This window comes from Rutidosis leptorrhynchoides, chromosome 1 (genome assembly GCF_046630445.1).
Source record: "Rutidosis leptorrhynchoides isolate AG116_Rl617_1_P2 chromosome 1, CSIRO_AGI_Rlap_v1, whole genome shotgun sequence".
Taxonomy (NCBI): Eukaryota; Viridiplantae; Streptophyta; class Magnoliopsida; order Asterales; family Asteraceae; genus Rutidosis; species Rutidosis leptorrhynchoides.
The window spans coordinates 530,823,267-530,895,355 of NC_092333.1; the positions used below are offsets into that span (position 1 = coordinate 530,823,267).

The 72,089-nt window shown below is 35.2% G+C and overlaps 1 long non-coding RNA gene across 1 annotated transcript; it reads left to right on the forward strand.

Annotated features, from left to right (window-relative positions):
- Positions 1 to 9,208: 9,208 nt before the first annotated feature.
- LOC139877477 (uncharacterized) lies at positions 9,209 to 55,911 on the forward strand. Its single transcript, XR_011768626.1, has 4 exons — positions 9,209 to 9,497; positions 10,053 to 10,158; positions 12,610 to 12,681; positions 55,827 to 55,911. It is a non-coding gene; the product is annotated as an uncharacterized lncRNA (long non-coding RNA).
- Positions 55,912 to 72,089: the final 16,178 nt, after the last annotated feature.

The following is a 72,089-nucleotide window of genomic DNA, read 5'->3' on the forward strand; positions in this document are numbered from 1 at the left end:
AGTATAGAAACAAGTTAGAAAGATTGCATAATCATTTGGTTAAGTTTGACAAAAAGTCAAACTTTGGTCGGGTCAAAGGCAACGAAAAAGTCAACATGTTCGGGTCGGGTCCCGAACTATTTTTCTGTGCTAGTTATTCATATATAAGCATGTTAGAACAAGTTTCATGTGAATCGGAGGTCCCTAGCATAGCGTACATTTCACGTGAAATTGAAAAGTGGGACAGAATCAAAATCATGCCTATTGTCGCGCCGCGACATAGGCTGGCCGCGCCGCGGCGAATAACGGGTGCTGGTACCTGGTCAGTCTCAATTGTCTAAGTCCCAAACCAAAATTCAAACAAACACAAAACACAAACCGTAAACACTTAGAACTCGTATCTTATATCGTTAGAAAGGTAATTTGACAAAGAACACAACTAAATACATTTCACCAACCAAAAACATCATTTGCAATAAGCGACTTTCATCAATGCACGTTTTTTATTCGGAAATTAAATGCATCCATATAACGCGCCGTTTCGTAGGTAATCAAGCATACAATACAACTAACTACTTACTAACAACAATTCATGGCATTCAATACATCAAAAGTTCATTTCAAGTTCATCAAACCCTAACCCAAATTCACCAAAATCACTAATCAAGTTTATGGAGTTTTCTAAAGAAACCTACACATCAAATTGAAGCTAGTGATGTTAGGAACACATTTAATACATGCATTTATAACATTTAACATCATTCAAACAACCAAATCACCAAATCAAACACACCAAAATTCATGTTCATGCTAGTTACTTCAAATAACAAGATTGAACATATAAATCATATATTCATGTTAGACTTGAGCCATAGACACTAATTAACAACTTTATAAGTTAAAAACATCAAGAACACAAAATCTAGTGATTTTAGAAAGTTACCCAAATGAGATGTAATCGGTATGGAATCGAAGAGGAAGTTGCAAGGATTCTAAAAATGGAATTTGTTTTGATTGAAGCTTGCTTGAACGAATTTAGATGATGATTCTTTGAGATAGAGTTTGAGAGAAATTGTGAAAGTAGTAAAAGAAAAGAGAAAAAGAAATGGAATAATGAATGGATGAGGTTGAAGGTTTGATTAGTTGACCTAGTCAAATCTTTGGCCTCTCGGCAAGTTTAGTCCCTCCACTTTGAATCGGGTGCGTGAATTACCTAAACGAGATAATTTAAAACGCGTATTAACGAAGGATGTTATAATCATATAACGGACTTTAAATAATTAAACGGAAAGTAAACGGAAAAAAAGGCGGGATGTTACAGAGTTGAAAATGCCTAATAAGTTAGGAGTAATAAGTGAGAAATAAGTATAGACAAATGGATGTTTAAAGTGGCAATTTCAACCCATTAATGGTTTATATCTACATAAGAATCTAGATAAAAACTAACAATAAGTTTGTATAAAAAAATGTCATTACTAACCATTGACATGTTCGCAAATTGTAGCTTCATTTTTGCTTTCCCATTAAACCCATCTTTACAAATTCGCAAACGACCTTCAAAACAAAAAACACAATATGCCCAATTTCTGTCAAACAATTGAACGTATTCATTCTAGTCACGTTACAGTGTACCTTTTATGGGAAGTTAATCATAGCGACAACAACTAAAGAAACATATACAGTGTAAATATAAATCAACTTATCTAGGATAGTCACCACTGGCAATTTATCAAAAAATACCTTACAAAACATGGAATCCAAGCATCTAGTATTTACAAATAAACAATCTTTAGTATGAATTTGAACATTAGGAATAAATACATATACGAACTTATTCAATGAAAAAAGAAAGAAAATATTACACAAGGGAAGACGATTGCAAAAATATTACCCATTTATGTCGAAACCCATTTTGATATGTTTCTGACCCACCAAATGCAACACCTTCACATTAAGAATGTGTGTATAGATCGAGTTATTTTTCTAGCCCTTTAAATAGGCTGAAAAATGTAACTCCAATAAATATTTTTGTATTTCTGACCCCATTACCATTTTATCTCTTCATTCTTCGAGTTCAGGTTACATATACATTACATCCTATTATTATAAAAAAATGTGCCTCAAATAATCTCCACAAAATTGCCAGTACATATTCAATCTATGACAGTATATATTTTATAAGTTATAGTTGTTGCAGGTTTTATGAAACTCATTGCATCATAAGCATATTAGCACATATGTTTTTATGTGTCATAAATTTAAATTGAAATTTTTAAAATTTTGTGACCTATTACTGATTAAAACATAATATAATCATGTTCATGATCACGATCCACACCATATAAGATCAATAAAACTAAAATTAATTAGATCAAACGTAAGCAAAATCTATCGTACTTTCAGAAAGCCATGCAACATTTGCTCTAATACATACAATTATTAACTATATTTGGATACCCATAAACCCATACTTCAACGACCGAAACATCCGGTGTTAAAGATGAGATGCAATACAGAACATTGGTTTCTAGCTAGGTACATCAAACATTCAAGCCTTTAGTGGGTATGAAAACTTACTGATAAAGCCTAAAACACAACCATATTGATAAAAACATGGTCCTGCAATTTTCATTGACATTACATCAAACACCTGGTGTGCATTCAAAACGCCACAATATTATGATTTATAAAAATACACTAATATATAATTTCAACACAATAAATCAGAACATTTATGTGTTTATTTTGTATTGATCACTAGTTTATAACCCGCGACTTCGCAGGATTATACATAAAAACTTTTGTGATGATGTTAAATAATATAATGATGTATGTCAAAGTTTATTCATATTGTTTCGTAATAGTTTATTCATCTATCGATGCTTACCTTTGTATCAATACAATAAAAGATCAACTCTATTTTTGCCAATGATTCATACGTGCGATAACATGTTGTTTCATGTTTTTATCGTAGAACGAATTTTTCTAATGATCGCACAATTTTTTTTAGTCTAGAGAAAATGATGAAAAAATTAGTGATTAGTATCGATCATGGCCCGTAAATCCGTGTTTAGAGAGGAAGGTTAGCATGACACTTCAAATATTTGCCAATAATTCTGTTGATTATTGATGCTTATTGATCTAAGGGTCATATTTTTTCCACGAGAGTTTTTTGATATAATGCTTAGCTAATTTGGCTTTTGTCATTTTTATTTTGTATAAGGGTAGTTTCGTAATTAAACAATTCAATGCTAGAATTATGAGGTCATTAGAAAGATTAGGAGAAAATTAAAGGTCTAGATCATTGATAATTAATTTAATGGAAGATTAAGATTAGTTTTACTACCAAAAATGATCTATTTTAACTTTTGTTATTATATATAGAATAAATAAATAGATAGATAGATAGATAGATTGCTTACATAAACTATTTTTTTATTGTTGTCAAAATCATATGCTAAGTTTATTAAACTGTACAATTGCTTACATATTTGCTCAAAGTCATATTAGTTTCTAGTTTGAATCGGTAAGCGAGGCAGAGTGTGTGTTTAAACGAATGATTGAATAAGTATTCAACTAGAAATATGAGCATGTTTTGCACAAATCATTTGCAGTTGAACATGTGAATATACGATGCAATTTAAGAAACGCAATAGAAATTGATCCATGAGTCACGTAATGTGGCTTGATATTTTGTGATATAGTGATATATTATTGTCGACATTAATTACGCATAGTTACTTAGTTACTTGTTATTGTAAGAGCCGGATTCTATGTTGATATTCATGCCAAATTAAATAATATGGTCTAGCTTAGCTACAGAGACAACACTTGAAGTTACAGAGACAACACTTTCAGAAATAGTTATGTTGATATTCATGACAAATAACATGGTCTTTCATGTGGTTGTGATGATTTGTTTATGTGATTGTGAGGTATTACTCGGCTTGCATTATTACGAGTACTTTGTCACGGTTTCTATTTTACTGATCTTATAAAGTATGCTATACAAGCATACACATAAGACAACAAGAATTAGCTGTAGGGATATGAACGCGTGAGTTGTTAAGTCCCCGGATGATCCCGTACCAATGTTCCAAAAAAAAAAAAAAAAACATCATGTTCTAGCTTAACTTAAGGTTAATGTCGGGCTTATGTTTTAAACGATGATAGGATTCAGTTATCTTCTAGATGATATTTGTTGAAAATTGACATAGTTTTATCTCTATAAACTATTATTTGGATTTACTCATTTAGGTCCTCTACAGAGCTAGATATCGGGGCATGCAAACTTCTAATTAATGATTAGCTCTGTAACGAAGCTTAACGCTTTTAAACGTAGGAAAAATGCTAAAAGCTACTAGAACTAGCGTTTAGCTTTTACTTTCCTGCTTTTTATCATTTTACTCTTATATAACAGATTCAGCTACTCTACCAAACACCAAAATATATCTAAAAAGCTAGCAGCTAAAAGCTACTAACTACCAGCTACAAGCTAAAAACTACCAGCTATTTTTGCCAAACATACCCTAGTTCTATTAGCTTTTAGTTTTTTCTCACGTCTAAAAGCTTTAAACTTTTTTTTAACTAAACACAGTAATTTTTTAAATATGAGTTTTTTTATAAAGCTAAAAGCTCCTAAAAACTTTGTTCCAAACATAGCCTTAGTGCTACAACATAGTTTGTCTAGGCTTCAATTAGTTGATTATGTTATATTTGGTTACGTCTGATTTACGACACTTCTGACACTGCAATGTGCCTTAAGGCCAGTATAATTTGGAAAATACATTGCTCTAATCTTGAAGTCGAACCTGATATTGTGTAAATATTTAAGGTTGTGATATTTTTTGAGTAAAACGAGGAAAAAAATTCACGTTTTGCTACGGGGTGATTTTAGTCGGTTAACCGAAGGGGGTGGTTTTGATCGTTTAATGACACCATCGCCCGGTGGTAGATCAAGAAAATTAGTGTGTCGAGGGGAAAGATTTGATATGTTAGCACTTTTTTGAAAATACTTAACGTTGTCATTTCACAAATGAAAAATTGAACTTTTTAAACACCAAATTTTATTAAATTTGTATATGCTAATTTACAATTGCAATTTTAAAACACAAATATAAATTAAGCATTCATTAAAAGCTATGCTTACATAACAACACGTACATAATTTTAATACAACTAGCGGGGAAAGCCCGTGTGTTGCACGGCTTGTCCCAAATCTCAATATTTTAAAATTCATGTTTAACTTGATGTTGATTACATTCTACATGTGTTTAAGTATGCTTTTTTGAATATGTATTTGCAAAAAAAATTGTACATTTAAATATTGTGTTATAATACATGTGATCATATGCATGTCCCATATGTATATATGTGTCATTTGTTATAATAATATTTCCATTCGAAACAAATGTTTCAAATGATTACATAGAGCAATGAAACTTTAAAAATAAATTTGAGTCAAATTTATACACAATTGTCCACTATCTATACAATATCGACTTAAACAACAAAACAATCAACTATATTTCATACATTCACTTTTGATATTAGCATCACCTTATAAGGTTACTTCCAACATTAAACAATAAACATTACAAATGAATAATCTATGATATAGTGAATAACAGTTCTATGTACATATATTATGTTCTAATTATATATCCATAAAAGACTATGGGCCTGTTTATTTATGGCTTAATAGGGATTAACAACCTAGATAGATTATTCGGTAAGAAAAACAACTTGTTTACTTTTTGCTTAATTTTTGAATTAATCTTAGCTAAGACATTATTCATTAATGCTCAAATTGGCTGTTGTCCCCATATAGGCAAAGAATTAATGGATATTACCATATCTACCCTCTACCAGATAATGTAAAGAAGGTAACTTTCTTCCTAAAAAATCACGGTAAATAAGATGTTATTTCCGGTACCACCAATACAGGTACGATCACGACCCTACGCCACTGGTTGTCCGGAGAAGATGTCTGTTTCGATGCTCCTAACCAGTACGCTACTTTCATCTACGAACTTGTCGATACTCCTTCATAAATTAGGATAATCCTCTGTTTCTCATCCGTCGACAAAATTGGGTTTTTTGTTATAAAAAAAGTTATTGATAATTAGCACTGATGATAACAGTTTATCAAAATACACTTGGGATTTTTAGATTTTAAGAAATATTTTGGAGAAGTTGCTGCTTGTTTAAACGTTTTAAGGTTTTTTTGATTTGAAGATCTTTTTAATTATCCTCTTGTATCTCATAACTCGTATTTGCTGTATGAAGGGCAGGGAGGTCTTAGGAGGAGACACTTGGCTATTTGAAAGATAATTCACAAAACACAAACTAATACTCCCTCCGTCCCATTATAAGTGTCCGCTTACTTTTTGCACACAGTTTTAGAAAATCCCACTAACTTCATTCTCCACCAATTAAAAATCTCCTCTCTCCAGAATAACATCTTCTCATTGGTTGAAAGTACAATATGGACACTTATAATGAGACATCCTAAAATGGAAATGTGGACACTTGTGATAGAAGGAGGGAGTAACTGAAAAGTGGGGAGTCATGGTTGATTCTATAAGTTCGATCTCTTACATCCCAATATAATACTAGTATATAATATAATATAGAGATTAATATATATAACTTATAATAATAATTCTAATTATAATGTGTATAATAAAAAAAAGTAGGCAGATTGTTTACATAAAAGAAATAATAGTTTGAGGGTAAAATAGTCAATTTTTTCATTCAGACTATTTATTCAGCATAAAAAGTAAACAGCATTAATTATTCACTGATCATATCCATACTGCCGTTTATATCCATACTGCTATCTATATCCATAGAGAACTTAATAGATAAAAAAGTAAACAGGCCCTGTGTTAAAAAGGATTATTTCATAATCTTGATATAAAAAAAATGTCGTTACAAAATCTTTGTTTATTGTTTTCCATTATAAATAGGAGTAATCAATAAATACTACATACTTAGAATTCTTCATGTGATAATAAGCCCAAGAACATGGTATTGTATAAATCATAAAGACATAAACCTATTGATACGCATAAAAAGCATGCTGTTTGACTTTGTAATTGATAAATTTTTAATAATATGATTTTTAATGCAATACTAACAATAAAATGAACCTACTACTTCCATATCATTTGATGACTAATAATAATCATAATATAAACATTAGAAATACTAAAATTGTGAGGCGACACAAAAATCAAAAGATAAAAAAATCTTAAGATACATGTAGACAAATCAACGAATCATCTAGTAAAATACATTATATGTAAGTAATTCAAAATAACTTGAATATACAAACACAAATGTACAATATAATAATCATAATATTAATATTTAAAAAGGATCTTTGGACGGATCGATCCAACATAAAGCCAACCAAATTTATTCTCAAATTGTGCACGCTTTACATTTTTTTGAAATCGGTGCTTTTTTCGATAGCTACAAAAACAAATAAACATATTATATATATATATATATATATATATATATATATATATATATATATATATATATATATATATATATATATATATATATATATATATTTATATATAGGGACAAGATCAATGGGGAAGTAACCAATCGGGGGGAAGCGGGGGGAAGCAAATTTTTTTTTCGTTTTTTTGAATTTTTTTTTTCCGGCATCAAGATCACACGAAAATATGAACATTTAGAAGAGACACTTCGTAATGAATGTTATTATTTAGGCGGGAAAACGATCGACAAAAATAACATTCAAGATAATATTGTTCGTGAAGAATATGAACGTTTTTTTTCTTCATGTTTTGTGAAGTAAAATTTAGCCCGATTTAGAGTTTAGGGTTTAGGGTTTGGTGTTTTGGGTTTATTCCATAAACCCAAAACACCAAACCCTAAACTCTAAACCGTTCGTGTTAAAAACTCAATCTAAATCCTAAATCTAAACCCTAAATCTAAACCCTAAACCCTAATACCTAAACCCTATAAACCCTAATATCTAAACCCCAATAGCTAAAACCTCAAAATACGATCGCAAAACACGATAATTGTTATATATTACTTCTTCGAGCGTTTTCCCGCCAAAATAAAAACATTTATCACAAAGTGTCTATACTAAATGTTCATATTTTCATCTCATCTATAATGTTCGTGAACAAAGTTTTTTCAAAAAACGAAAAAATAAAAAAGTTTTTGATTCCCCCGCTTCCTCCCGAATGGTTACTTCCATCTTGATCCTACCACTATATATATATATATATATATATATATATATATATATATATATATATATATATATATATATATATATATATATATATATATATATATATATATATATATATATATATATATATATATATATATATATATATATATATATATATATATATTACATGTGATTATTGCATGTCAAATCCAATCACTTATGATTGAAATTTTTTTCCAGTAAAATGACGAATAATGACGAATTTCAGTAAATTTGTGCTAAAACTTTCAAATACCAAGTTTTTGATCAAAACTTAATCAAATCACCGAATTAAAGTTTAAAATTTTGAAGATATGATCACGAAACGCTAACAAACTTGATCAAATCACCGAATTAAATTCTATTTTCGGTTGAAATTTTTTTAATCAAATATGATTGGATTTGATACGCATAATCACATGTGAGTGAGTTCCACAATCACATGTGATTGGGTTTTACAATTACATGTGATTGGATTTGACATGCTAAATTTAAAAAAAAAAAAATTCAAAAAAAATTTCAAAAAAAAAATTAAATATTTTTTTTTTAATTTTTTTTCAATCACATGTGATTGTCGCGTCACATGTCGCGTTATGATTGGTCCATTGGATTTCAAGCAAATTTTTGGTTTCAAATGATTACAACTCCTCGGTTTGATTGTGTTGTATGTTTTTATGGATCTTCAATTTTTGTTGAAGTCCCACTTGTTATGAAAGTTCTTGTTTTTTAGCAAAAAAAAAAAAAAGAAGAAGATATATATAGAAAATAAATGGATTAAATACAAAAACTAAATGGGCAACATTACACGTTTAAAATACTGGTCTATTAAAAATTGGGCCTAGTATTTTTGTGACAAAATGGGCTTACCATTTCGTAAGAGTGTAACCACCCTAGTTTTGATGTAGGGTTTTAATTCGTTTACCAATCATTTATCACTTTCTGTATCCTTTCTACAGCCACTGCTTCTCTATTTCTCTCCTTTTTACCTTCCTAGAATTCACACTAAACTCAAGCATACATGTATTGTTCACCGGCGGCGGTTGACCCAGCCTACCACCGCCTAACCGCACACCCACCGATTCAAGAAATCCATACACGCCACCGTCGCTGCATCTGAAAAGTGATATCCACCACCGCCAGCTACCGCCGGAAACGTACGAATCGGTGGTTGCTTTTCGCAAAATTTAGCTCCGATCGGTTAATCGAAGACATGATTTGTTAATTTTGACGAATAGAAAGTACGCAACAAATGGTAGATTTGGGTTTATTTTAAGATCTCTTACTTTTAAGTTCGTTTGGTTTTATTTGTTTAAATAAATAGGTAATGAGAGATGATGTTATTGCCATTTTTTTGTTGAGGATGATGAATTGTATTTTAACATCTCATAATAGGTAACAGAGATGATGTTTTTATGAATTTGTTTTTATTTTCAAAGATGATAATCTTTAGATGATTGAATGAATATGTTTTTGTTGATGAAGATATAAGTGGTTGCTTATGTTTGATGGAAAAAAACAAAGTGAAATTACTTGGTTGTCCTTGAATGTTGGGGCTAATTGCACTCCTGCCACTGAACAGTGCCACACTCATCACATGTTTAGTGTTATTGATAATGATAATGATAATGATAATATATGGTTACATGCAAGCCTTACTATGTCAGTGCATTGTATATTCATCTTACACACTTTTCAATGAACAAGGAGTACATTGACTTTGATGTTGCATTTCGGTGCACTTAGTTCATGTTTGTCTGCCTTTAATGACATTCTTTGTAACTTATCAATCATCTATTTACTACTGCAGGAGTGTAGTGTAGGAGTCTGAGCATTCCAATATTGGAGCCACAGCTAATTCTATCAAATGGCATGCGTGTCTGCTATACGTGCACATTGACTTCCTTGAAGACCAGGTTTGTTTTTATGCACCCACGATTAGCGTTAAAACTTATTCAGCAGCCATCTTTTTACTATTTAAGCATTGCACCACTTATTCCAAACTATGCTGATCCTTGGATCTTTACAAAAAGTTATCCATGAAATATACTTCAATTATCAAGTCCCTCATTAGTACACATTTTAGCCAGAAGACGAATATAACGATCCTCATTTTTCCATCTATATATTTTTCTTCCTTTAATTTAATGCCCGAATAAAAGAATTAAGTGAAATAAATAAACTTTAATCCTTAACTGTCAACTTTAAAAGTTATTAAACATACTAACTAACTTTGTACAATATTTGACAAGTTAATAAAAGATAAAAATGACGAGCTAATAAACTTTTGTGAACAAAATGAATAACCTTAAAACTTATACACTTAAATGATTAAACTTGGATACTTAAAGAACCATTTAAACTAATCACAAGATCAAGGACTAAAGTGAAAAGTTCCAACCCTAACCCTAAACCCTATTTTTTTTATGGGCAAAAAGACTATTTTGCCCTCCCATATTCACGGCCACCACCACCCATGCAAACCCTAACCCTAATCGATTTCTTTGGCACCAAGTTTTCCCATTTTACCCTAAACCTAGAACCTTCTAACCTCACCTATAAATAGAGACCTAGGCTAATACTTTTCTTGTACCAAAACATTCTTATAATCCTCTCTCAAAATCACAATCTCAACCTCCCTCTCTTCTTTGGTTTTCGGCTAAGGAATCACCATTACCACCATCAAAAGTCGCCACCCTACCAACTTACAACCACCATCGACTACCAAGAAACACCACATAACCACCACCTTTCGGTCATCACTAAAACCGAGGCCACCCTTCGGTTTTACCCTAAGCCGATCGCCACCCATCACCATAGTGTTATCGTGTTCGTTTGCTTCTTGTTTCCGGGTTGATATTCGTCGCGTTCATCGAATCTTCAAGGTGTTCATAATATTTTCGGGTTTGATCTTCATCATCAAGTGTTTCTTCTTTTCTTTTGTTAATCATCTTCATATCTTCAAGGTATAACATAAACCCTAAACCTATTTACATTACCTTTGATCTTTACTTTCAATTCATATTCATGTTTCGATCTTGTTAATTCAAACAAATTTATACATATACATTATATACATATACACGCATAGATATATATATATATATATATATATATATATGTATATATATGTATATGTATATGTATATGTATATGTATATGTATATGTATATATGTATGTTGTAATCGACAAAAAAAAAGATAAAAGTGTTTGATCCTTAAAAACCTGAAACCTAATAAAGATTATGTTAATGTGGTTATAATTGGAAAGTATATACACATATATATATATATATATACACGTTACATATACATATATATACTATTTAAAAAATAATAATATATATGTATTTATATATATACATATCGGCATACATATATATTTATAAAAAAATAATAATAAAACATATATATATATATATATATATATATATATATATATATATATATATATATATATATATATATATTACATTAATTATTAAAAACCCTATTTAACCTAACCCTAATTTATTAAACCCTAATTAACTACCTAAACCCTAATTCATAAAACCTAATCATTTTTAATTATCAAACATTAATTACTTAAACCCTAATCATATAATAATAATAATTAATAATAATTACTAAACCTAATCATTTATTATTAATAATTACTTACACCTACTCATTTAATAATAACACCCTAATAATAATATTATTATTATCACTTACCACTTATACGTTTATAATATAACATTTAAACCTATACTTATTATATAACACATATATTATAAATACACAGTAACATTTTTATAATATAACACATATACTTAAACTATATACTTATATTATAATAATACGAGTACTATTACTAACACTTATAATATACTACTTATATTATAATACTTATATTATAAAATTTTGACATACGATTACAATAGTCATTCACGATAGCGTGAAATTACTCGAACGTTAACGCTATGTAAGGCCTAGGGTGATCCTTGGTACCATCATGGGACGCTTGTGGATCTCGAATGCCAAGACTTAGATTCTGGTCAAGAGATTTTGGGCCAACCGGTAACCATAGATCATTCAAGTGACTCGGCGGTGGCATAGATGTTTGGGTATGGTGTACAATATCAAACCCGACTATACTGATCATACACTCACTAAGTGAACAACACCTAGTCACATACACACTTAATAAGTGGTGGACTTATTAAGGACAACTCACTAGTGTTCAACACTAACTTGCTAAAAATGGAAACTTACTAAAAGTGGAAACTTACTAAAAATAGGAATTTAGTAAAACGAACTACACTTAAACATTTGCATACTTAAACTTAAACTTGGGCAAACATTTAACTACTCTTAAATGTCATTAGGTTGACTTTCTGCTCACATTCATCCAACTCTTCTATTCCGAGGAATAACAAACTCTTCTCCTACTTACTAAGGTGAACTTCATAGTTCCACTTTATATTGTGCACAACTTATTTAACTTACTGGGGTGAGACACATACTATTAATATTTACAAATTAGACACAAGTACCAACTATTAAACTGTGCTATACCTGGCTATGTCCTGCAAGTCCCCACTGTGATATTTTTAATTGCTTTTACATAACGCATTCTTAATTATTGGGGGTAGGCCTATCGGGAGTAACGTCCACGATACATTTGACCAAGTCATTGTATTACTTAATAATGATTCAAACCAACAAGGACAGTACAACTTGTCACGGGGCAAACTTTGAAACTGTTAGTCTAAATATCACAAACTTGGCACTACTTTTAGATCCCTGCGAGATCTACTTTTATAAATAAAAATCTTGTGGTCTAAACAACGGTCAACTATTTTGTTAAACCTATGAACTTCACTCAACTTTTTTGGTTGACACTTTAGCATGTTTCGTCTCAGGTTACGATTGATCAGCTTGCTCTTATCTATGTGATGCTACTTGGACTCTAGGACTTGAAGAAAGAGTCACATTTATTATTTATGCATTTATGAACATTTACATTCTTGTAATTTAAATTCTTGTAACGACATTCTATTTCATTCCGCTGCGTACTCAATAAAGTTTGTTTTTATCATATAGTGTCGTTCTCATTATATAATATGTTGATATTTTTGATATTAATGTCACATTCACTCAGGCCTTAACTGGGGGTGTGATAGATTGGTATCAGAGCATAACCAGGCTGTTATAGAGAACCAAGATTGCATCTTTATGTGCGACTTACTTGCTAGCTAGGGTGCCTTAGCAATCTAGGAAACTATAACCTTTCCTGCCTTAAACTTAAAGCACTTAGGATTGCCTTATAATCTTAACAACTTTGTTTTAATAATCTTGGCTTAAAAATTCTAATCAAGGTCTCTTTCCTAATGTTAGGATGTCAAGCGTTAATCAACCAAACAAAACAACTCTCTTCAAACCATTTGAAGTAATGGCTCATTTTAAACCTACTACCGAAGTAGGTACTGGATACTCTTCAACTGCAAGACCAGTCTGAAGCCCTCTTTATGGTCCTGCCTCACCACCATTGAACTATAGTCCAAATACTCTTCAAGATTCACCCAAGTCTCCCGAATACTACCCGACCCCGAGAACTGAAGACAAGGGGAAACGTCCTGAGGAAACTGGTCCATCCAGGAAAAGAGCCCGATCACCTTTTTGTGATAATGATGCTAAGTATGAGATAATGAACTTGCGAAAGACTACCGAAAAGAACTTGGAAGGTTTGCTTCGCCACGTGGCGAGAGTTGAGGTTCGAATGGACGAGAAAGACCGAGAAGTTAAGAAACTGGTGGAAGAGAATGCTAAGCTGAGAAAAGAGTTGATGATACTGAGATATGAGGAAGAACGCAACACCCGCTGGGAAAAGCAGTCACTTGCTTATCTAAAGGAGGATGTTGATTTTCAGATGAAGATGGAGAGAAATCGAGTTGATAAGTAGCTTGCTCTAAAGGAGTACAACAACAACACAGTCAACAACCGTGTTACTAACCTCTATGATAACCTCGAGTATCTCTATGAGAAACAAAAAGAGAAGAACGAGAAAGTAGAGAAGTTTATGAAGGAGGCTGAGAAGAAGAAGTGAACCCGACATTTGTTTTGTTTTGTTTTGTTTTTCCATTCTTTTATTTCCTAATTATGTAAAGGCTTTGCCCAAGACTATTTTCTATATTCAACTCGTGTAGTAAAAAGGCTTAATTAACGCCTCGATTCTAATAATATAAAGGGTTTCATCTATATCATGTTGATATCAATACTTTATCTTTATCATACTTAAAATTGCTCAAACTTATAACTTGTCAACTTATCAAACTTATGTTCATTTTTATGTAGTGAAGCATCATGGCTCGCACACCTACCGTTAACAACATTGTGTTGACTAATGAGCAATTTCAACAATTACTTGCTGCCGCCCAAGGCAACGTCCAACCTAATCATGCTAACAATCAACCAAAACCTTGTTCTTACAAGGACTTTATGAACTGCAATCCTCCCGCTTTCAAGGGAAGTGAAGAGGCCGTTGAAACTAGTCCGATGGTTCGAAAAACTAGAGTCCATCTTCCGTGTCTACAACTGCGGAGACAATGACCGAGTTAAATATGCCACTAGTTCATTAGCTGGCAATGCTATGACTTGGTGGACCGTTCATACTAAGTCTGTGGGAATCGATAATGCTAATGCAACTCCGTGAGATGAACTTAAAGGCATGATGGTTAATAAGTTTTGTCCTAGAAGTCAAGTCCAAAAGCTTGAAGCCGAGTTCTGGGAACTCAAAGTTAAAGGTACCGACATTGAAAGCTACACTAATCGTTTTCTTGAGCTTTCTACCTTGTGTCCCGAGATGTTTCCTACTGAGCCGAGAAAGATCGAAAGGTATATTGAAGGTCTCCCTAAAGATGTTTAGGGAAATGTTATCGCTGCTGAGAAAGTTACCCTTGATGCCGTGATTCTTATGGCTCAAAATCTGATGATGGCCAAAAGAAGAAGAGTTTTGGCTAGTAAGCAAGTTGATACTAAGAGTAGTGATGGTAAAAGGAAATTTGAGTCGTCTCAGGGTTCAAACCAGAATATTGCTAAGAAGTCTGCTGATAGTACTAGGACCGGTTATATAGGGACTAAGCCCTATTGTGCTCGTTGTGAAAGGCACCACCCAGGGCGGTGCACAGCTACTTTTTCTTTATGTAAGAAAGTGGGACATGTAGCTAAGACTTGTAAGACTCCTCCGAAAGATAAAGCTGTTGTTCCTGCTTAAGCTCCTCCTACTTGTTACACCTGTGGAGAGAAGGGGCATATTAGTCCTCACTGCCCGAAGAAGAAAGATACCCCTGCTACTGGAGCCAATACCACCAATGCGAAGAGCCGTGCGTTTGTCATAACGGCTGAGGAAGCCCGTGAGGAAGATGAAGTCATTACGGGTACGTTTCTTGTCAATAATTGCTACGCAAACATTTTATTCGATACGGGTGCCGATAAGAGTTACGTGTCTAGTGAATTTTGTACCTTATTCATCGAGAGACCACAACCCCTAGAAACTAAACGACTAGTAGAGGTAGCAAACGGAAAAGTTATGAAAGTTGATCACATCTATAAAAACTGTAATCTAAAACTAGCCGACCAAGAATTTAAGATTGACCTTTTGCCGGTCGAGTTAGCAAGCTTCGATGTCGGAATGGACTGGTTACGTCCATTACATGCTGCAATCTTGTGTTTCGACAAGACCGTTAACATTCCGTTGGGAAATGGAGACCCGTAAATACCTTATGAAAGGTTATTTAAGGCGACAAGAGTGGTTCCAAGCTCAACATCATTTCTTGCATCAAAACCCGTAAATACCTTATGAAAGGTTATCCCGCGATATTAGCCCATGTGAAGATAGTCGAATCAAAAGGAAAAGCTTATTGATGACGTGCCGGTGGTTAGAGATTATCCCGAGGTATTTTCTGAAGATCTTCCTGGTCTTCCACCTCCTCGACAAGTCGAATTTCAGATTGATTTATCTCGTGGTGCTACTCATATTGCTAAAGCACCATACCGTTTAGCACCTTCCGAGCTCGTCCAAGCTCAAGGGTCCCCATGGGGAGCTCCAAATTATAGCTCGAATAGCACCTTCCGAGTTCGAAGCCCTAGTGCTGCTCCTGTTGCTAAAGCACCATACCGTTTAGCACCTTTCGAGTTCGAAGCCCTCTCTATAGTCCTGCCTCACCGAATTATAGCCCGAATACTAATCGAGATTCACATGGGTCTCCTCAATACTACCCAACTCCGAGAATCGAAGATAAAGGAAAACGTCATGAAGAAGTTGGTCCATCAAGGAAAAGAGCCCGATCTCCTTTTTATGATGGTGCTAAGTATGAGATCATGAGCCTGCGAAATGATACCGAGAGGAACATTGGAGGTTTGCTTCGCCACGTGGCGAGAGTGGAAGTTCGAATGGAGAAACTTATGGAAGAGAACGTCAAGCTAAGAAAAGAGTTAATGATGCTAAGGTGTGAAGAAGAACGCAACACCCGTTGGGGGAAGCAATCCCTTGCTTATCTCAAGGAGGATGTTGACTTCTAAATGAAAATGGAGAGAAGTCGAGTCGACAAACAGCTTGCCCTAAAAGAGTACGACACCAATACCTTCAACAGTCGTGTTACCAATCTTTATGACAACCTCGAGTACCTCTACGAGAAGCAAAAAGAAAAGAACGAGAGATATGAGAAGTTTATGAAGGAGGCGGAAAAGAAGAAATAAACCGCCATTTGTTGTTTCCCATTCCTTTATTTCTTAATTATGTAAAGGCTTTTGCCTAGAAACTATTTTTTGTTCAACCCGTGTATTAAAAGGCTTATTTAACGTCTCGTTCCTTAATAATATAAAGTGTTTTATTTATATCATGTTGATATCAATACTTTATCTTATTCATACTTGTAATTGCTCAAACATATAACTTGTTAACTTATCCAACTTATGTTCACTTCTATGTAGCGACATCATGGTTCGTCCAGCTGCACCGTTAACAACATCGTGTTGACCACCAAGCAATTCCAACAGTTACTCGCTGCCGCCCAAGGCAACATTCAAGCTAATAATGTTAATACTCAACCGAAACCTTGTTCTTACAAGGACTTTACGAACTGTCATCCTCCCGCTTTCAAGGGAAATGAAGAAGCTGTTGAACTAGTTAGATGGTTCGAGAAGCTAGAATCTATCTTCCGTATTTGCAACTGCGGGGATAACGATCGAGTCAAATATGCCACTAGCTCATTAGGTGGCAATGCTTTGACTTGGTGGACTGCTCATGCCAAGTCCGTGGGAATTGACAATGCTAATGCAATTCCATGGAACGAACTCAAAAGCATGATGGTTAATAAATTCTGTCCTAGAAGTCAAGTTCAGAAACTTGAGGTCGAGTTCTGGGAACTCAAGGTGAAGGGTACTGATATTGAAAGCTACACCAACCGTTTTCTTGAGCCTTCTACTTTGTGTCCCGAGATGTTTCCTACCGAAGCAAGAAGGATCGAACGATATATTGAAGGTCTCCCCGAGGATGTTCAGGGGAATGTTATTGCTGTTGAGAAGGTTACTCTTGATGCTGTGATTCTCATGGCACAAAATCTGATGATGTTGGCCAAAAAAAGAAGAGCGTCGGCTAATATCAACCTGAGAATTAGCCAAGGTTTCGGTTGAGTATTAACATTATTAGCTTGCGTGTTGCCTTGGGCGGCAACCAGTAACTGTTGGAATTGCTTGGTGGTCAACACGATGTTGTTAACAGTAGGAGCAGTTGTACAAACCATGATGTCGCTACATAGAAGTGAACATAAGTTGGATAAGTTAACAAGTTATATGTTTGAGCAATTACAAGTATGAATAAGATAAAGTATTGATATCAACATGATATAAATAAAACACTTTATATTATTAAGGAACGGGGCGTTAATAAGCCTTTTAATACACGAGTTGAACATAAGAATAGTTTCTAGGCAAAAGCCTTTACATAATTAAGAAATAAAGGAATGGGAAACAAAACAAATGGCGGTTTATTTCTTCTTTTCTGCCTCCTTCATAAACTTCTCATATCTCTCGTTCTTTTCTTTTTGCTTCTCGTAGAGGTACTCGAGGTTGTCATAAAGATTGGTAACACGACTGTTGAAGGTATTGGTGTCGTACTCTTTTAGGGCAAGCTGTTTGTCGACTCGACTTCTCTCCATTTTCATTTAGAAGTCAACATCCTCCTTGAGATAAGCAAGGGATTGCTTCCCCCAACGGGTGTTGCGTTCTTCTTCACACCTTAGCATCATTAACTCTTTTCTTAGCTTGACGTTCTCTTCCATAAGTTTCTCCATTCGAACTTCCACTCTCGCCACGTGGCGAAGCAAACCTCCAATGTTCCTCTCGGTATCATTTCGCAGGCTCATGATCTCATACTTAGCACCATCATAAAAAGGAGATCGGGCTCTTTTCCTTGATGGACCAACTTCTTCATGACGTTTTCCTTTATCTTCGATTCTCGGAGTTGGGTAGTATTGAGGAGACCCATGTGAATCTCGATTAGTATTCGGGCTATAATTCGGTGAGGCAGGACTATAGAGAGGGCTTCGAACTCGAAAGGTGCTAAACGGTATGGTGCTTTAGCAACAGGAGCAACACCAAAACTCTTCTTTTGGCCATCATCAGATTTTGAGCCATGAGAATCACGGCATCAAGGGTAACTTTCTCAGCAGCGATAACATTTCCCTGAACATCTTCAGGGAGACCTTCAATATACCTTTCGATCTTTCTCGGCTCAGTAGAAAACATCTCGGGACACAAGGTAGAAAGCTCAAGAAAACGATTAGTGTAGCTTTCAATGTCGGTACCTTTAACTTTGAGTTCCCAGAACTCGGCTTCAAGCTTTTGGACTTGACTTCTAGGACAAAACTTATTAACCATCATGCCTTTAAGTTCATCCCACGGGGTTGCTTTAGCATTATCGATTCCCACAGACTTAGTATGAACGGTTCACCAAGTCATAGCATTGCCAGCTAATGTACTAGTGGCATATTTAACTCGGTCATTGTCTCCGCAGTTGCAGACACGGAAGATGAACTCTAGTTTTTCGAACCATCGGACTAGTTCAACGGCCTCTTCACTTCCCTTGAAAGCGGGAGGATTGCAGTTCATAAAGTCCTTGTAAGAACATGGTTTTGGTTGATTGTTAGCATGATTAGGTTGGACGTTGCCTTGGGCGGCAGCAAGTAATTGTTGAAATTGCTCATTAGTCAACACAATGCCTTGGGCGGCAGCAAGTAATTGTTGAAATTGCTCATTAGTACACAATGTTGTTAACGGTAGGTGTGCGAGCCGTGATGCTTCACTACATAAAAGTGAACATAAGTTTGATAAGTTGACAAGTTATAAGTTTGAGCAATTTTAAGTATGATAAAGATAAAGTATTGATATCAACATGATATAGATGAAACCCTTTATATTATTAGAAACGAGACATTAATTAAGCCTTTTTACTACACGAGTTGAATATAGAAAATAGTCTTAGGCAAAGCCTTTACATAATTAGGAAATAAAAGAATGGAAAAACAAAATAAATGTGGGGTTCACTTCTTCTTCTCAGCCTCCTTCATAAACTTCTCTACTTTCTCGTTCTTCTCTTTTTGTTTCTCATAGAGATACTCGAGGTTATCATAGAGGTTAGTAACACGGTTGTTGACTGTGTTGTTGTTGTACTCCTTTAGAGCAAGCTGCTTATCAAATCGATTTCTCTCCATCATCTGGAAATCAACATCCTCCTTTAGGTAAGCAAGTGACTGCTTTCCCCAGCGGGTGTTGCGTTCTTCCTCATATCTCAGTATCATCAACTCTTTTCTCAGCTTAGCATTCTCTTCCACCAGTTTCTTAACTTCTCGGTCTTTCTCGTCCATTCGAACCTCAACTCTCGCCACGCGGCGAAGCAAACCTTCCAAGTTCTTTTCGGTAGTCTTTCGCAAGTTCATTATCTCATACTTAGCATCATTATCACAAAAAGGTGATCGGGCTCTTTTCCTGGATGGACAAGTTTCCTCAGGACGTTTCCCCTTGTCTTCAGTTCTCGGGGTCGGGTAGTATTCGGGAGACTTAGGTGAATCTTGAAGAGTATTTGGACTATAGTTCAATGGTGTTGAGGCATGTAACATCCCGCCTTTTTTCGTTTACTTTTCCGTTTAATTATTTAAAGTTCGTTATATGTTTATAACATCTCCCGTTAATATGCGTTTTAAATTATCTTGTTAGGTAATTCACGCACCCGAATGGAACTAGAGGGACCAAACTTGCCCAAGTGCCAAACATTTGACTAGGTCAAATGGTCAACACTCCATCTCCTCCACCCATTTTTTTCCATTTTCATTTTCACTTTTCATTTAATACTTTCAACTTTTCTCTCAATCTTCATCTTCAAGAATCATCATCTAAATTCGTTCAAGCAAGCTTAAATCAAAACAAATTACATATTTGGAATCCTTGCTACTTCCTCTTCGATTCCATACCAATTTCATTACATTTGGGTAACTTTCTAAAATCACTAGATTTTGTGTTCTTGATGTTTTTAAGTTATAAAGTTGTTAATTAGTGTCTATGGCTCAAGTCTAACATGATTATATGATTTATATGTTCGATTTCGTTATTTGAAGTAACTAGCTTGAGTATGAACTTTGGTGTGTTTGATTTGGTGATTTGGTTGTTTGAATGTTGTTAAATGTCATAAGTGCATGTATTAAATGTGTTCCTAGTATCACTAGCTTCAATTTGATGTGTAGGTTGCTTGAGAAAACTCCATAAACTTGATTAGTGATTTTGGTGAATTTGAGTTAGGGTTTGATAAGCTTGAAATGAATATTTGATGCATTGAATGCCATGAATTATTGTTGGTAAGTAGTTAGTTGTATTGTATGCTCGATTACCTACAAAACGGCGTGTTGTATGTATGCATTAAATGCCCGAATCATAAATGTGCACCTATAAAATTTGAAGCATTAAATGTGTGCATTGATTGATCATTTGATTTGAAAAGTTGGTTATTGCAAATAATGTTTTCGGTTGGTGAAATGTGCTTAGTTGTCTTCATTGTCAAAAGAGCTTTCCAACGATATAAGGTGCGAGTCATAAGTGTTTACGGTTTGTGTTTTGTGTTTGTTCGAAGTTCGGAAAAAGACTTGAACAATTGAAACTGACCAGGTACCAGCACCCGTTAAATGCCGCGGCGCGGCAGCCTTGGGTCGCGGCGCGACCTAAGGCGTGTTCAGGTTCTGACCTACATGTCAATTATACGAAAAATGTTTGGCACCCTATGGACCTCCGATTCACATGAGACTTGTTCTAACATGTTTATATATGAATAATTAGCACAGAAAAATAGTTCGGGACCCGACCCGAACGCGTTGACTTTTTCGTTGACTTTGACCGACTAAAGTTTGACTTTTTGTCAAACTTAACCAAATGATTATGCAATCTTTCTAACATGATCCTATACTTGTATCTTGCATGAAACTTGACAATTTGATTTACATACTGCATAATCGAGTCGTATTGAGCCATAGGACTAATTGAACATCTTTGACCAATCGTGACTATCGATATTGATACAACCTATTTGTTTAGGTCAAGACTAGCATTGTTCTTTGCACACGTTACTTGTCGAAGTACTTATTTACTCTTGCGCTCAAGGTGAGATCATAGTCCCACTTTTACTCGTTTGGACTTACTTTTGGGATGAGAAAACATAAACGCTTCTTTTAACTAAGTGAACACAAGTACATGAAAACAAACATTCTACATACGAGTTTAGAACAAAAATCCTCAATTCGATTATCATTAGTTACACTTGACGGTGTAGGCGAGAACTTATGTTATATGGCCATATGGGTTTGACAAACCCTCATTCGGACGGTTCGCTACCGTTATTCGGATGAAATATATTTTCGGGAAACGGTGTATGTTCTAACACTATTGTGATGGGGTACTATTGAAGGAAACGTTAAGCTTTGATAATTGGGTGCTCGTGAATATTAACTTTTAGAATGTATTACTATTTATCAATGAAGCAAATCTTGTGGTTCGACTTACTTTTACTCACTTACTTACTTAAACCTATGATTTCACCAACGTTTTCGTTGACAGATTTCTATGTTTTTCTCAGGTCCTTGAACATTAGGTGATACATGCTTCCGCTCTTTCTTTTGATACTTGCTTTGGATGTCGAGTATACTTGCATATTGTGGAGCGTCTTTTGACTACTTTAAACTGTGTCGCACGTGTTTCATTTGTACTTTAAACATCGTTATGTACTAGTTATGGAAACTACTTTTGTAAACTTTGTAACATCCACACCTATGAAATGAATGCGACATATTTTCGGTCAAACTTTGTCTTAAAGACTTATGACCATGTATTGGGACCTACGTAGTCGGCGCCGTCAAACATGATTTGGTCGCGTCGCTACAAGGCAGGACCATAAAGATTTGGTCGCCGTCAAACGGGTGTTTAATACTTTGAGGACAAATACACTCGCCAAGTGCACTTTTAGGGGGTGATATACATACGTTAAGTCTAGTTACCGGGTGCCCACGGTTAAGCATATACTGTTCATACTGTTTTGAAACACTGAAATCTCGTGGTCTACATTACTTTACTGATTACAAACTATAGCTCACCAACATCCGTGTTGACATCCGTGTTGACTTTTTAGCGTGTATTTCTCAGGTGCTTAGATGATGTTGCTTCCGCTGTTAAACTTGTTGTCTTGGTGTTATAGACTTACTGTTATGGACCTGCTGTGTTAGATTTCCGCTGCATTACTTAGAGATGTCTCAATCATGGAACTTTTCTTTTGCATTCTTAATTTATGTTATTTTCAAACAATGGCTTTGTAACGACCTTTGGGTCACATACTTATGTTAACGCTTCTATTCATAAGAAGCACGTTATCTTTTGTAAAACGTTATCTTTTCATGAATGCAAAACTGGTTTTCAAACAGCATATAGTATTTGACCTTGTAATGATTCTGTTGTTGATGATCCGTACATGATGGTTTTGTACATGGCGTCACATTTGGTATCAGAGCATTGGTTGTAGGGAATTAAGTTGCATTAGTGAGTCTAGACCAGACCGAGTAGGATTCACTAAAAGGACTAATCTACAACTTGCTCGTTTACCTGTTACTGCTTACTACTGCATGCTACTATGTTGTATTACTACATGTCACTGTCACTACTGCTGCATGCTACTGCTTACTTATACTGCCATATGATCTTTTGCATGCTTACTCTTACTGCTATGTGAACTTACTGTATGCTGCTACTTATTCTCGTTACCGCATACTACTACCTGCTTTTGCATGTTACTTTTGTTTAGAACTGTTTTCATTGCCAGGCTATGTACTGCTGTAGACGACCTAGGTTGCTGTAGTGCCTGATTTCTTGCTGCTATATGTCTTACTGACATGGAAAAAGTTATTTTTCCTTGTTCAGATGACGGACATGCTGCCCTTGACCTTTGACTTTGAGAGTGACTCAGAGACGACTGCTGCCTCGCCTACTATTGTTGATGACTCACCGCTACCCTCCAGCGACTTCGGCGATTCGTCATCCGGAGATAGCAGATACGCACTTGACCTGATGGACATCTCGGACGGACACGAGGATCCAGAGGAGATTCCAGCTCCACCTAGCCCTGGACTCCCGGGGGCCCAGCACCATTCCGGTGATGCTGTGATTCCTGGGGGAAATGAGGACGGTCCTTTTCGTAACGAGCGTGGACATTGGGTTAGACGCACCGCTGATGGACGTGTTGTACCGATTCCACCAGGCAGATATCGACTTATGACCACCAGCCAGACGCTTTCTCCCGCCCGCGATGATCCTGCATTACCTTCCGACGATTCATACGGATCATCATCCGACGACTCCAGCGAGGAGGATCCCGAGGAGGATTCTAAGGAGGACCCTGAGGAGGAGCCCGTACTGTCGCCTTCTATCCCGCCGAAGAAGCGGTATCGTTTTGATGGTACTGTTATTCCAGGGGTTAACGGAGGTAGACCGTTCGTGGACGCACATGGACAGTTGGTTAGGGTCACAACCCGTAAGCGGGTTGTACCGTATCCTGCCGACCCATTCGTGTGTAAGGCCGCCCGCACTGTGCTGTCTACATCTGCATCATCTGGACCATCTGCACCACCGGTGCCACCTGCACCATTTGCACTGCCTGCCCCACCAGCATCCCTCGTCGTCGAGGAACTGACGAGGGAAGTGCATATCCTCCGTGCTCGGGTAACCGAGCTCGAGGAACAGATGTCCCACCTGATGGACATCATTTACCCACTTTCGCCCTAGGACTACTGTATTAGGTTTCCTTATGTATTCCGTTTGTAGTTTCCTGTTTTTCATTAATGTAATGTACGAACCTCATGCCATTGTACGTAACTCTCTTATTATGAATGGAATTACTGTTGCTTAATTGTTGTACAACGTTTAGTTTAAGCTATTACATGTTGGCTTTTGTGCTATCTGCTGCTGCTGCCATGCATGGTTATCGTGTACTGTGTTGCTTCTGTGTTGTTTCCGTACTGTTTACCTTATGCTACGACGTTACCGATTATTGGATTTTGACTTAAGTCGAATTTTTACTTAGAAGATTGATGGCTAACGGAAGAGGTCCGCGAGAAATTCCCACCGCAGCTCAGCTCGAGGAGATGATAGCTGCTCGAGTAGCAGTGGCTATGGCGAATGTCAACCCTGCTCCAGCTCCACCGGCTAACCCAGCTGCTCAGAACGGGTGTACTTACAAGGAGTTCATGAGTTGCAAGCCCAATTCCTTCAGTGGAACGGAAGGTCCAGTTGGACAAATGAGATGGTTTGAGAAGTTGGAAGCTGTGTTCCGTGTGAGTAACTGCTCCGAAGGGAATAAGACTAAGTTCGCATCCTGCACTCTCTCAGATGGAGCTTTGACTTGGTGGAATACATTTGCTCAAGCTCAGGGAATCGACGAGGCTTACCCAACATCCTGGGAGGATTTTAAGAGGGCTATGATCGAAGAGTACTGCCCCAGAACGGAGATTCAGAAAATGGAAGCGAAGTTTTAGGAGTTGAAAGTTGTAGGAACTGACCTTGATGGCTATAACCGAAGGTACTTGGAGTTGGCATTGATGTGCCCCACAATGGTTACCCCTGAATTCAAGCGTATGGAACGATATATGTGGGGACTCCCTAAGGACATTCAGGGAAATGTCACTTCTTCGAAAGCAGCAAATGTCCCGGAAGCTATGCGCATGGCGCACACCCTGATGAATCAAATTACGCACCAAGAACCAGAAAATGGGAAATCAGAATCGGGATCTAGTAATGGGAAATGTAAGTGGGATGGCAACAAGGGAAGGAGTTTTGACCAGAACCCAGCTAAGAGGAATGAGAATTTCAAGGGGAACAACGACTGGAGGAACCCGAATCCCAGCTCTAATCCTAACTACAAAGGCACCCTTCCTCGGTCTAAGAGATGCTACAAGCATCATACTGGACAATGCAACGTAGTGTGTGAGAAGTGCAAAAGGATTGGACACATCGGCAGAGACTATAAGAGCACTGCCCCCAGCTGTGAGAGCCAACCCTACTGGACCAAGGAAGTGCTATGAGTGCGGTCAGCAGGACCACTTCAGGAATGAATATCCCAACAAGAAGAAGGATGGCTGGCCAACACGTGGAAGAGCCTTCAACATGAACGCAAGAGATGCCCGCGAGAATCCCGACTTGGTTACAGGTACATTCACTATCAATAACCTATTAGCTTCTGTTCTGTTTGATACTGGTGCCGATAGGAGATATGTATGTAGACACTTTTGCTTTAAGATAGATTGGTCATTAGTTCCTTTGGAGGAGAGTATGCTTAGTGGCGAAGCCAGGATTTCAGATGGACAGTGTCATCATATAATATTGAAACGTACCAATTCTAAAAAGAGATTAAACTTTTTTTGAACGACAGTTAGGAGTCACTGTTGTAGGTCCGAATGCGATGTCGGAACCCACCCACCCGATCATTTCCCTGGTACGAACCATTACGAACAAATTGACAATCAAGAATCGGTATCCCCTACCCAGAATTGAAGATGTTTTCGATCAACTGCAAGGATCCAGCTTCTACTCCAAAATCGATTTACGATCAGGTTATCACCAGTTGAGGGTGAAGGAGAGCGATGTGATGAAGACTGCGTTCAGAACCCGTTATGGTCATTATGAGTTTCTTGTGATGCCATTCGGTTTAACCAACGCACCAGCTGTGTTCATGGATCTCATGAATCGAGTATGTAAGCCATACCTGGACAAGTTCGTTATCGTCTTCATAGATGATATCCTCATATGAATGATCTTGTGGGTGCAATAGTTGGGGCTGATCCCTTTGATGTCGGAGATCTTCCATGCAATTGTCTTCTTATGTGATTTCAAAACTTAAATCAATTTCGCTTTCTCCTGTGGCGTGAGGTCTTTTGAAATGATTACGGGGAGTTGCGATTCTCCTTCTAAGAATGCATACTCCATATTGTCGGGTAACTTCTTCAATTCCAATTCCGGAGGTTCCTCGATAGATGGCTTCATCCTAGCTATTTCCTTTCGGTCTAACGAGTCATACTTCTCCTAGAATTCCGATTCTTCAGTAGCGGTCACTGATGCTATATGTTCTTCATTTATGGAAATTGTCCTTCTTAATACTTCCTCTTCAGAAACGTCTTCTTTAGTTTCGAAGGTTGGTTCGGGAAACTCCTCACAGTCCTCCTTTGACTGGGGTTCCTGATATACCGGAATGAAATCTGTTTCTTCATTTGATCTTCTCCTTAATAGAGGTAAAGGAATGCCTGATCCTAGTGGTGCTAATTGAATAGTCTTGCCAAGAAAGTTACTTTCAGAGAGGGGAGATATGTGTTGACTAAGGTCTATGGCTGAATGGTTGTCGAGATTTCCTTTAGGAGGTGTAAAGAACACAGATCCTTAGAAGTTTGATCTTGACTACAAATAGCCATAGTCTCTTCCAAGTATTTGTTGACGAGTTCTTGAAAAGAATCAGAGAGATTCACATCTTCTTCCTTAGGATGGTTCATGAGGCGATCAACATTGAATGTGATTTCTTCTCCTCTAGCCCTTAACTTAAATGATTTCCCGTGAACATCAATTACGGCCTTGGCAGTATTCAGGAATGGTCTGCCAAGAATGAGTGGGACCTTTGTGTCTTCCTCAATATCCATAATGACGAAATCAACGGGAAATGCGAACTTATCCACTCTAACTAGAACATCTTCAGTTATTCCCTGAGGAATCTTAACTGATTTATCCGCGAGTTGGATAGTCATCCTTGTGGGCCTTAAGTCATTTAATCCTAGCTTTTTGAATAACGAATAGGGCATTTGGTTTACACTGGCTCCTAAGTCTGCTAACGCATTGCTAATTTGGACATCTTGCAGGTAGCAAGGTACCGTAAATCTTTCTGTATTTCCTAACTTAGGGGGGATTCCATGTTGTAACACTAACGAGCATTCTTCACTTAAGGGCAAGCTAACTCTCTCTCTTAATCTTTCTTTGTTTGAAAGCAGTTCTTTAAAAAATTTAGCACAGTTTGGCATCTCTACTAAAGCATCTACTAGTCGTACATTCAAATGCAAATTCTTAATAATATCCCAATACTTAGCGAATTGCGCTTCTTGTTTTTCCTTCCTAAGCCTACCTGAGAAAGGTATGCGGGCGCGCGGAATAATTTCAGGGGCCTTAGGAGAGATAGGTTCTGTTGGATTGACGACTGGGTCAATTGACACAGGTTCCTTATCGGAAAAATCTTGTATGGGTATATTGACAGTTGTTGAAATGTCCCGTTCATATTGATTATAAACGTTCCATATTAATTGATTTCGTTGCGAGGTTTTGACCTCTATATGAGACGTTTTTCAAAGACTGCATTCATTTTTAAAACAACCATAACCTTTATTTTATCAATAAAGGTTTTAAAAACATTACGTAGATTATCAAATAATGATAATCTAAAATATATTGTTTACACACGACCATTACATAATGGTTTACAATAGAAATATATTACATCGACATATGTTTCTTGAATGCAGTTTTTACACAATATCATACAAACATGGACTCCAAATCTTGTCCTTATTTTAGTATGCAACAGCGGAAGCTCTTAATATTCACCTGAGAATAAACATGCTTTAAACGTCAACAAAAATGTTGGTGAGTTATAGGTTTAACCTATATATATCAAATCGTAACAATAGATCACAAGATTTCATATTTCAATACACATCCCATACATAGAGATAAAAATCATTCATATGGTGAACACCTGGTAACCGACATTAACAAGATGCATATATAAGAATATCCCCATCATTCCGGGACACCCTTCGGATATGATATAAATTTCGAAGTACTAAAGCATCCGGTACTTTGGATGGGGTTTGTTAGGCCCAATAGATCTATCTTTAGGATTCGCGTCAATTAGGGTGTCTGTTCCCTAATTCTTAGATTACCAGACTTAATAAAAAGGGGCATATTCGATTTCGATAATTCAACCATAGAATGAAGTTTCACGTACTTGTGTCTATTTTGTAAATCATTTATAAAACCTGCATGTATTCTCATCCCAAAAATATTAGATTTTAAAAGTGGGACTATAACTCACTTTCACAGATATTTCCTTCCTCGGAAATAAGACTTGGCCACGGATCGATTCACGAACCTATACAAATATGTACATATATATCAAAGTATGATCAAAATATAATTACAACCATTTTTATTATGTTTTAAAGATTTGAGTGTATTAAGTCAGCTGTCCTCGTTAGTAACCTACAACTAGTTGTCCACAGTTAGATGTACAGAAATAAATCGATGTATATTATCTTGAATCAATTCACGACCCAGTGTATACACGTCTCAGACTAGATCACAACTCAAAGTATATATATTTTGGGAATCAACCTCAACCCTGTATAGCTAACTCCAACATTACTGCATATAGAGTGTATATGGTTGTTCCAAATAATATATATACATGGGTCGATATGATATGTCAAAACATTTGTATACGTGTCTATGGTATCCCAAGATTACATAATATATTAGAATACATGTATAATACAATATAATTTAGCTAGAATATGATTTGTATAGATTTGTTAAACATTTCCCGTAGCTAAAAAGATCAAAAATATCTAATCTTGTTTTACCCATAACTTCTTCATTTTAAATCCGTTTTGAGTGAATCAAATTACTATGGTTTCATATTGAACTCTATTTTATGAATCTAAATAGAAAAAGTATAGGTTTATAGTCGGAAATATAAGTTACAAGTCGTTTTTGTAAAGGTAGTCATTTTAGTCGAAAGAACGACGTCTAGATGACCATTTTAGAAAACATACTTCCACTTTGAGTTTAACCTTGATTTTTGGATATAGTTTCATGTTCATATGAAAAATCATTTTCCCAGAAGAACAACTTTTAAATCAAAGTTGATCATAGTTTTTAATTATCCAAACCAAAACAGCCACCGGTTTCACTACGACGGCGTATATCCGATTTTATGGTGTTCATCGTGTTTCCAGGTTTTAAATCATTAAGTTAGCATATCATATAGATATAGAACATATATTTAGTTGATTTTAAAAGTCAAGTTAGAAGGATTAACTTTTGTTTGCGAACAAGTTTAGAATTATCTAAACTATGTTCTAGTGATTACAAGTTTAAACCTTCGAATAAGATAGCTTTATATGTATCAATCGAATGATGTTATGAACATCATTACTACCTCAAGTTTTCTGGATAAAACTACAGGAAAGGATAAAAATGGATCTAGCTTCAAAGAATCCTTGGATGGCTTGAAAGTTCTTGAAACAGAATCATGACACGAAAACAGTTCAAGTAAGATTTTCACTCGAAATAAGATTGTTATAGTTGTAGAAATTGAATCAAAGTTTGAATATGAATATTACCTTGAATTAGAAAGATAAACTACTGTAAATAACAAAGGTTCCTTGATCTTAGATGATTACTTGGAATGGATTAGAAAGCTTGGAAGTAGACTTGCAAACTTGGAAGTATTCTTGATTTTTATGAAACTATACTTATGGAATTTATGAAGAACACTTAGAACTTGAAGACGGAACTTGAGAGAGATCAATTAGATGAAGAAAATTGAAGAATGAAAGTGTTTGTAGGTGTTTTTGGTCGTTGGTATATGGATTAGATATAAAGGATATGTAATTTTGTTTTCATGTAAATAAGTCATGAATGATTACTCATATTTTTGTAATTTTATGAGATATTTCATGCTAGTTGCCAAATGATGGTTCCCACATGTGTTAGGTGACTCACATGGGCTACTAAAAGCTGATCATTGGAGTGTATATACCAATAGTACATACATCTAAAAGCTGTGTATTGTACGAGTACGAATACGGGTGCATACGAGTAGAATTGTTGATGAAACTGAACGAGGATGTAATTGTAAGCATTTTTGTTAAGTAGAAGTATTTTGATAAGTGTCTTGAAGTCTTTCAAAAGTGTATGAATACATATTAAAAACACTACATGTATATACATTTTAACTGAGTCGTTAAGTCATCGTTAGTCGTTACATGTAAATGTTGTTTTGAAACCTTTAGGTTAACGATCTTGTTAAATGTTGTTAACTCATTGTTTATTATATCAAATGAGATGTTAAATTGTTACATTATCATGATATTATGATATATAATATATCTTAGTATGATATATATACATTTAAATGTCGTTACAACGATAATCGTTACATATATGTCTCGTTTCGAAATCATTAAGTTAGTAGTCTTATTTTTACATATGTAGTTCATTGTTAATACACTTAATGATATATTTACTTATCATTTAACATAATTAACCAAGTGTATCAATATCTTAATAAGATTCATATGTACCTAGTAAGACGTTGTTATAACGATAATCGTTATATATATCGTTTTCGAGTTTCTTAATTTAATAGTCTCATTTTTATGTATATAACTCATTGTTAAAATATCTAATGAGATACTTACTTATAATAAAATCATGTTAACTATATATATAACCATATATATGTCATCGTATAGTTTTTACAAGTTTTAACGTTCGTGAATCACCGGTCAACTTGGGTGGTCAATTGTCTATATGAAACCTATTTCAATTAATCAAGTCTTAACAAGTTTGATTGCTTAACACATTGAAAACATTTAGTCATGTAAATATCAATCTCAATTAATATATATAAACATGGAAAAGTTCGGGTCACTACAGTACCTACCCGTTAAATAAATTTCGACCCGAAATTTTAAGCTGTTGAAGGTGTTGACGAATCTTCTGGAAATAGATGCGGGTATTTCTTCTTCATCTGATCTTCATGCTCCCAGGTGAACTCGGGTCCTCTACGAGCATTCCATCGAACCTTAACAATCGGTATCTTGTTTTGCTTAAGTCTCTTAACCTCACGATCCATTATTTCGACGGGTTCTTCAATGAACTGAAGTTTTTCATTGATTTGGATTTCGTCCAACGGAATAGTGAGATCTTCTTTAGCAAAATATTTCTTCAAATTCGAGAAGTGGAAAGTGTTATGTACAGCCGCGAGTTGTTGAGGTAGCTCCAGTTGGTAAGCTACTGGTCCGACACGATCTATAATCTTGAATGGTCCAATGTACCTTGGATTTAGTTTCCCCCGTTTACCAAATCGAACAACGCCTTTCCAAGGTGAAACCTTAAGCATGATCATTTCTCCAATTTCAAACTCTATATCTTTTCTTTTACTGTCCGCGTAGCTCTTTTGTCGACTCTGGGCGGTTTTCAATCGTTGTTGAATTTGGATGATTTTCTCGGTAGTTTCTGGTATTATCTCCGAACCCGTAATCTGTCTATCCCCCACTTCATTCCAACAAATCGGAGACCTGCACTTTCTACCATAAAGTGCCTTAAACGGCGCTATCTCAATACTAGAATGATAACTGTTGTTGTAGGAAAATTCTGCTAACGGTAGGTGTCGATCCCAACTGTTTCCGAAATCAATAACACATGCTCGTAGCATGTCTTCAAGTGTTTGTATCGTCCTTTCGCTCTACCCATCAGTTTGTGGATGATAGGCAGTACTCATGTCTAGACGAGTCCCCAATGCTTATTGCAATGTCTGTCAGAACCTTGAAACAAATCTACCATCCCTATCAGAGATAATAGAGACGGGTATTCCATGTCTGGAGACAACCTCCTTCAAATACAATCGCGCCAACTTCTCCATTTTGTCATCTTCTCTCATTGGCAGGAAGTGTGCTGACTTGGTGAGATGATCAACTATTACCCAAATAGTATCATAACCACTTGCAGTCCTTAACAATTTAGTAATGAAATCCATGGTAATGTTTTCCCATTTCCATTCCGGGATTTCAGGTTGTTGTAGTAGACCTGATGGTTTCCGATGTTCAGCTTTGACCTTAGAACACGTCAAACAGTCTCCTACATATTTAGCAATATCGGCTTTCATACCCGGCCACCAAAAGTGTTTCTTGAGATCTTTATACATCTTTCCCACTCCGGGATGTTTTGAATATCTGGTTTTATGTGCTTCTTTAAGTACCATTTCTCTCACATCTCCAAACCTTGGTACCCAAATTCTATCAGCCCTATATCGGGTTCCGTCTTCCCGAATATTAATATGTTTCTCTGATCCTTTGGGTATCTCATTCTTCAACTTTCCTTCTTTTACAACCCCTTGTTGCGCCTCCTTTATTTGAGTAGTAAGGTTAGTACGAATAATTATATTCATAGCTTTTACCCGTATAGGTTCTCTGTCCTTTCTACTCAAAGCGTCGGCTACCACATTCGCCTTCCCCGGGTGGTATCGAATCTCAAAATCATACTCATTCAACAGTTCAATCCACCTGCGTTGTCTCATATTCAGTTGCTTCTGATTAAATATATGTTGGAGACTTTTATGATCGGTATATATAATACTTTTGACCTCATATAAATAATGCCTCCAAGTCTTTAATGCAAAAACAACAGCGCCCAATTCCAAATCGTGAGTTGTATAATTTTGCTCGTGAATCTTTAATTGTCTAGACGCATAAGCAATCACCTTCGTTCGTTGCATTAATACACAACTGAGACCTTGCTTTGATGCGTCACAATAAATCACAAAATCATCATTCCCTTCAGGCAATGACAATATAGGTGCCGTAGTTAGCTTTTTCTTCAATAACTGAAATGCCTTCTCTTGTTCATCCTTCCATTCAAATTTCTTCCCTTTATGCGTTAATGCAGTCAAGGGTTTTGCTATTTTGGAGAAATCTTGGATAATCTTCTGTAGTAACCAGCCAATCCTAAAAATTAACGTATATGCTTCGGAGTTTTTGGGGTTTCCCACTTTTCAACGGTTTCGATCTTTGCCGGGTCCACCTGGATACCTTCTTTGTTCACTATGTGACCGAGGAATTGAACTTCTTCCAACCAAAATGCACACTTTGAAAACTTAGCGTACAGTTTTTCTTTCCTCAATACTTCTAGCACTTTTCTCAAATGTTCTTCGTGCTCTTGATCATTCTTTGAGTAAATAAGTATGTCATCGATGAAAACAATGACAAACTTGTCAAGATATGGCCCACACACTCGGTTCATAAGGTCCATGAACACAGCTGGTGCGTTAGTCAATCCAAACGGCATAACCATAAACTCGTAATGACCATAACGCGTCCTAAAAGCAGTTTTTGGAATATCATCCTCCTTTATTCGCATTTGATGATATCCAGAACGTAAATTGATTTTTGAATAAACCGACGAGCCTTGTAGTTGATCAAATAAGTCGTCAATTCTCGGCAGTGGATAACGGTTTTTGATGGTAAGTTTATTCAACTCTCTGTAGTCAATACACAACCTAAATGTACCATCCTTCTTCTTGACAAACAAAACAGGAGCTCCCCATGGTGATGTGCTTGGTCGAATGAAACCACGTTCTAATAGTTCTTGCAGTTGGCTTTGCAGTTCTTTCATCTCGCTGGGTGCGAGTCTGTAAGGAGCACGAGCTATTGGTGCAGCTCCTGGTACAAGATCTATTTGAAATTCAACAGATCGATGTGGAGGTAGTCCCAGTAATTCTTTCGGAAATACATCGGGAAATTCTTTTGCGATGGGAACATCATTGATGCTCTTTTCTTCAGTTTGTACTTTCTCGACGTGTGCTAGAACAGCATAACAACCTTTTCTTATTAGTTTTTGTGCCTTCAAATTACTAATAAGATGTAGCTTCGTGTTGCCCTTTTCTCCATACACCATTAAGGGTTCTCCTTCTTCTCGTACAATGCGAATTGCATTTTTGTAACATACGATCTCTGCTTTCATCTCCTTCAGCCAGTTCATGCCAATTATTACATCAAAACTCCCTAACTCTACTGGTATCAAATCAATCTTAAATATTTCGCTACCCAGTTTAATTTCTCGATTCCGGCATATATAATCTGCTGAAATTAATTTACCGTTTTCTAATTCGAGTAAAAATTTACTATCCAACGGCGTCAATGGACAACTTAATTTAGCACAAAAATCTCTACTCATATAGCTTCTATCCGCACCCGAATCAAATAAAATGTAAGCAGATTTATTGTCAATAAGAAACGTACCCGTAACAAGCTCCGGGTCTTCCTGTGCCTCTGCCGCATTAATATTGAAAACTCTTCCGCGGCCTTGTCCATTCGTGTTCTTCTGCTTCGGGCAATTTCTAATAATGTGGCCCGGTATTCCACATTTATAACAAACTACATTGGCATAACTTGCTCCGACACTACTTGCTCCTCCATTACTCGTTCCGACACCATTTGTTCCTTTCGTTCTGTTAACCCCTGGTCCGTAGACCTCACACTTCGCCGCGCTATGACCATTTCTTTTACACTTGTTGCAAAATTTGGTGCAGAACCCCGAGTGATACTTTTCACACCTTTGGCATAGCTGCTTCTGATTGTTGTTGTTGCGGTTGTTATTGTTGTTGGGATGATTGTTGTAGTTGTTGTTGTTGTTGTGCCGTTTGTTGTAGTTGCGATTGATGTTGCGATCGTTGTAGTTGTTACATTTATTTAAATTTGAAAATACAACTAAACTAGTACTTTTACAAATTGAAATAAACTTAAATACAATACTATGAAAATGGAAAATAAATATAATACAACTTTGGATTCAAAATGACCTTCCTAATAAATAATCAACATAACATAATATTGCTGTAATCGACAATCACAACAATCATACATAGGTCGGGGCATTATGGGCTATGTGTGCAATCACAATTTTAATAACTACATTATTAAAACTTAAATATGGCTTGTCCATGGCTACAATGCATGTGTATAACCATGGAATAAAACAATCAACAATTATAATAAATATTCAAGCCATAACAATTAAATCTACAATTTAAAATAGTGATATTCTTTCAATCATATTTGTGCGTCATGAGGTTAAGTCTAGATCAACCGAGTTGACTTTAAAAACCAAAAAGATTTCGACTTTCACCAATATACCACAAAGCTAAATCTAAAGAATAGTCACACGACAATTAAGATGGTGTAAAAGCGGCTCGGATACCACTGATGGAAAATCGTGTGTATTTTTACCAAAACAGATTAACGCAGTGGATAGTTAAAATAATAATCTTTTATTATTTTATGAACTAAATTTAACAAAATTAAATTTTCACTTATTTAATGAAACATGCACACGATTAATCGGTTCCAAAGATCCAGTTACACCATAATAATTGTCAAAATATGTAATTCACAAAGTGAGTAAACGATATACCTTTCTTGAAGAAACTGATGAACGGAGAGAAACCTACGATCAAAAAGTATGACCGTCTCTTTGGATAGTCCACACTACACTTCAAACGACCGTCAATGGATGCTAGTCCAAACCCAAGTAACAAATTAATCAACCCTTGATTAATTAAAATGATAATACTCTGTATTCAAGATTTGGTAAAGAGAAAACAAAAGGATGTTTTTCTCTCGGTTTATGTGTGATAATAGAATGATATATATATTTACAATTGTGTTTCTTTCATTGTAATATATAGCCAAAGTAAACCGCGTTTTTAAAGATACGGACAAGTTGATTTTGAAATCTTATATATTTAAAAAGTCGTATTTCTCAAATACTTTAGGGGTATGTTATGTAACTTATAATTAATAATTTCTATCATGTTGCTTTCATGTGAATAGTAAATTAATTAATTTCGATTCATTTACTATTCATATGAATAGTAAATGAATTAATTTCGATTTACTATTTTGTTACTTGAGTAATATATATACATCATATATATATATTTTATTTGACGTCTCGGTGTATATGTGTGTGACCCCGAAGGCTCAAATAATGTTGGCCATATAGTTATATGTTGTACCTTGCACATTAATCCTACAAATTTGACGGATGAAGTTATGCTTACCTCAAGGAAAATGTCATAATCAAGTCCTTTATGTAGCTACTAATATCGATGAAAGTTGAAACATTTGTTTCTTCAACGAGTGACTTGAAAGATGTATCAGAATGGTTGATATGTATGCTAGTTTCTCATAAGGTCAGGTTATTTTTGTCCCTCTTTGATGTTTATCCTTCAAGTTGCTTAACAGTTCCTGTTGGAGTATGATACAAATTCAAAACGAGCGGAAGCATTTTTAAAACTTTACAAAATCATACTCTTCCACGGATCATTGTACAAAACTTTAGCAAACAAAACAAAATTAACGAAATTAAACAAGAGAAGATTAGAATACAACCTTTGTAGCCTTTTGAAGATCAATCTGAAAAATCCAAAGAATAGTTCCTCTAAACGGTAGACACCCAAAGTTCCAACCTTGTTTCAATCTATACCTTCTACTTAACGGATCTTTTCTTTTTCCTTATTTCCACCAAAACCGAACCCAATTATAGATCTCAAGTATTTTGGTTACTTGAAAAAGAGAAAGAGAAATATCATTTTGTATGTGTGTTTTTGTATTTCAAGTTTCTATATCTTTTCAATACCAAGATTTGGTATTATATAGAATTAAAATTGATACAATAATACATATAATACAAATATAAAGATTTTGAAAGATTTTGAAAGATTTGCAAAATCAAATCTTTATATAAAATAAGATTTACAACTCAAATCAAATCTTATTTATATCAAATCAAATCTTATATATTATATAAAATATGATTATAGTACAAATCTTTATATAAAATAAGATTTATAAATCAAATCAAATCTTATTTATATCAAATCAAATCTTATATATTATATAAAATATGATTTGCAAAATCTAATCAAATCTCTACATATTTAGATTTGTAAGTATATGTACACACATAAAAAAAAACTTACTTAATTTATTAAACCATTAACTAATGATTAATAAATTAATTTCCGATTAGAAGGTATATCAAACAATTTACGATTGGCCTTTGTGTGTGACCGAATAGGATAAATGGACTTTTATTATTTAATGTCATGGGCATATCTTCGGAATATATGTACCACGGTCAAACCACGGTCGAACCATAGCCAACCCGAGAACATATTTCCAACAGACTCCCACTTGCACTGACATTAATAATATTGGCTAGTCTTAAAGACACACCATGTGTAACAACTAGTCTGCTACGTTACACTCCTATATTTTTATTTATATCAATCATCCTTTTGTTCTAGATATCTTTATGAACGTGTGAAATGACCCGACCCAATCCATAGGGACGAATACAATAACATATGATTACATCGCGAGGCATTTGACCTCTATATGATACGTTTTATAAACATTGCATTCTTTTGAAAAGATATACCATAAATGAATATTTAAAATTCAATGTTTTCGACATCTGATGATTGCTACATATAGACAATCACCGTAAATAACAGTTTACAAGAATACTTCCGTTGACAATGCAGTCAAAATAAATACACGGTGATGATTTTGTGAATGCAATGCTTCCTCGAATAAAACATGTATGACTCCATGCACATGGTTTCTCTAACATATATTCAAATAGCGGAAGACTTCTAGGAACCTGAGAATAAACATGCTTTAAACGTCAACATAAAGTTGGTGAGATATAGGTTTAATGCTAGCAGCGTTATAAATATAGACCACAAGATTTCATATACATAAACGTTTTAATAAAAATATTCTAAGTGGTTGAGCACTTGATAACCATACTTAACATTTAATCAACGTCGCATATTCCCTTTATTATGAAATCTCACTACACTGTACCAAGTGTAGTCACCAAAACGAAGTACTGTGCAACCGTTGAATACTGGTCGTCCAGTCCGGTTGGGGTTGTCAGGCCCGATAGATCTATCAACAGGATTCGCGTTTACAATACCACATGTAATTAGTAGTTACCAAGCTACAGGGAAGTATGCCAGTGGTACAACTCAACGTAGAATATATATTTTTAATCACTTGTGTCCATAACGTAAATCATAAAATGCATGTATTCTCATCCCGAAATATTTAGAGTTTAAAAGTGGGACTACACTTTTGCCTTGAAGGTATTTAACTCGACTTGGTCTCCGATAGATATCACGAACCTAACCATATATATAATATATCAACATATTTTCTTTTCAATTAATCGTTACATATATACTTATAATACTTTTAATATTTTCTTAGTCCGTAGTTAGCAGTCCGATATTAGTGGTCCACAATTAGTTGCTCAATAAAATAAATAAATAAAGATCCCATCGTATTCGTATTGATCAGAATTAATCTCGACCCATGGTACCATGTTGTCAAATGACGTGTTGCGTACATAAAGTACCGTGTTGTCAAATGACGTGTTGCGTACAATCATGAGGTCTTATCTTCTCGTGTTGTTTACGGGTGGTCCTGAAATATGTAAAATCAAATCATAAGTAATTATATATAAAATATCATATTAATTAGAAAAGATATGATTAATTTACTTTATCTCCAAATATTTTCGTAGCTAACCTAGCTTCGGATACCCAATCTTGTTTTAGTCGTAGTTTCTTCATTACAACTCCGTTTTTGTTGGTTCAACTTGCCACTTCCTTGGATCGAGTCAAATTTTAAGAATATGAACTGAAAATACCTTAGTTTGTATTCGAAATCACAGGTTATAGGTCAAACTTTGATAAAACTTATGAAAGTGATCATTTCCGTTGTAAAAACATCTAGATGATCATTTTTACAAAAATACTTACACTTTGAGTTATACCATGAGATTTTTATATATTAACATATTCATAAGAAATATCATTTTTCCAGAATATAAACTTCCAATTCAAAGTTCAAGATGGTTTTTAATTATCCAACCCAAAACAGCCCCCGGTTGCACTCCGACGACGTAGATTCAGTTTTTAAGGTGTTCTTTGTAAAACCAAGTTATATCTTGTTAAGTTAGCATATCATTATGATATAATACAGGTCTTGAAGTGTTTTAAAAGTTAAGTTAGAAGGATCTATTTAGTTTGCAAACAAGTTTGAAATCATTCAAACTATGTTCTTGTTGTTAAAATTTTACAACATAAAATAAGATAGCTATATAATTATGAATCGAACAAGATTATGAACAAGGTTACTACCTCAAGTTACTTGGACAAAGTTACTGTAAGAGATAAGAAAAAATCTTGGAATCAAAGAGTGGTGGAGTTAGATCAAAAGGTTGGAAGTATACTTCTTCAAATGGGTGGTTATTTTGATATGTTCTTGAAAGAGTTTTCTTATGGTGTTTAAGGCTTGTAATTGAAGCTAAATGATGGGGAAAATGCTTGGAGATGATCAGGTATGAAGTTAGGAGTATTTTGAGAGAGAAATGAGGGTGTAGGTATGAGAAAATGGAGTGAAGAAATGGTGTTCATTCATAAAAACGTTTTTAGTTTATAAAGAAAGAAAAGGATTCCTAATTTTGTTTTCTTACTAATTATTCATGCTACTTGACAAATCCTAGTTACCTCATATCTAGGGCAGTAATAATGTTGATTAGGATGTTGATTTGATGTGTGTATATATCAATAGTAAATACATATAGAAGCTAGGTATGATACGGGTATATATACCCTAGATATACGTATAGAAATCTTGAGGAAACGGAATGAGAATTCAAATATAGCTATCTTTTGTGAATATACTTATATTGTTTTATGTATTTAAGTCCTTAAAAAGTGATTAAATACATTATATATACAATACATGTATAAGCATTATAGGTTATAAGTATATATATCAAAGAATGTTACGTATAGTTATCGTTTTGAAAACTTAAGTTAGTAGTTTCAAAGTATACTTATAACTCATTGTCATTAGTACACAATGAGATGTTAAACCATCCTTAGATCATGTTAAATATATATAAATACATATATATACACAAACGTATAATTATCGTATGTTATATAGTTCGTGATATCATCGGTCAAATTGGACGGTCAAACGTTGTGTAAAACTCTTTTCAAAAACACAAGTCTCAACAATTTGGATTGCTTATCATGTTGGTAAGGTTTAATTTATGTAAATATTAATCTCATAAGTATAAAACAATTGGAAAAATCCGGGTCGTTACAGTACCTACCCGTTAAATAAATTTCGTCCCGAAATTTGAATGGGATGGTCATGGCTGACAATAAGTATGTTTTCATGACGTATACGAGTTGGAAATTAGAGTTTTATTATCATCAAGTAATATTGATAAAGCAATTTGATTTTTGTGAAGAGTACGAGTGAGGCTATCACCAAAGGGTGAAATGAGTAGGTATAGATTCGTCATATCTTTTGACGTAGATATGATTGATTTCCAAGTTCAAGAGATTTGGAGTAAAATCTTCATGATGAGATTTGATTCTTCGATAATCAAGGAAATTAGAATCCGCTTTAAATGCGATCATCTATTTTGATTGCTCTGTTGGATCTTTTACTATAAATCCACCTCCCTTCATTTCCTTACAACTCATACCTTCTATTCTTCCTCCCTCAATTCATACTTTAAAACATTTATCAGTATGCTTCATCCAATACTGATCCTGGATATACTCTTAACTTTCATCTCTCTCATTCTTCTTTTTCATCTACCTCCGGAGGATTTTATTTATTTCTACTACCTTGGGGTTATAGTATTGTTAATTCTCCCGTGCCTTTACGTTGCAATACGTATTGATATACACGGTTTGTAATTTATTTGTTGTTGTCGAGCTTTATATTTTCTTTTATATTCAATAGTTCCATACTTCTGTTTCCTCTTCCCGACTTCGAGTCAAGCGAATAATGGTCCGGAATTCGCAGGTATGGATTTTGAAATAAACATAGTTAATGTTCTAAGAAGGAAATAGTAATTGCACGATCTTGATTTGGTAAGTTACCAGAATGTCCGAAAAGATAGAATTATCAAGGAGATATGTTCTTAATATGTTTGGAGATTGGGTAGAATGTAAGAGTTGTGTAACATGGCACTTGATGACGTTATGATCTGTGAATCATTATGTTCCATTTAGAAACTCAGTATGAATTACTATAATATAATCACGTTGATCAAGTGTCATTATATTATACTAATTCATGCTTCAGTTTCCAACACTACTTCAAAACATTCATATTTTAAACTCGAATTTTTCAGAATTTAGAAATTAACATAGTTTCTTTTATGTTGTAACGCAAATATTGTGAAGAGATAAATGATTTTTGATGAGGATAGTTGGGAATATATCTTCAAGAATATCGGAGATATTTATAATGAAAAATACGATGATATCTTAGAATATCTAAGATCAGGGAATGACGCGGAAAATCTGTATGTGAAGGTTTAGAATAAGGAGTAATGTTTTTACTAACGGTTTCAGCAGACACTGAATCATTTGAATCCTTTGAAGGTAGATTTCGTCATTGTGATTTGTCCACGACCTCCTTTATACTTTGCTCAATCCGTTTTCCAGTGCCAAATTTTTGGTTCGAGCTTTTCCAATCTATTATTCTTTATTGTCAAACTTCTGACCGTAATTGTTGTCTACTGTCTTTACCACTTTATCAGTCTTTTCCAAAACTTAATAGCACTAATTCGTAGACTGGAGCATTTTTCAGAAACTTCACATTTGAAATATGTAATTCTTGGGGATAGACGTTGTATATATATATATAACTGCCGAAATAGAAATGCTGCGAGATTTCAAAATACCAATTGTTGATTCCGCCAAAGGGGTAACGAGTTGCTGGTACATCTGCTGATAATGTCGTGGAATATAAAAGGTTCCCTGGTAACAAAAGGGTAATCGTATGTATTACAGGTTATAATAAGGCTACTTCGAATGGAAAGTCGAGGTTGACTTGCTGAAACTGTGACAAAATTTGCTATTTTCAAAAGGAATCGCAAAGTTATTTTTGCTAATAAATGCTAAAAGATTTAACGCGGATACGTGTTAAATTATGTCCTTGGTTTCGAGAGCTTTTCAGGTGCAAGACTGCGGGTAATGTGTGGTTGGATCATCATCTCGATTGTCCATTATTTGAAGTGTCTTCAGGAATTTCGAAGGGTTTGATCATAGATTGTAATTGTTAATATACATATGATGTTTTAGGACTTTGAATGATACAAATATTTTTCTGGGTTCCAAGAATCGAATGATGTTCTAGCATAGTTTTGAAGTCAAAGTATAGTTTTGAAAGATGTAAGAGTCCTAAGAGTGATGTCTTCTGTTAAGTCTTGACTTGGATTTCGTTTTGTCGTAATCAAATTTGGATGAAAATAGTTGTTTTGATTTCTATGAAAGAATGTATATTATTGTGAAGGTAGTGAGTATAGTTGATGATTGTTGAATCAGAGTTGAAGAATATAATCATATTAATTGTGAATTTATATATCTCTCGGGTATTACCTACCCGTTAAAAAAAATTTCACAAGTAATGTTTTGTACCAGAGAATTTTATTACAATCTTTATGAAAATATATGTACATATATATCTTCTTCATATGTAATCATGAATTTAATAAGTCAATATAATATTAGACTCATTTGATTTTCGATTTGAGCTAGAATAAGTAATCTCTAAAACGATTAGGAACCACATATTCTTCACAGAATATTAATCAAGTTATGGATCAATACTTCATTATTTATTCTTATATATATTTCTTTAGTGAATCATGTTGATACTCATTGAACTCTTGCTAACTTCGCAAGATATGAATGTTGTTTCCCAGTAAGCTTCGAGTACATTGAAGATGAAAGTGTAAAATCAAACATATTATTGAATAATACACTTGGTTTATTATAAAGCGAAATTCATTGAATTGAAACAGGGATTGTAGTTAACGATGATTAAGTTGCTGACGAAGGACGTACATCATTGCATATTTGTAGTATGAATTTAAACGAGTAGTATCTACCCTTTTTCAATTCATACTTAATAGCTTAGTACGAAAAGATTTATTTTGGTTTCCGAATTCATATATATAAAATATTTATATAAATTCTTCAGAAGAATGAGTTAATACTTCATAACTCGTTGATGCAATATACGCGTTATTGATGATGTCCACGGTGATTCTTGAACTGGTGGAGCTTGTGATGTTAAAGTTGCTGATGATTCTAACGATGTTGACAGCACTGACCGTGTTGGTGAGGCTAAGGGTACTGCTGCTGCTGTTGGTAAAACAAGTCTAGCTTGTACCTTACGCATCATTCTTGTCGGGGTTTCTACTCTTCCTTTTATCATTTCTGTCCACTCATCTGATTTATGGTTAAGGCAGAAATAGGTAATCTCTATGTCTTTAGAGATTACATAATCACCATAGAATGTTTCTCCGATGAAGTTATGAATCAATACTTCATCGTTTGTTGTTGTTGGTACTTCTTGGTATCTATGGTGCGTGTGACGTTGATATCCGAGGTACGGATGGTGATATTGAGGCGTGTGATGCGGATGTGATTGTTGGTGGTGGTAATGATCCTGTTGATGTTGATGATGGTGATAACGTTGATGCTGGTGATGCTGCTGGTGCTTAGGGTATTGAGGCTTGCGATGTTGATGTTATTGACGGTACTGGTTATGCTGCTGATGCTGCTGATGGTGTTTGTAACCTTCGTACCGTATTTTCCAAAGCCACTACCCGAGTGCGAAGCTCGTTGACTTCTTCTATTACACCGGGGTGATTGTCGGTTCGGACGAGCGGATAAATAAAATCTAGAATTTGATGTAGTATATAATCGTGACGAGATACTCTGGAAATGAGAGAGAAAATGGTTTCTTGAACAGGTTCGCTGGTAAGTGCTTCAGGTTCATCGTCAAGAGGGCAATTTGGTTGATGGAAGGGATCACCTTCTTCTTGTCTCCAATGATTGAGGAGGCTACGAACCCATCCCCAATCCATCCAAAATAGATGATGACTGATTGGTTGATCCATTCCGGTCACACTTCTTTCGGAGCTTGAGTGGTATTCCATATCGGAATCCGAGGGACTTCAACTAGTGATGATTCCATTTCGTATGATTGAATAAAGGATTTTTCGATATGAAATGATTTTCCGGCTATCGGGTGGTATTATAATTATATAGAATATCCACATATATAGAACAAAAGATCTCATAGATTACGGAGGGATTTACGGAATATGTCGGACAAAGTTTACAGTAACAGATACGCGTAGATATGAATTAGCAAATACGCTAAGATATGAATTTTGTCTATACACCATTCATGTAATGAATGCAGTAAGACGCGTTTAGACTTAAGATGATAAGCAGGTAATTTCCTACAGATGATAAGTAGATGATTTTCGACACAAAATGATAAGCAAAATTTTGACATGCAGATACGGTCGAAGTCCAGACTCACTAATGCAACCTAACGACTTATCAGTTAGACACACTAATGCAGACCTGGTTCGCTAAGACCACCGCTCTGATACCACATGAAATGACCCGACCCAATCCATAGGGACGAATACAATAACATATGATTACATCGCGAGGCATTTGATCTCTATATGATACGTTTTATAAACATTGCATTCTTTTGAAAAGATATACCATAAATGAATATTTAAAATTCAATGTTTTCGACATCTGATGATTTCTACATATAGACAATCACCGTAAATAACAGTTTACAAGAATACTTCCGTTGACAATGCAGTCAAAATAAATACACGGTGATGATTTTGTGAATGCAATGCTTCCTCGAATAAAACATGTATGACTCCATGCACATGGTTTCTCTAACATATATTCAAATAGCGGAAGACTTCTAGGAACCTGAGAATAAACATGCTTTAAACATCAACATAAAGTTGGTGAGATATAGGTTTAATGCTAGCAGCGTTATAAATATAGACCATAAGATTTCATATACATAAACGTTTTAATAAAAATATTCTAAGTGGTTGAGCACTTGATAACCATACTTAACATTTAATCAACGTCACATATTCCCTTTATTATGAAATCTCACTACACTGTACCAAGTGTAGTCACCAAAACGAAGTACTGTGCAACCGTTGAATACTGGTCGTCCAGTCCGGTTGGGGTTGTCAGGCCCGATAGATCTATCAACAGGATTCGCGTTTACAATACCACATGTAATTAGTAGTTACCAAGCTACAGGGAAGTATGCCAGTGGTACAACTCAACGTAGAATATATATTTTTAATCACTTGTGTCCATAACGTAAATCATAAAATGCACGTATTCTCATCCCGAAATATTTAGAGTTTAAAAGTGGGACTATATACTCACTTTTGCCTTGAAGGTATTTAACTCGACTTGGTCTCCGATAGATATCACGAACCTAACCATATATATAATATATCAACATATTTTCTTTTCAATTAATCGTTACATATATACTTATAATACTTTTAATATTTTCTTAGTCCGTAGTTAGCAGTCCGATATTAGTGGTCCACAATTAGTTGCTCAATAAAATAAATAAATAAAGACCCCATCGTATTCGTATTGATCAGAATTAATCTCGACCCATGGTACCATGTTGTCAAATGACGTGTTGCGTACATAAAGTACCGTGTTGTCAAATGACGTGTTGCGTACAATCATGAGGTCTTATGATTAATCTTCTCGTGTTGTTTACGGGTGGTCCTGAAATATGTAAAATCAAATCATAAGTAATTATATATAAAATATCATATTAATTAGAAAAGATATGATTAATTTACTTTATCTCCAAATATTTTCGTAGCTAAACTAGCTTCGGATACCCAATCTTGTTTTAGTCGTAGTTTCTTCATTACAACTCCGTTTTTGTTGGTTCAACTTGCCACTTCCTTGGATCGAGTCAAATTTTAAGAATATGAACTGAAAATACCTTAGTTTGTATTCGAAATCACAGGTTATAGGTCAAACTTTGATAAAACTTATGAAAGTGATCATTTCCGTTGTAAAAACATCTAGATGATCATTTTTACAAAAATACTTACACTTTGAGTTATACCATGAGATTTTTATATATTAACATATTCATAAGAAATATCATTTTTCCAGAATATAAACTTCCAATTCAAAGTTCAAGATGGTTTTTAATTATCCAACCCAAAACAGCCCCCGGTTGCACTCCGACGACGTAGATTCAGTTTTTAAGGTGTTCTTTGTAAAACCAAGTTATATCTTGTTAAGTTAGCATATCATTATGATATAATACAGGTCTTGAAGTGTTTTAAAAGTTAAGTTAGAAGGATCTATTTAGTTTGCAAACAAGTTTGAAATCATTCAAACTATGTTCTTGTTGTTAAAATTTTACAACATAAAATAAGATAGCTATATAATTATGAATCGAACAAGATTATGAACAAGGTTACTACCTCAAGTTACTTGGACAAAGTTACTGTAAGAGATAAGAAAAAATCTTGGAATCAAAGAGTGGTGGAGTTAGATCAAAAGGTTGGAAGTATACTTCTTCAAATGGGTGGTTATTTTGATATGTTCTTGAAAGAGTTTTCTTATGGTGTTTAAGGCTTGTAATTGAAGCTAAATGATGGGGAAAATGCTTGGAGATGATCAAGTATGAAGTTAGGAGTATTTTGAGAGAGAAATGAGGGTGTAGGTATGAGAAAATGGAGTGAAGAAATGGTGTTCATTCATAAAAACGTTTTTAGTTTATAAAGAAAGAAAAGGATTGCTAATTTTGTTTTCTTACTAATTATTCATGCTACTTGACAAATCCTAGTTACCTCATATCTAGGGCAGTAATAATGTTGATTAGGATGTTGATTTGATGTGTATATACCAATAGTAAATACATATAGAAGCTGGGTATGATACGGGTACATATACCCTAGATATACGTATAGAAATCTTGAGGAAACGGAATGAGAATTCAAATATAGCTATCTTTTGTGAATATACTTATATTGTTTTATGTATTTAAGTCCTTAAAAAGTGATTAAATACATTATATATACAATACATGTATAATTATTATAGGTTATAAGTATATATATCAAAGAATGTTACGTATAGTTATCGTTTTGAAAACTTAAGTTAGTAGTTTCAAAGTATACTTATAACTCATTGTCATTAGTACACAATGAGATGTTAAACCATCCTTAGATCATGTTAAATATATATAAATACATATATATACACAAACGTATAATTATCGTATGTTATATAGTTCGTGATATCATCGGTCAAATTGGACGGTCAAACGTTGTGTAAAACTCTTTTCAAAAACACAAGTCTCAACAATTTGGATTGCTTATCATGTTGGTAAGGTTTAATTTATGTAAATATTAATCTCATAAGTATAAAACGATTGGAAAAATCCGGGTCGTTACAATGTGTGACATGGTTAAGTGTCAATCATCATCGTTCAAGATTATATTTCCCGATAGAGATTTGTGGTGATCAAATAGACTGCTATTGCATCAATTCAGTCATAGCATGGCCATGCATTTAATGCAGCACAAATCAACGAGAGGCCCAGAGATATCGCTTCAATTTGCTATGAGAAGAAGGAACAAATTGCTTCAACTGTATAGACATCCACCACATCCCATATTGTACCTGATCTGCACCCTTATGACTGGCATTTACGCACAGCGTTAAATACAGGTCAAAGTAGAATATAGTTTGTGTCAGGATTCCTCATACATATCCACTCTAGGATAAATGATATTGCCATCTTAGAGCTTACTTGTGACTTAAAACCATGAAGTAGCATCTAAGTGTGGTCATTCCAGAACCTTGAATCAACTATCAAGTTCCTCATGAATGCAGTTTCATATAAGCCTATATTACTACACTTCATAGCAGCCTTAATTCAATTCTCTCTTCCTTAGAGAATGACCGACTGTGGAAGTTTATGAAATAGTATTCATTGGAAGTTAAAACATGCAAAATGAAACATGGCAATATATAATGAAATGATCGCATCGTGCGTATAATATAATCTCAATATATTAATCATCAGATCAATTGCAACATATATTATTGCCCAATGTTTAAAGTTTCAAACTTAACATAATAAATACAATCAAACTTTATCATCAATGACACGAATGCCAATAGACATGCTATGAGCATCATGCTTAGTCTGTGGCAAAGGCTTGGTGAAGGATCAGCCAAGTTCTTAGTCGTGTCTACTCTACTTAATAATATGTCATTTTCTGCTACAAGTTGACGGATGTAATGGTACTTTCTGAGTATATGCCGTGTGCGCTTTTGTGACCTCGGTTCTTGAGCCAAGACAACCGCACTCACATTGTCGCAGAAAATCTCAACAGGATCATGGATTGTAGGAACCACTCCTAGATCCCCGATGAATTTCTTTATCCACATGGCCTCTTTAGCAGCTTCATTTACCGCTATATACTCGGCTTCTGTCGTAGAATCAGCAATAGTACTTTGCTTGCCACTTCTCCATGTGACGGCTCCACCGTTCAACATAAATACAAATCCTGATTGTGAAGAGCAATCATCTCTATCTGATTGGAAACTAGCGTCTGAGTATCCTTTGATGTTCAGCTCGTCATTCCCACCATAGACCAAGAACATCTCTTTGGTCCTCCTAAGATACTTTAGAATGTTCTTGACTGCTATCCAATGAGCTTCACCAGGATTGGCCTGATAACGACTAGTCATGCTTAGTGCATACGACACGTCAGGCCTAGTGCATATCATCGCATACATGATCGATCCTATAGCTGAAGCATATGGAGTACGACTCATGGTAGCTGACTCCAAGTCAGAATTAGGACATTGAGACTTGCTCAATATCATTCCAGGGTTCATAGGAACGCACCCTTTCTTAGAGTTATGCATACCGAATTTCTTCAGTATCTTATCTATATATGCACTTTGGTTTAGCCCAATTAATCTCCTTGACCTATCTCGATAGATCTTTATTCCCAAAATATATGATGCATCTCCTATGTCTTTCATGGAGAAACATTTCCCTAGCCAAGCTTTGACATCTTTCAGTGTCGGGATATCGTTTCCCATGAGTAATATGTCATCGACATATAGTACAAGGAAGACTACAACACTCCCACTAGACCTAACATAGACACATGGCTCATCTTCGCCTCTAATAAAACCAAATTCTTTGATCTTCTCATTAAAGCAAAGATTCCAGGTACGAGAAGCTTGTTTAAGTCCATAAATGGACCTTTGAAGCTTGCACACACTATTAGGATACTTAGGATGTACATAACACTCAGGTTGTGTCATAAACACATCCTCTGTTAGTTTACCATTAAGCAAAGCTGTTTTTACATCCATTTGCCATATCTCATAGTCATAAAATGCAGCTATGGCAAGAAGTATTCTAATGGATTTCAACATAGCTACTGGTGAAAAAGTTTCATCATAGTCTACACCATATTGTTGCGTGTAACCCTTAGCCACCAGTCTGGCTTTGAATGTGTGTACATTTCCATCCATATCGGTCTTCTTCTTGAAGACCCACTTACAACCAATAGTTTTAATACCTGGTATATGATCAATCAAGATTCAGACTTGATTATCATGCATGGATTGGATCTCGTTGTCCATAGCCTCCTTCCATTTGGCAGACTCGGGGCCTGTCATCGCTTCCTGATAGGTAATAGGTTCATCAGAATCTATATTTTCGTCATCACCCTCAAATATGTGTAAACTATATTTCTTTGGTGTTCGACGCACTCTATCAGATCTACGTATGGGTGGTGGCTGTAGGTCAGTTTCTCTTTCAATTGCAGGCTCGTCGACCTCTTGAGGAGAATCGGTTCTAATATCGGTTTCCATGTCGGTTGATTCTTGAATTTCTTCAAGGTCAATTTTGCTCCCACTGGTTCCTTTCGATATGAGATCCTTTTCAAGGAAGACTCCCCTTCGAGACACAAAGACTTTGTTCTCAGTAGGGTTGTAAAACAAATATTCAAAAGAATCAGTCGGGTAACCAACAAATAAACACTTTTCAGATCTGGGTTCAAGTTTATCTTGAGCTTCACGACGAACGTAAGCTTTACAACCCCAGATTCTTAGATATGAGAGAGACACAATTTTACCATGCCATATCTCATAAGGTGTTTTGGAAACTTTCTTGGTTGGGAAGAGGTTAAGGATCCTTGCGGCAGTTTGTAGGGCGTAACCCCAAAAACTGATTGGAAGCATTGTGCGGCTCATCATGGATCGAACCATATCAAGTAATGTTCGATTCCTCCTTTCAGCCACACCATTATTCTGTGGTGTTCTAGGAGGAGCTAATTGTGAGATTATCCCACAACCCCGTAGATGATCACGAAATTCATCATTAAGATATTCACCACCTCTATTAGATCGGAGAATCTTAATTCTTTTGTTCAGTTGATTTTCTACTTCGTTTTGGTATGCCTTGAACACTCCAAAAGTTTCAGACTTTTGTTTAATTAAATAAACATAGCCATATCTACTGAAGTCATCAGTAAATGTAACGAAGTATCGTTCCTTGTGTCTAGTAGGCGATCTGAACGGACCGCACACATCAGTGTGTACCAACCCCAACAGATCCTTTGCCCGTTCACAGCTTCCTGTGAAAGGTGCCTTTGTCATTTTTCCTGATAAGCAAGATTCGCATTCATCATACGATATTATATCAAATGATTCTAGAATTCCATCTGACTGGAGTTTGGCTATGCGTTTCTTGTTTATGTGGCCTAAACGACAATGCCATAGATACGTTTTATCCAAAACATCTTTGGATGAATCAACATTGTAGATTGAACTATCATTTAGCTTTGCTGTGGTTTCTAAGATGCCTTTACAAGGACTAGCCTTGAAATAAAACATCCCATTTTTGTGAACAAGTATTGATCCATTATCAAAACTAAAATTAAAACCATCATTAAATAAAGCATCAAAAGATATAATGTTTCTTGCCATTTCGGCACTGTAGCAAACATTAGATAAAACAATACATAAACCAGAATCAAAAGAAAGCTTGTATTCTCCAATCATGTCAACAGAGGCAACATTCTTATTCCCCATGATTAGATTAAGCTCCCCGGTCTTCAGCTTCCTACTTCTTGTGAGTCCCTGCACATTTGTACAAATGTGAGTACCACATCCCGTGTACAATACCCAGGAATTAGAAATAGTAGTATTGTTTAGTTCAATCATGAACAAACCTGAAGGTACGGCAACTCCCTTAGCCCGTAGTTCATTAAGTTGCTTCAAGTACTTAGTACAATTGCGCCTCCAATGTCCTTTATCCCCACAATGAAAGCATATTGCTTCTTCAGGAGACTTGGTTTGCGGGATATTTGAAGTTGAAGAGTTAGCAATGCCCTTAGGTTTAGGTTTGAAGTTGGACGTGCCAACCTTACCCTTGCCCTTGTTCTTGCCCTTTGCTTTGTTTTTCTTCTTCTTAATCCCACCTTCACGAATGGCTAGAACGGTAGTTGCGAGTTTAGCTTTGGCCATGTTAGCCTCAGCGGTTTTTAACATGCCATGGAGCTCCATGATTGTTTTCTCCATATTGTTCATATTATAGTTCATAATGAATCCTTCATATGCACTAGTCAGCGAGTTCAGGATAAAATCCGTTGCAAGCTCCTGACTTATGGAAAAACCAAGGCGCTCCAACCGGTCTATGTACCCTTTCATTTGTAGTACATGGACACTAACACTACTTCCCGTTGCCATTTTGCAAGATACGAGAGCTTTCACGGTGTCAAACCTTTCTTGCTTTGCTTGTTGTTGGAACATGTCCTTGAGTTGGTTAAGCATGTCATATGACCCTAAGCTCTCCATGCCCTTTTGGAGCTCTGGAGACATGGTCGCCAACATCAAGCATGCTACCTCATTAGACTCGGAACGCCGTTTTTCAAACTCGTCCCTAGCCGCTTGAGTAGCTCTCGATCCGGGTTCTGCCGGTAAGGGTTCCTCAATAGCCCTGATCTTTCCTTCCATCCTAAGAGCAATTCTTAGGTTGCGAAGCCAGTCCATGTAGTTCAAACCCGTAAGCTTGTCCTTTTCGAGGAGCCCTTTAAGGCAGAAATTAGTGATTGATGACGGAGTAGGATTTGTGTTTGTTGCAGACATCTGTCATATTTTTATTTTTAAAGTAAGTTGTATTAGTTAGTTTGATATGTTTAAACCTTGTTAAGATAATTACCCAAGTGTGTTTAATATTCAAACAATTATAATTAACAAGGCTAAGATCCATATTTCACTTATGTTAACGACGGGTTCGCCGCGGATCGCCAACCATAAGCTATTTAGGTAGGTAACTATATTACCAATTTCATCCATTATGAAATTCTTAGGTTCTGCGGGATTTAGTGATAATCAATTATTTCACTTGGCATGTTTAATCCCTTCTACGCTAATCCTTCCTCGTGGCGGGTTTGCCGCAAACCACGATTTCAGATTGTAAACCGTCCGTGATAGATACACGTGAAATCCGGCCCAAGACTCTCGGGTATCGCGAAATTCACCTCACCCTTCCCAACACCCAATTAAAGTCCGGCCCAAGACTCTCGGGTATCGCGAACTCTAACAGGTAGAAGGTTCGGATGTGTGTACTACTAATGGATAGCGTAAAGTTTACATTTAAAACGGGTTTTTGTTTTCTTTTAGCAAAAGTAGTTTACACCATTTTAAAACATTTGCTAATTATGTATTGCGTATTGCGTTTGTTAAACTAATTTTAACCAAACCGTTTTATATGATTATTGTCCCTTTTGTTTTTTTTTTTTTAAACATTTTCTAGCTAGCATGGCATAGACAAATAATAAAACAATAATAATCATGACACGCAATTATCGGTAGTATGCCTCGAGTCCTATGCGTTTTTCCGGTGAGCCAACACACGGAAAAACATGGTCAACTAGGGACATAACCTTGTGTGAGAATTGGCTCCCACTAAAACCGCCATCTCCATTATATGCTCGGATGGGCCGCCTTGTGAACATCGTCTTCTTGATTTCAATCTTGGTTGCATTATCTTACAAAATAACTATTCTATTTTCTATACTATTACAAATACAATATAAATAGAAAGACGACATGCAAGTCGTTTAATAAATTATTACATTCATCCCGAATAAATAATAAATTAAATCATACAACCAAACATCCACACAAGGGTCTTATTGAGGCAAATACTACCGATTTCATACAACAATCACATACATAACAAATGGAGTGCCAACCGTCCATTTTCATATAACATGTTTCGATAAGAATTGATTTAAACAACACTTAATGGCACTTATAATATTCAATCCTTGTTTACATAACATATGTATGTAAACCCACTTCATATTTTGTAAGTATGGTTTTCATGCCAAAACCATCCAAATAAACATATTAAGTAAATCAAAACATGTTGGAGATTTATTCACCTTACCAAAGCATAAAGTCTAAAATTAATAATTTTAATTTTCTCATTTCATGTAAAACATGAAAAGAATTCATGTACTTTATTTTCCTAAACATTGAATCTTTAATAGTCAACATGCAAGTTACCATTAAAATTTTCGGATTTTGGCAGATTCATACATGTAACTTTAAATGGTCATATCTTATTCATTTCTAATCCGTTTTCGATGAATTTTTTTTTTTCAAATTTAAGTTCTTTCAGTTAGCTTTCAAATGCAATTGGTCTCATACAATAATATTGAGTTTAAAGCCCCGAAACAGTCCATCAAATACGGACTGTCCAGGCTGAAAAAAATTTCTTAAATGAAAAAAATGAATTTAACCCATTTTACATTTTGCCAAAATCCAAGATTCAAATTAGTATGTAGAAAACATAAAACATAAATTATGATACTTGTTTTGCATGTTTGTTATGCATGATCATCTCCAAGAATCATGCACAACACATCCATCAAAACTAAATATTATAAGAAAAGTTTGTTAAAACTTGTACAAGATGGCTCGGATACCACTGTTGGAGTATGATACAAATTCAAAGCGAGCGGAAGCATTTTTAAAACTTTACAAAATCATACTCTTCCACGGATCATTATACAAAACTTTAGCAAACAAAACAAAATTAACGAAATTAAACAAGAGAAGATTAGAATACAACCTTTGTAGCCTTTTGAAGATCGAATCTGAAAAATCCAAAGAAGAGTTCCTCTAAACGGTAGACACCCAAAGTTCTAACCTTGTTTCAATCTATACCTTCTACTTAACGGATCTTTTCTTTTTCCTTATTTCCACCAAAACCGAACCCAATTATAGATCTCAAGTATATTGGTTACTTGAAAAAGAGAAAGAGAAATATCATTTTGTATGTGTGTTTTTGTATCTCAAGTTTCTATATCTTTTCAATACCAAGATTTGGTATTATATAGAATTAAAATTGATACAATAATACATATAATACAAATATAAAGATTTTGAAAGATTTTGAAAGATTTGCAAAATCAAATCTTTATATAAAATAAGATTTACAACTCAAATCAAATCTTATTTATATCAAATCAAATCTTATATATTATATAAAATATGATTATAGTACAAATCTTTATATAAAATAAGATTTATAAATCAAATCAAATCTTATTTATATCAAATCAAATCTTATATATTATATAAAATATGATTTGCAAAATCTAATCAAATCTCTACATATTTAGATTTGTAAGTATATGTACACACATAAAAAAAAACTTACTTAATTTATTAAACCATTAACTAATGATTAATAAATTAATTTCCGATTAGAAGGTATATCAAACAATTTACGATTGGTCTTTGTGTGTGACCGAATAGGATAAATGGACTTTTATTATTTAATGTCATGGGCATATCTTCGGAATATATGTACCACGGTCAAACCACGGTCGAACCATAGCCAACCCGAGAACATATTTCCAACAGTTCCTTGATGTGGTACTTAAATGTTAATGTACTTTATTGTGTTATCAGAATTTCTACATTTAAATCAGAAGTTCTACATTGATTCAGTTCGAGGCGCAGTATGTTTATTTAGCTTTGAATTAATCATTTGACTGAAGTTTTCTTCTTTCTTTACAAAATTAGATCTTCGTTGTTGTTAAAATATAGCAATTAAACGCTAATATTAGATAGATTTTATTGTTGTAGTTCAAATCCTTTCGACACAAGCTAGTTTGAGCTCTTCTTGAACAGAGTTGATAATTGAAGATGTTGTTCATACGAGTTCTCAGGTAAAGTTCTCATGTTGCTAGTTTTTATTATAAGTGTAGTTTCGTTGTATTGATCCTGATACTTTTATGCCTGGAATGTGTGTTGAATGGTTACATAAGCCTAAAGATCTGATAAATTAAATGTTTTTTTGACACTTTATTGGCATGCACTTTTAATAGTATAGTATCTCTTATGGTTTAAAAGATGAAATCCAACTAGAAATTGAGAGCATATGTTTCTAGAAGGTAATTTGGCATGACTAATTGAAAGAAACAATATCATATTTTTTAGCTAAGTTTGATAATCCATCCATATTACTTCTAATAGGCAGCCTTTATATGATATTTGTATAATAAGATAGTATTACTATCTATATCTGACACGTGTACAAGTGCACCTCTATATCTATAGCTACTTCATTCACACTTTACTTCTCTTGTACTTGATTGATTTTGGGTCATACTGAAAATAGGAATGTATTCTTGTTGCAGGTGTTGAAAAACTTTTGGAATTGGACCCTTGTTTTCAAGGGCGTGCTATAACTTTAACAAGTTGAATTGAATGAAGAATATATTTGTATTGAACTCATACTATCGTAGTGCCAAATTGAGTATATTTTTCCATTTCGTAGTGTGCAGTTGTTTTGTATTTCATACCTTTTATAATTATAATTATCATACTACGTAATTAGTAATTAATAATTTTTGGGATATAGGATTTATAATATATACAAATATATTAATAAATTTTTTTATTTACTCACGATTCTAAGTGTGTAAATTTATTTTACAGGCATTAAAGTGTGAGTATTTTTAGAAATTGCTCATGCTTGTGAGGGTGTGCATTCTATAAGTAATGGGTTCACACTTATAAGTATAAATATTGAGCCAATATACTCACACTTATAAGTATAAATATTGAGGCAATATACTCACTAAAATTTGTTACGCCCCTTATCTACACACTTTACCAAAGCTTGAACCTCATTATTTTACATACTTGAAAACGTGTAAATATGGCCAAATAAATGTGTACTCTTGATATTTTGCAAGAATTTGATCGTTTGTATTAATGATAAAGTTTATACAAGCTGAATTGAATTTTTTACAATGAGAAGCTAAGCTATTTATAAAGCAAACAATGTAACAGATAATTTCTTTATTGGACTAGAGCTTTGTTATTTTTAAGGAATATACTTTTGACTAAAAAAAGGAAAATAGCCGTTAGGCTTCTCTCGGTCAACTCTGGTCAACGCTGGTAAACCCTTTACGGGAAATGATGAGCTGAAACCGGTTCTGATCCTTTTATTTCAACACTCCCCCTCAAGTTGAATAGTGGGTTTCCAATATTCAACTTGCCAAGAACTTCGCTGAAGAGTCTTCCGTTGACAGATTTGGTGATAATGTCGGCCAATTGGTCTTCTGATCTTATATATGGTAAAGAAATTATTTCTGCATCTAACTTTTCTCTGATTAAGTGTCTATCCACTTCAACATGTTTTGTTCGATCATGTTGAACTGGATTTTCTGAGATGGCGATAGCTGCTTCATTATCGCAGATAATTTGGATAGCTTCTTCTGGTGGAAAGCCAATCTCCGTCAACAACTTCTTGATCCACAAGGCTTCAACTACTCCTTTTGCTATTCCTCTAAATTCTGACTCGGCACTTGAGAGTGATACAACCTTTTGTTTCTTACTTTTCCATGCAACTAGATTTCCTCTGACAAGAGTGAAGAATCCAGATGTAGATCTTCTATCCCTTTTTCTCCAGCCCAGCTCGCATCTGTATATATCTGAGTCTTTAGGTGTCCATGTCTTTTAAAAACAACTTCATGATCCATTGTTTTCTTTAAATATCTGATGATTCTGATTACAGCTTTCATATGGTGAACCTGTGGTTGATGCATGAATTGACTCACAACTCCAACTGCATGTGCTATATCAGGTCGAGTATGAGCAAGATAGATGAGTTTTCCCACCATCCTTTGGTATTGCCCTTTATCAGCAAGATCAGCTTCATCTTCCATATATAGCTTCTTGTAACGACCCGGATTTTTCCGATCATTTTATACCTATGAGATTAATATTTACATAAATTAAACCTTACCAACATGATAAGTAATCTAAATTGTTGAGATTTATGTTTTTAAAAAGAGTTTTACACAACGTTTGACCGTCCAATTTGACCGATGATATCACGAACTATATAACAAACGATAATTATACGTTTGTGTATATATATGTATTTATATATATTTAACATAATCTAAGAATGGTTTAACATCTTATTGTGTACTAATAACAATAAGTTATAAGTATACTTTGAGACTACTAACTTAAGTTTTCAAAATGATAACTATACGTAACGTTATTTGACATATATACCTTTAACCTATAATACTTATACAAGTATCGTATAAATATGTATTTAATCACTTTTAAAGGGCTTATATACATAAAACAATATAAGTATATTTACAAAAGATAGCTATATTTGAATTCTCGTTCCGTTTCCTCAAAATTTCTACATGTATACCTAGAGTATATGTACTCGTATCATACCCAGCTCCTATACGTATTTACTATTAGTATATACACATCACAATCACTTTATTAGCAGCCATGCGTCAGCCAATTTTGGATCTTAGCATGCATGATTAATCAATTTGGCATATTACAAGACTTTTGCACAATATTACAAATTTATACATCTTTTCACCACCATTTATACTCCATTCCAATTTCATTTTTACTACACATTTTCTCTAACCAAAAACACACTCTTAGGATCCTTAAGTGTTCTTCACAATCTCAGCAAATAACCATGAAGATCTAGCTTCAAAAACAAGCCTTAATCATCATAATAAATTCCTTACAAGAAAACTTCAATAATCCTTCCAAAAATACAAGTTTACTTCCAACCTTTTGATCCAACTCCACCACTCTTTTGGTTCTAAGATTTTTCTCATCTTTTACAGTAACTTTGTCCAAGTAACTTGAGGTAGTAACCTTGTTCATAACCTTATTCGATTCATATTTATATAGCTATCTTATTTTGTGTTGTAAAATTTTAACAACAAGAACATAGTTTGAATGATTTCAAACTTGTTTGCAAACTAAATAGATTCTTCTAACTTAACTTTTAAAATACTTCAAGACCTGTAATATATCATAATGATATGCTAACTTAACAAGATATAACTTGGTTTTACAAAGAACATCTTAAAAACTGAATCTACGTCGTCGGAGTGCAACCGGGGGCTGTTTTGGGTTGGATAATTAAAAACCATCTTAAGCTTTGAATTGGAAGTTCATGTTCTGGAAAAATGATATTTCTTATGAATATGTTAACACATAAAAATTTCATGGTTTAACTCAAAGTGTAAGTATTTTTAGAAAAATGATCATTAAATGTTGTTTTTATGATAGAAAATGATCACTTTCATAAGTTTCACCAAAGTTTGACCTATAACCTGTGATTTTGAATACAACCTAAGGTATTTTCAGTTCATATTCTTAAAATTTGACTCGATCCAAGGAAGTGGCAAGTTGAACCAACAAAAACGGAGTTGTAATGAAGAAACTACGACTAAAACAAGATCGGGTATCCGAAGCTAGTTTAGCTACGAAAATATTTGGAGAAAAATTAAATTAATCATATATTTCTAATTAATATGATATTTCATATATATTTACTTATGATTTGATTTTATATATTCCAGGACCACCCGTAAACAACACGAGAAGATTAATCATAAGACCTCATGATTGTACGCAACACGTCATTTGACAACACGGTACTTTATGTACGCAACACGTCATTTGACAACATGGTACCATGGGTCAAGATTAATTCTGATCAATACGAATATGATGGGGTCTTTATTTATTTTATTCAGCAACTAATTGTGGACCACTAACATCGGACTGCTAACTACGGACTAAGAAAATATTAAAAGTATTAAAAGTATATATATATATATATATATATATATATATATATATATATATATATATATATATATATATATATATATATATATATATATATATATATATATATATATATATATATATAACGATTACTTAAAAAGAAAATATGTTGATATATTATATATATGGTTAGGTTCATGATATCTATCGGAGACCAAGTCGTGATAAATACCTTCAAGGCAAAAGTGAGTATATAGTCCCACTTTTAAACTCTAAATATTTTGGGATGAGAATACATGCATTTTATGATTTACGTTATGGACACAAGTGATTAAAAATATATATTCTACGTTGAGTTGTACCACTGGCATACTTCCCTGTAACTTGGTAACTATTATTTACATGAGGTATTGTAAACGCAAATCCTGTTGATAGATCTATCGGGCCTGACAACCCCAACCGAAATGGACGACCAGTATTCAACGGTTGCACAGTACTTCGTTTCGGTAACTACACTTGGTACGGTGTAGTAAGATTTCATAATAAAGGAAATATGCGACGTTGATTAAATGTTAAGTATGGTTATCAAGTGCTCAACAACTTAGAATATTTTTATTAAAACATTTATATATGAAATCTTGTGGTCTATATTTATAACGCTGCCGGCATTAAACCTATATCTCACCAACTTTATGTTGACGTTTTAAGCATGTTTATTCTCAGGTGATAACTAAAAGCTTCCGCTGCAACATGTTGAATTTAAGCAAGATCTTGAGTATGCATATTTGTGTCAAAAATAAAACTGCATATCGGAGGATTTGTAATGTAAAATATGTTGGAAGTCGTATTGTTATTATCACATGTAAAGTTTGTAAGTCTAAGATTATCGCTAAACGATAATTATTATTAAGTTGTTTAAACCTTGTATTTGTAATAAAAGCTATGGTTTGTATTGTAAAAACGAATGCAGTTTTTGAAAAATGTCGCATATAGAGGTCAATACCTCGCGATGAAATCATATGTTATTGTAATCGTCCTTATAGTTAAGGTCGGGTTATGACATGTGGTATCAGAGCGTTGGTCTTAGAGAACTAGAAAATTTGCATTAGTGTGTCTTATCGAGTTTGTTAGGATGCATTAGTGAGTCTGGACTTTGACCGTGTTTGATTTAGAAAACTATTGCTTATCCCTGTTGGTTAAAAAAATTAATATATAAATATTATGTGATACTAACATGCTAGTTGTTATGTGATAGATGTCTAGCTTAGAACTTGTTATCACATTCAGCGACTCCGAACCAGAATCTTCAGATGGTGTTCCAGTCATTAACCTATCCGATGATGAAAACGACACCTTTGGGGAAGACTCACAAGTTCCGGATGAATCAATTGAAGAGGAACCGGAAAGTGATCCTGAGGAGGAAGAAATACAGGAAATTACGAAAGACAAGTTCGAACGAGGAAAGAAACGAAAGGCTACTGAAATGGAAAATCCAAATCCCGAGTCTAGAGAGGATGTTGTGGCACCAACTCCACTAGATACTTCCACACCTATTCCCGCTATTCCTATTAGTTCTATCCCGACATCCAGTTCTTCGGTTCCTCAGCCAAAATGCAGGGAGACAACCAGGATAACCTTTAAGCGATTTCTTTGAACACAAACGCTTTGGGTTAAATGATGCGCTGTTGTTTTAAACCATGGGATCATATAATGTTTTGTATAATATTACTAGTGTGGTTTGCTTAATGTTTGATGTAAGATAAGCATATGTAAAATAGTGAAGTGTGAAATGCAATAATTTTCCATGGTTGAGTATTATTTGGGTGATAGTAATTAATTTTCGTACTAAGCTATTAAGTATGAACTTTAACGGGTAGGTACTACCCTAGGTATAATTATAAAATGCTAATAAGAAGAAAAGGCTTTTATAATAATAACTGGTTCATATTATTATAATGAAGGCCGTAGGAGGAGATGTAGCTTATGATACTCCCTGGAAAGAATTCAAAACAATGCTAATCAACGAGTATTGTCCAAGGAACGAGGTTAGGAAGTTGGAAGCTGAATTACGAAGCCTGAAAGTTGTTGGTACTGAACTCACCAACTACAATCAGCGATTCATGGAATTAGCTTTGCTATGTCCCGAATTAGTACCAACCGAAGAACGGAAGATGGAACTGTACAAAGATGGTTTGCCTAAAAATGTCAAAGCAAATGTTACAGCATCGAAACCCAAGACTATTCACGAAGCCATCACCATGGCGAACGAGTTGATGGACCAGATTATTCTGGATAAGAACACCGATGTCAAGACATCAGGAAACAAAAGAAAGTGGGAAGGTAATCATCAACAATCCAACAAGAAACAAGAAACCACGCAAGGTGCGGGTAGCGGTTCGAACTCAGGATACAAGGGACGAAATCCTTTATGTAACTGATGCCACAAACATCACTCTGGTTATTGTAATGTGGTGTACAACAATTGTAATCGAAAAGGTCATCTTGCTGAAGATTGTAGGGTTCCCGCTACAAATACAAACGGTACCAAGACTCCTGCCACCAATGCAAATAGAACTGCCTTGGCCACTGTTACTTGTTATGGGTGTGGGAAACAGGGTCATTATAAGAGTCAGTGCCCGAATCCAGAGAAGAATAACGGATCTGTACGTGGAAGAGCATTTGTTATTAATGCTAGAGAGGCGTGCGAAGACCCGGAGCTTGTTACGGGTACGTTTACCATTAATAACTTATCCGCATCTATTATATTTGATACTGGTGCCGATAGAAGTTACGTGTGTAGAGACTTTTACGCTAAATTGAATTGTTCATCATTACCTCTAGATGCTAAGTACATGATTGAGTTAGCCAATGGTAAACTAATTAAAGCCGATAAAATTTGCCGTGATTGTAAAATAAATTTAGCCGGAGAAACATTTAAGATTGATTTGATACCCGTAGAATTAGGAAGTTTTGATGTAATAGTCGGCATGGACTGGATGTCCAAAATAGGAGCTGAAGTTGTGTGCGCCAAGAAGGCAATTCGCATTCCTCGTAAGGATAAAACGCCAGTAATGATTTATGGAGAGAAGGGTAACTCAAAGCTAAAACTCATTAGTTGTTTGAAAGCTCAAAAGTTCTTGAAGAAAGGGTGCTATGCTATCTTAGCACATGTTAATAAATTCGAAACGAAGGAAAAAGTGAGGAGCATCAACGACGTGCCTGTGGCAAGAGATTTTCCCGATGTTTTTTCGGAAGAATTACCGGGATTACCTCCATTTAGATCTGTAGAATTTCAAATAGATCTAGTACCAGGAGCTGCACCAGTGGCTTGTGCTCCATATAGACTTGCACCGTCTGAGTTAAAAGAACTTCAGAGTCAGTTAAAAGAATTACTGGACCGTGGATTCATACGACCAAGTACTTCACCGTGGAGAGCTCCAATTTTATTTGTTAAGAAGAAAGATGGATCTTTTAGGATGTGTATAGATTATCGTGAATTAAATAAGTTAACTATCAAGAATCGGTATCCATTACCGAGAATTGACGACTTATTTGATCAATTGCAAGGATCATGTGTGTACTCGAAAATCGACCTCAGATCGGGCTATCATCAATTGCGTGTCAAAGAAGAAGACATTCCGAAAACAGCTTTTCGGACACGTTATGGTCATTACGAATTTTTTGTTATGCCGTTTGGATTGACAAATGCGCCAGCTGTATTCATGGACCTCATGAATCGAGTTTGTAGTCCGTATTTAGATAAGTTTGTAGTCCGTATTTAGATAACATGTTGAATTTAAGCAAGATCTTGAGTATGCATATTTGTGTCAAAAATAAAACTGCATATCGGAGGATTTGTAATGTAAAATATGTTGGAAGTCGTATTGTTATTATCACATGTAAAGTTTGTTAGTCTAAGATTATCGCTAAACGATAATCATTATTAAGTTGTTTAAACCTTGTATTTGTAATAAAAGCTATGGTTTGTATTGTAAAAACGAATGCAGTTTTTGAAAAATGTCGCATATAGAGGTCAATACCTCGCGATGAAATCATATGTTATTGTAATCGTCCTTATGGTTAAGGTCGGGTTATGACACTTCTGGTTTGAAATCATTGGAGTATCAGCTGGTTTGCAATCAATCATACCTGTTTCTGCAAGAAAATCAAGAACATACTTCTTTTGACAGATAAATATTCCCTGTTGGGATCGTAATACCTCAATCCCTAAAAAATATTTAAGTCTGCCCAAGTCTTTCATTTCAAATTCTTTAAATAAGTTTATTTTTAAGTTAGAAATTTCCTCTTTATCATTTCCTGTTATTATCATATCATCAACATAAATGATTAAGCATGTAATTACATTTCCTTTTCGTTTAAAAAAGAGAGTATGATCTGAGTTACTTTGTTTGAAATCATATTTTTTATAAATAAAGTAAATCTCCCAAACCAAGCCCGTGGGGATTGTTTTAACCCATATAACGCCTTTTTAAGTCGACAAACTTCCCTGTTTTTGAAGTTGTCAGTAAATCCCGGAGGTGCTTCCATATAGACTTCTTCCTTTAATTCGCCATGTAGAAAAGCATTCTTCACATCAAATTGGTGAAGTGGCCAATCTTCATTTGCAGCGATAGAAAAGAGAACTCTAATGGTATCAATCTTTGCAACTGGTGAGAAGGTTTCGGAATAATCGATTCCATATTTCTGAATGTACCCTTTCGCAACCAGTCGAGCTTTGTATCTTTCAATAGTACCATCTGGTTTATGTTTTATTGTAAATACCCATCGACATCCCACTGGTTTTTTTCCTTGGGGCACAACACATTTTTCCCACGTGTTATTATCATTCAAGGCTTTCATTTCAACTTCCATTGCTTCTTTCCAGTTTTTTGATTTTAGAGCTTGTTTAACGGAAGTTGGAATGTTTTCAGAGTAAATTGCGGAATTAAACTGATGAGCTTCTTTTGACAGATTTCCTTGTGCTATATTAGCTATAGGATATCTAGATCTTTGCGCTTCTTTTTCTGGGGAGTACCGTTTTGGTGGGACACCTCTATTGACTCTTTGAGGTAGGACATAACGTTCAGTGGTTTCATCGGAGTTTGAGTCATTTTGTTCTTCTTGACTTTGATGTTCATTATTTGAGGAGGTTTCAGTTGGTTCAATGTTTGATGACTCGGGATCAATGTTTGGTGATTCGGGATCAAGATTTGTATTGGAATTTAGAGGTGTAGAGTCAAGATTGGTATCAAGATTGGGTGTTGTTGGTGTTGGTTTTTGGATGTTGTCAGACTTGGGTATCCAGGTTATCCAACTGAGAGTGTCATTATCTTCTTTCTCCCCCTCACTCGTGAGTTGGGTATTATAAAAGTATTCGGTTTCTATAAAGTTGCAGTTCATTGTAGTGAAGACATGATGTTTCCTAGGACTGTAACACCGATACCCTTTTTGATTTATGCCATAACCCACCATAACACACTTTTCGGCACACGGGTCAAGTTTGGTACGTTCAGTCTTTGGAATGTGAACAAACACAGAACACCCGAATATCCGTGGTTCAATGTTTAATGAGGTTGGTAGAGTGTGGAATTGAGACAAAGTATCTCTAGGTGTTTTTGTGCTCAAAATTTTAGTCGATAACCGATTAATAAGATATGTTGCGGAAGCGAGAACTTCGGGCCAGAAACTCTTCGGAACTTTAGATTCAATTAACAAGGCTCTTGTCATTTCTAAAAGTAATATGTTTTTGCGTTCAACAACTCCATTTTGTTCGGGAGTATGAGCACAAGAAGTTTGGTGGATAATCTCATTTTGCTCGCAAAAAAGTTTCATGGAGGAATTGACAAATTCTCCCCCATTATCAGATCGTAAAATTTGAATATTTTTATTAAATTGAGTTTGAACCATTTTATAAAAGTGAGAGAATTTCTCAAAAACTTCTGATTTGTGTGTTAAGAAATAAATCCATGTCATTCTTGTGTGATCATCAATAAAAAGGATAAAATATCGCAGATTCTTCCCCCCAATAACCGGAGCTGGGCCCCAAACATCAGAATGAATTAGAGCAAAAGGTACATCTTTTCTAGTATTACTAGGTTTAAATGTACTACGGTGGCTTTTGGTCAAAATACACGTTTCACAATTTAAAATAACATTTGATGGAAACAAACTAGGAAATAAGGAATGTAAATTTCCGCTGACGGATGACCCAATCTTCTATGCCATAACCAGGCTTCCCTTGTAGGTGTTCTGTGAGCAAGTGACACGATACCTTGTTGAGAAATCTCGTCAACATAGTATAACCTCCCTTTTCAGTGCCACGTCCAATCAACAGTCCTGTCCGAATGTCCTGCAAGACGCAGAAAGTCGGATACATCAGGACTTTACAGTTTAACTCTTTTGTAACATGGCTTACCGATAACAGCTTATGAGATAAAGCTGGAATATATAGACAACTAGGTAATTTAATAGTTGGTGAGATTTCGATAGTACCGCTGCTTTTTACTTGAACAATTTCACCGTTTGCCATTTGTACTCTATTTTTCCTTGGTTTAGTTTTAAAAATAATATCTTTTTCATCAAACGTCATTGTGTCCGTTGCCCCGCAATCAAAAATCCATGACGCAGTTTCTAAATTATTCGACACAACGTTGGTTTTAGGAGGATTTTCAACATCAGTTTTTATTTTAGCTAAGGCAGAATACGCATTTTGGCACGGAATAATAGACTTGGGTTTAAATTTATTTACGTTATGTAATTTTAAATGGCTGGCCTACTTACACTTTTTATAGAATCATTTGTGGATTTACAAGCAGCCCAACTTTCACCCTTAGTGGGCTTTTTAATCTGCTGAAAATAATTAGTTTCACACCCATTTCCCTTAGTGATCTTCCCATTAGGCACATGTATTTTAGCCTTTTTACTATAGATTTCCCCACCCGTATCTTTTCCCTTATTTATTCTATTTATTTGTTTATATTTTCCATATATCTGTATCTAGTCCACAAGTTGATCTTTCCCATCTACTTTATTTATTTGGTTACCTACCCTAGATGGTTGGTTCACGAATTCCTTTTCCCCATTTATTTGTTCCATTCGGTTCTCTACCCTATGTGACTGGTTCCCTTGTTTCTCTTCCCCATTCAACTTTATTGTTTCACAAACCCTATTATCAAGAAAAGAGGAGAAAGGTTTAAGTTTGTTACCCACGAGTTTCGAGGTGGTAGCAATACCGCTGAATCCTTGACTGGTGGTGGTGGTGGTGGTTTCATCGGTCGCTGCCGCCGTTGATGCTTTGCCTCTGCCCGGTTTTGTCCACCATTCTGGGTAACCTTTAATCTCAAAACATTGTTCAATGGTGTGTTTTGATTTTCCACATCTTGAACACTTTAGTTTCGATTTGTCAATTTTGTGAGGTGGATGCCAGTTGGATTTTGCAGCTAACCCTAAACCCTCGGTTTTGCTGGCGGCTGCTAATCCGACACCAATTCCATGGCTTTGGCTTTGACCAGTTGTGTTGGATTGACCTAAAATTGTCTGGTGAGCAATTTCTTTTCTAACAGCTGCATATGCTTCTTCTGCTGTTGGTAAGGGCTCCAATCTTAGTAATTCTCTTTTAATTGTGTCATACTTTTGATCAAGAGCATTTAAAAATTGAAACAGTTTTTGCTCAGCTCTAATTCGATTATAGGTCACGATGTCAGTGGAGCATTTCATGGGATTAGGATCTCTTCGATCTATTTCTCCCCAAATTCCCTGCATCGTGATCCATAAATCAAAGAGTGACATGTTAAGTTGCTTCATATCGTTTGCTTTAACATGAAGATCAAAATTTTGAAGCTTGTCTTTGCCACTGCTGTAAGTGGTGACTAGGGTATCCCACAAAGCCTTGGCTGTGGGAAACTCAGTCAAGTTGCTTGCGAGGTTAGGCTCTATATTCTGGATAAGCCATGAAAAGACAACAAGATCATCTTGTTCCCATTTTTCAAAGCCTGGATCTTCACTTTCTGGTGGACTTGTTGTAAGGTGTTTAAGGAGTTTTTTTGATTTTCCTCCTATAGCCACCTTGATCATCCTGGACCAAAGTGCATAGTTCTAACTTGATAAACTTAAATTAATTTTTAAGCTATCTGACAGTTTTGGTTGAGTTTGAAGGCTGATTTTTAAGAAGTCAGCAAGCTGACTTGATAAATCATGATTTTGTGGGTTTTGGGTGCTATCTGTTGAGCTTGAATTAACAGGGTTACCGTCGAAAGACATGGCAGCCCTTAATGGTAAATGATTAGAAGCAAAAAACGAGTGTAAAGATCACAGATCTACACCGTTAGCTCTGATACCATGATATTTTGCAAGAATTTGATCGTTTGTATTAATGATAAAGTTTATACAAGATGAATTGAATTTTTTACAATGAGAAGCTAAGCTATTTATAAAGCAAACAATGTAACTGCTAATTCCTTTATTGGAATGGAGCTTTGTTACTTTTAAGGAATATACTTTTGACTAAAAAAAAAGGAAAATAGCCGTTAGGCTTCTCTCGGTCAACTCTGGTCAACGCTGGTAAACCCTTTACGGGAAATGATGAGCTGAAAACGGTTCTGATCCTTTTATTTCAACAACTCTTAACTATTGTAGTGACATTTGTATAACATTTAATCTTGTAACTAGATATTTGAGACATTAATTAGGATTACGCTTTCTATTATCTTTCATGTCTATAAATAGGTCAACGGGGATATCATTCATATATGTTGTGAATTCTAGAATACGTAATCTACTATAGTATTTTGTAACTCTGTACATATATCTTGTGTTATAAAAGTCAAACTTAATTAAAGGTAGAAGGTTTTCTCTGTTCAGGTTACCCGGGAGGGCGAGTAATCCGACCTCATGTTAAAATACAATGCAAATTTAGAATAATATGGAATTAGTAAATGTATATGGGTAAAATATCTAGATATTAATATGTATAAGAAAATATCTAGATATTAGAATATGAGAGAAAAATCTAGAAATTGAAATGTAAAAGAAAAATCTAGATATTTGTAGGTTGTAGAAATATCTAGATATTTATATATCCATAGAAATATCTAGGTTCTAGAATGTTCTATGGAGTAGTATAAATATGGGAGGAGATTTCATTTATGTTGTGTGAAGTTGTGAGAGTGAAATAAGAAGTGAGTTGTGAAGAAGAGAAGAAGAGTGTGAGTTAGCGAAAGTAGAGAAGAGAAAGCTTGTAAGTAATATTGTAATTGTAATTTAATATAAGTGTTTTTGTTAAGTTTCCCGATCAAGCCTTAATTTTGTGTTTAAGTTCTTAGTGCACTTTTGTTGTTCTTATTATATGGTAGGCTCTGCCGCCTAAGTGATATACGGTCGGTTATACCGCCTGAACGATATATGGTCGACACTGTCGCCTAAGTATTATTGTGCACTAAGGATTTATAAAATTAAAGGCTAATCAACGTCAAAGTGTTGGTGTAGTGAGTCTAGTATAGTCTAGATCCTCTATAGTGGGTGTGTTGGGCTCGTCAAAGCTTCCAACAATTGGTATCAGAGCGGGTCGTTCGGGACCATTTCTAGTGGAGGAAATCGGTAAACGTTGGACGTTTACATCGGCTTGTTTTCACCAAGGCTCTATGGAAGATTCTGTCGGAGCACAGTTAGGAACTGTGAAAGCTCATCGGTCAGGGACCAAGCTTATTGGACGTTGAACGTCATGATGGCAGATCTTGCAAGTACGAGCAGTGGAATCAAGAGTCTCAATAACCACAACTATGGTTATTGGCGGACTTGCATAGAATCCTACCTACAAGGACAGGATTTATGGGAAATAGTTGCTGGCAGTGACACAATGCCTCCACCGAAAGAAAATGCTGAAGCCTTGAGAAAATGGAACATCAAGGCCGGGAAGGCTTTATTTATATTGAAGACTACAATCGAGGAGGATCTATTGGAGCACATCCGTGACGAGAAAACACCAAAGGCAGCTTGGGAAACTTTTGAAAAATTATTTTCAAAGAAGAATGAAGCACGCCTCCAGCTCTTGGAAAATGAGCTCGCGGGTATCTCACAAGGAAGTCTGCCTATTTCTCAGTATTTCACCAAGGTGAAATCAATTTGTCGTGAGATATCTCAACTTGCTCCTGAAGAGAAAGTGAGTGATGCAAGGATGAAGAGAATTATCATCCATGGCTTAAGGTCCGAGTATAATGAATTTATAGCCGCTGTGAGAGGATGACCTACTCAACCATCATTAATAGAGCTGGAGAATTTGTTGGCTAATCAAGAGGCATTAGCCAAGCAGATGAATGAAGTAACCATAAAAGACGGAGAAGATGCACTCTTCACCAATAAAAAGAAAGCAACATCTCGAAGACAAGAGGCGATGAAAGAAAGTAAGACATATGGGTGGAAGGGTCACCCAAAATCAAAAGGCAACGCTTCAGGGGGAGCTCAACAAGGAAGAAGAGATCATCGCCAACAATACGGGGAAAATGATAAGAGAAAGAATGGTGAATGCTTCAATTGTGGCAAGAAGGGTCATTTTGCTCGAGAATGTAAAATCCCCAGAAGGAGAACTTTTGAAGGAAATGTGGCCGTCGTAAAAGATGAGAAGAAAGAGGTCACATTCGAAGCAACCATTAATGAGGAAACATGGGATACAGAAGCAGGACTCTCCGTTGAAGCTGACATGGATGATCAAGCTCTTGCAGCAACCTTAAAGTCAAAAATAAACTACAAAGATGATTGGATCATTGATTCTGGGTGCTCAAATCATATGACCAATGATGAGACGAAGCTGCAAGAAATGGAGGATTACAAAGGAAAGAGAGTCGTGTTGACAGCCAACAATTCAAGGTTGTCTATTTCTCACATTGGAAAGACAATAATTCCAAGTGAAGGCGACTCTCATAAGCTCCAACTCGAGAAGGTGTATCTTGTCCCTGGCCTAAAGAAGAATTTACTGTCAGTACCACGTTTAACAGCAGAAGGGAACTATGTGCTCTTTGGACCAGAAGATGTGTCCGTATTCAAGAGAGTGAAGGTGGTTGGCAATCCAATTATGCAAGGAAGAAGAATAGAGTCGGTCTATGTACTATCTGCTGAAACAGCATATGTGGATAAGACTCGAAAAAATGAGACGGCTAATCTTTGGCATGAACGTCTTGGGCATGTGGGCTACAACAAGTTAAAGGAGATGATGGTGAAACACGTAGTAAATGGGCTTCCTCAAATTGATATTCGAACAGATACAATATGTGCTGGATGTCAATTTGGAAAAGCTCACCAATTGCCATTCAAGGAGTCACAACATCAGTCCAAGACACCACTAGAGCTCATACACTCAGACGTCTTTGGCCCAGTAAAACAAACATCACTTGGAGGTATGAAGTATATGGTGACATTCATTGATGACTTCTCAAGGTATGTGTGGGTTTACTTCATGAAAGAAAAGTCAGAGACTTTTCTGAAGTTTAAAGAGTTCAAGAAGAAGATAGAAAGTGAGCTCAATTATAAGATTCGATGCTTACGCACAGATAATGGAGGAGAATATTTATCAACCGAGTTCAATATCTATCTTGAGAAGCACAAGATCAGAAGGCAATTAACTTGCCCAAATACTCCACAACAGAATGGAGTGGCAGAACGCAAGAATCGTCACCTTGCTGAAACTTGTCGAAGTATGCTTCATGGTAAGAATGTACCAGGAAGATTTTGGGCCGAATGTATGAGGACGGCGTCGTACGTGATTAACAGAATCCCACAAACAAAGTTGGGATATATTTCACCATATGAAAGATTATGGAAGATCAAGCCAACCGTCAATCATCTCAAGGTTTTTGGATGTGTATGCTATGTCTTTGTGCCAGATCATTTACGAAGCAAATTTGATAAGAAGGCAATTCGATGCATTTTTGTCGGTTATGATGAATCAAGAAAAGGATGGAGATGTTGTGATCCAAATACCGGAAAGTGTCATACTTCAAGAAATGTGGTATTTGATGAAGCTTCTTCATGGTGGTCATCTCAAAAGATAGAGCTTCCAGAATCTCATGGATTAGAAGAAGTTTCAGAAGAGAAAGAAGAACATAAAGAGCACATATCGGATCCAATTAAAGAAGGAGATGGATCGTACTCTAAGGAAACGCGTCCATAGAAAACTGGGGTACATCAATCTACATCCGAAGAGGTTCGTCCAAGCCAAATGAATGCCGAGGAGCATGTGCAAGAATTACGGAGATCAACAAGGCCGAGGTAACCTAA